At 45.9% G+C, this 72089-nt stretch overlaps 1 protein-coding gene across 1 annotated transcript; it reads left to right on the top strand.

Moving 5' to 3' along the window:
* Positions 1-43664: 43664 nt before the first annotated feature.
* Positions 43665-62532, top strand: PERCC1 (proline and glutamate rich with coiled coil 1). Its single transcript, XM_086939843.1, has 2 exons — positions 43665-43711; positions 58617-62532. Exon 2 carries the CDS (start codon positions 58649-58651, stop codon positions 59486-59488), a length of 840 nt encoding a protein of 279 aa, XP_086795969.1. The 5' UTR covers positions 43665-43711; positions 58617-58648; the 3' UTR covers positions 59489-62532.
* The last annotated feature ends 9557 nt before the right edge of the window (positions 62533-72089 follow it).

Genomic DNA, 72089 nt, shown 5'->3' with positions numbered 1-72089 from the left:
TCCAAGGTGGAACTTGCGTCATATAGATCCACTTTAATAGATATCATGAAGTTGCAAAATCATCATGAGCTACCATGGTTCACTCATTTGTCAAATGTCCCAGTTACTATTGGCCTGAAAGACTTCTGGCTTCATCTTGAAACAATTACTAATGAATGCCTCAAAATGGCAACAAAGGCATATTGGGATTAGAATAATCAAATCGGGCCCACATCGCTTGCATCAATGACATCTACCCCATAGAAAAAAGATCTAATTACTTAAAATTTCGGTTGGGAGTTTTGCCAGTGACTTCAGTAACCTAAAGGTGGACACTAAACTCGATGAGAGGTCAGATTGTTGTCTGTGCACTTTGGGTGGCCAAGAGACACTAACCCACTTCCTCTTGCTTTGTCACTATATGTTATCACATTGAAAGCAATATCTACATTCACTTCTCTTGAAGCACAACGTCAGAAACTGTAACAAGGTGGAGGTCCATTGTATGAGGACAGATGACAGAGACATTGTGTTAGTTGTTTCATCCTATATTTATGAAGCATGGAAATAGAGCTGAAGCGCATAAACATGTTGCATGTAGCTGGATAATGTCTATAGAGCCTTGGTAGGGTAAACTGATCACTTAAGGATCTCTAAATCTCCCCAGCCTTGGACTGGAAGACACTAAAGCTTATTAGAAACCGTGTATCTGCACCTTTCTTCTTGTTCGAACATTTAAACTCTGGTATATGTTGTCCAATAAAGACTCTAGCACAGGTCCAACTCCTAGAAACATCGTGCAAGCACTTTATAAAGCACGTAAAAAAGTTACTTTATAGATTAAATTACATGAATTGGGGTCGGGAAGATGATATGCTGCATAGGTCTCAACTCTATAAGTAGGTTGATCCTCTAGCACAAAAAACACAAGTGTGTGAACAATAGTCGCTCGTATTCTATTCATTCGCTTTGTTCATGTGTCCCAGGATAGACGTTTTACCCGAACAGACTTGAAATTGCATGACATGGCCTAATATTGGGAACTTTACTTAAAAGTTCATCACGCAATGCTGGAAATTGCGTGAGATTATGCCACCAAAAAGAAAATTTAACATAGGTTTAGGTTTCCTCCTCCTCATCCGCGTTGTCTGCCAACATGGCATCTTGGAACACAATAGAGTTTTCACCTGGGATTGTGCACCATCCTCGTTTGTGGAAGGCATGCCTTGATCATCAGGATCTTGGTCCCTAAAGAAAATGATAATATAAGTAGTATGCTTGACTGTGTACATGGATAAGACAGATATGCTGTACAATATTTTAAAGCAACAGATGGCACTTTAGCATAGATATATTAATTATGGACTATGATACATGGTTATACAAGCTTAGTTGTAGGTTAATATATGTCAATACAAATGAGATATATTAGTGTCTTTCCTGCTTCTGCCATGGACGCTTCTTTTCGTGGACGGAGCTGCTGAAGCTGTGTCCTCGAAGAAGGTGGCCGACGCGTGTCTTTAGGCCAAGCAACTGATGAAATATGTAAAGATAAGCTTCAGAAATATGACAATGGGATCGAGGAGAACTGTGATAGGTGACACAAATAGTATCAAGGCTGAAAAAAGTTAAATAAATGCAAGGCATTTTATTTTCAGATATTTATTAGAAATGAGAAAGTGAGAATATGTTACAATGCATCCAGATAGTACTACATGTTTTTGACTGATGGATGATAGAGCACCGGATTGCTACTTACAAATTGTTATCTAATGGATGGGTGTAGAGTGATGCCAGGGGTGTGGAAACACTGAAGCCTCGGGGATATGTACAGAGTAAGGAAAGATTCCTAAACAAATAGTATATTAAATGTCCTAGATATCTTAAAGGAAAGTTCCATTTCTATTAAGGGCATGGAGGTGAGGATTAGGCTGTTCTGTTTCCAATTTGTTTCTCAAAGCAACAATCATAGAAAAACATCAACAGTAAGAGAAAACGACATTTCCCATGATAACTTGGGAATGCAGTAGTTCAAATCAGCCAACCATATTGCTTCTATCCCCTAAAGAATCTTTGTAACTAACTTGACACCCCCATTGTGTTGCTGCTCCAGCAGTAATTAAGTATTGCCTCCCTCCGTACCTGCAAAGCTAACCTGTGGTATTGCTATTCCATTCAAGGTCAAGGTCAAGGTTAGCTTTATTCGGTTAATTTTAAAACCATCACAGTACAAATCACAGAGCATGACAATTCAGAGCACAATACATTAATGCATAAACTTAATCAGATTATCACACCTTTAACATGTTTCCGATAAACCATCATGAGTTATGGACTCCTACCCAACGCGATGTTCCTTCGGAGTTTAAATAAATATATAAGATAAAAGTTTGACCTTTTCTCGAGTCATCCATTTACAGGAAGATTTAAAAGACAAGATAAATACTTGATAAATTCATTTTAGAACAAAGTCCACACTATGGTTCAGTGAGTCTATTCCTACACCTAATTGCTCCTATTATGTACCTTGCAACCCCAAAGCACACCACTGGAGATGCCAACATTTGCAGGTATGCCAGTGCTGGCCTGACTTGCTCAAAATTACACCCTTTTAGGAGTTGAATAATAAATTTCCTGCATAATAAAACATAGAAATCGCAGAAAAATATCATATGTAGGGTATTCTGTTCAGAGAAGTTGTCACAAGGACAGGGGCTTAACGACCCTTCTTTAAAAAACCCTTTCGGGAAGGCCAGTAGCCGGGGAGCCATATTGTGCTTGAATCTAATTAAAGCAAATAGATGGCCGGGTTTATTTTTGCATGTTAAATATGGTTGCAACTGTCTACCTAGACTCAGCATCACTCTACTTCTCACAGTAGGCTTAACTATTTCCCTTTCCTCCCTTATTGACATGGATCTATCCAAAAACGGTTGCTTCAGATCTATAATGGCCGACTTACCGAGGGCTCTAGGGCTCAATAATAAGTCAGGACAGCCAAGAGATTCCATCTGAGTCTTAATGTAGCTGACCCATGGTATATCTAACCCTTCATCTAGGGAAATGCAATCTTGAATGATCAACTGGTTTAGAGTGGGGGTTGGTTGAGCCCGGATTCTCAGCCAGCACAATAGGGGGGCAACCACAATCAGGTCCGAAATAAAACCAGCTCCAAGGTCCTCATGGATGTTAAAAACTGGGGTAGAGGCCGGGACCGACTGCCTGGAGTTCTCCAGTCTCAATATATCCCCATATATCACTCCCACAGGTCACCATAGGGAGACAATAAGCGTTGTTAAACTTCATGAGTGCCGGGAGTGGTATGTAGCCAATACTTTTTGCAAATTCTAAAATAGCCCCCGGAGCTCTAGCTAGGGTGTTCTTTTTGTGTCCGCGCTGCGTAATCCACGAGCGTCTATCATCAAAAAGCACATCTAGATATGGGAAAGCGGGGACTTTAATTAATTCCCTACCCTTGCAATAGAATTTGGCCTTCCTTGCTCTACCTGAGCCAATGAACATTGAGTGTGATTTCTTAAAATTCGTAATTAAGTCTAGAGAGTCCATAAAATCAATAAAACAATCTAAAAGAGATTGCAGCCCTCTCGAGGTCCTTGTCACCAGGACCGCGTCATTGGCATAGAGTAATGCAGGGATCATTTTTGTGCCGGCTCTTGGGACGCTTTTACAGCAGGAAGTCAGGACGTTCCCTATTTTGTTAATGTAGAGTGTAAACAACAAGGGAGCTAAAATGCACCCCTGTCGAGCCTCTTTTGACAGCCCAAGAATCAGTTAGGCTGCTATCCTCGTTATAACGTACTGCGGCTGTGGTATTTCCATGAATGGCCGCCAAGAAAGAAATCAAATCTACATCCAAACCAATACTATGAAGGGAAGCCCAAAGCTTTGATCTATTAACAAGGTTGAAAGCTGAGGTTAGGTCCATAAAGGCCAGATGGAGATCCCTATGCTTTACGACCGTGTAATTCCAGATCACTAAGTGAAGATTAAGACATTGTCCCAATGTGCTTTTTCCCTGCCTGAATCCATATTGAAGATCAGAGGTGACACTATTCTGATCTAGTCTGTTAGGCGAGCAAGGACAACTTTCCCCATTATTTTGGCCGCGGAGTCCAAGAGAGAAATTGGCCTATAACAGGTCGGATCATCTCTGGCTTCCTTTTTAAAAATCGGGATAATTACTGCTTTGGCCCAAGACGGGGGAAAGCCGACCTGACTAGCAGCTTTAAAAACACAAGTTAAAATTTTTGCCCATAAAATAGGATCTGCTCTATAAAAATCGACCGGTACACCATCGGGGCCTGGGGCTTTCCCTCTAGATGTTGACTTAATTGCCTCAGCGACTTCATCAAAGGTAAACGACAGAGGGTTCGAAACACAACCCCTGTCAACTGGCCGTACAGAAGATCCCTGACTGACATCACTGTATACGACCCTAAAATGTTGAACCCACCTCTCAGGGGAAATGAGACAGTCTTTGACGGAGTTAGAAGATTCGTCAAATGTGGGGCTGTTCACCACACTGCAAAACCTAGTGCTATTTGCCAGGACACTCACTTGGCTGAGCTCATCCATTGCCATCTCTCTTAACTGCTTCTTCCTACTGTCAACTGCCGCTTCATATGCCCTCCTAGCGTGCTTGACCCTGTCAGCAACCCTTGGTTTCCCATTAAGCTCCTCCAAGAGTGCTCTATGGGCACTCATGCAGGTTTCATCAAACCATTTTTTGTGTTTAGGGGGCCTTAATTTGCAGGGAACCGTCAAGTTGACCGCTACTTGCCTTGTAATTTGGTAAAAAGCACCTAAAATTAATGATGGGTCGGAGTCCTCGTCCATACAGATACCAAACTCCTCTACACAATCATTAAATAATTTTTCGAAAAAAGCTATCCGGAGTGATTACTTTCCATTTTAACCTACATGCTTGATCTTTTGGGGCAATATTGTTATTATTTATGTGAGCCAAGGGTTTAGCTTTCTCTGTAACAAAAATGTTAATATCCAGTGTCAGTGGGTTATGGTCACTTAGGCAGTTATACGTTACACTGAATGTACCTAATAAGTCCATCAATGAGCCTGAGACTAGGATATAGTCGATGGTGCTTTGATGGCCTTGGCCAATATATGTGGGTATAGGGGATGAAATATCCGACTGCCCTGGGCAGATCAGATTATGGGTCGATAAAAAACTCTCTACAAAGGTCCCAGAGGCAATGTGTTCAAAGTGCATTAGCCACTGCGAACCATACTCCTCTTCTAATCTTGTTAGACAATGAATAGGACAGATGTGAATATTAAAATCTCCCAGGAATAATAAGTGGTAGTACATATCAACCTTGGCTTCATAATCAGCCAAAAAGGCAGTAAGAGATCTTAAGTGCTCTAGATCATCCCCTCTCATAAAAGAATTATAAAGATTAACCACTAAAAAACTCGGTAAATTCTTCCCTGTTAATTCAGCTGCCAAAATATTGACCGAGCATGAGTCTATTAACTTGGCTTTGTATAATAGTTTAAGATTAATTAACAACAAAAGCCCCCCACTGGCTCTCCCCATACTGGATGGTACAGCATATTTGCAAAAAGACACAAACCCATCCAAGAAAAAGGATTCTTTAGAATCCCATGTTTCCTGCAGGGCTATAAAATGGTGACTAGCAAGGAAGAGTTCCCAGTAAATATCCCCCCTTTTGACCGGAGACCTGCTATGTTTCAAGATAAAACTTTTAAGTAAGATCCACTGGATGACCGCCAAATAGAGTTAGAATCGGCGGGTCCAGGAGAAATGGGACAGAGCTCTTCGGTAATAGGGGTTATTATATTTAAAGGGCTAGTCATGGGGAAAAGTATTTCTTCCTCTCACATTTCCCCGAGTTCATTGTGTCCACTATAGCTAAATTAGTAACAGGTAGTCAGCCTTGAGCATCTAGGCCAGACAAAACCTCAAACCTGTTTGAGACCGGAATGTGAGAAGCTATCTCCTTCGGTGTTCTCAATGGGGGTTTATAAAAATAGCCAAGTGGCAGGGCCCAATGGAAGTGGCAGATAGCGGATACTGAACCAGGGCCTTTAGGATCATTTGAGCAACTGCGGGGCTTCGAAAATTAACAACAACACAATCCCCCCCTATATTCTTTTGCGACTGCCCCACCCACGAAACTCTACGCACCATCAAAATGTTATTACTCATGGTCACCCTAAAACCTTTATATCTGGATAGCCAATCAACCGTTATGTTTCTCAGTTGGGCCCAGGATTCTTTCTGGACAGACCTGAGCGGAGGAACACCAGCCAAGACCACAACAAAAAGCCAAGCTGCCGGCAGGAGATCTAAATTATCTCGAGCTGGCTTATAAGACTAGAACCATCTCTATGACGGTCAGGTACAGCCGTTCATACCCTTGGTGGGCCCTCCGACATAGGCAAATTCTGACCGCCTGGACAGGACACAATTGCCTGTCCACCCACCCCTATGCTGAGCTCAGTTGTGGGAGGACCCCCCCTGGGCCTGGAGTTACGTGCGGCACTTGCGAACTTACTGTGCACATCTCTCCATTATGGTTTTTTGCCGCCCCATGGGACATATCCCTGTTTCGGTCCCCAACATGGCCACTGCTTCTTAACCGGGCTGGCGCCACGGATTCCATGCATCCCTCTACAATACTGCTTTGAGTCCCAACTACCTCTGGGTTAGCCATCACTTCAGCACCTTTTGAAAGGAGAAGTAATTTTTCTTCGATCGCCCCTAGTTTATTCCAAAAGGGTGCAAGGGGAGTAGGGATTAGGATCTCCAGACTCTTCCAATCATCCTGGTTATCTTCATGTCCCACCAACTTGGGCATGCCAGAATTAGCAATTAGGGGCAAACCATTATCAGATTTCGGGGATGACTTCCCGTTAACCCCACCAGTAAGGTGTTTAGGTTTAGCTTTAGCTTTGCCCCTCATAGCTACTCCGCCCCTTGTGCGCTTTGCCGGTGGCTCCCCAAGTCCACCCTCATTACTAGTGCCCAACCCCAATATGGATGCACTGACCACCCCTTCACTATCTTTAGCAGATCTTTTGGACCTAGTGGATCGGTCACCTTGAGCTACCTGGGGTGTATTTAGGGAGTGGGCTTTGGCTTGGGATAGAATAGGGGCAGCAGAGTGGTCTGGGTTCAGCAGATGGGGAGATCCCACAGGAATCCCATGGGTGCTTAACCTTGGGGAGTTAGTAAATTCTACCGTCCCTAGGTCAGAAATGAGATCCGTACCCACCATCCCGGCCACTTCTATTAACTATGTGTTTAGGTGAATCAAAGTATGCGGAACAACCACTGGCGATTTAGCCATTCTTATAGCCCCCAGGGACGATCTTTTTTGTTCCACCTGTGACCCCAGGGAAAGTCTTTTTTCAGTTAGCTGAATTTCATGCCAGAGAACCCATTCAGCCCTAGATAAAAATGCGTCCAGCGTACCCCCCCACCCCCCCACCCCACCCTTTGCCCAGTGGCTTTACGTTTAGTGGCCATTTAAAAAAACACAAAACTCAGTCTGCCAATATCAAAATCAAAATTGTGTTAGAACAGTTCCCCACAAGGACTGCAAACTTATGCTGCAGATGGCAGAGGCTGGCAACTTGAGTTTAGAGTTCAAAGTTCAAAACAATAAAAAATAAGACTACTAACCAAGTGCTCAAGATTAAAGAAGTCCAATGAAAGGGGGGTGGCCCAGCCCTGCCTCCTCCTGGCTTCGAAGGGCAGGCCCGGGCCTAGTCCAGGCACGCCCGCGCGCGTCCCGTGCTGCGGGAGCCTCTGAGTGTTCTTAAGTGCCTCCTGGCGCTTCTAGATAATGACGCAATGGAGCACCTGCCGGGAATGCTGGGAAAGATAGTCCAGGGCCACCTGCCCCTGTCCGGTCCCTCGCCGAGAGTCCTGCATCTTTAGTGGTGTACACAGCGTTATGCACCCCAGGGACTTCTGCCAAATAGCGGGAAGGTGAGCGGAGTCCCAAAAAGATGCCAACAAGTAACAGAGGTGTCCCGCGCTGCGGGAGCCTCTGAGCCTTCTTAAGCGCCTCCTGGCGCTTCTAGATGATGCCGCAATGGAGCGCCTTTCGGGAATGCTGGGAAAGATAGTCCTGGGCTTCCTGCCCGTGTCCGGTCCCTCGCCTAGAGTCCCCGAAGCGGTAGCGGTGTAAGCAGTGTTACGCAACCCAGGGGCTGCTGCCAAATAGCGGGAAGGTGAGCGGAGTCCCTAAAAAGATGCCAACAAGTAACATCGGTGTCCCGCGCTGCGGGAGCCTTTGAGCGTTCTTTTTTAAACATCTTTTTATTAACAAATAAACAAAAAGAAAAGAAAATACATCAGGTGAGGTGATAACTCACAGTAAATGAATCCAGTATCGCACATACAGAATCAATAAGACAATATAGGATTCATAGGATCACAGGGATTCCTGCGCCTCCTCCGCTGCTCGCCTCGCCTGGGGCGTGCAGATCTGCCACGGTGGCTGTTCCAAGCACCCCAGATCTTTCCCCATTTCTCTGGACAACCCCTAGCCACATACGCCGACTTCTCCCTGAACATGCACCAATCTAGGTCCTCCACCCATTTAGTAACCCGGGGAGGCTGGCTGGCTCCCCATAGCTGAACAATATTCCGTTTGGCTATCATACATGCCAGCGTCACCCATTACTTATGATACACATTCAGATCCGTGGGTTCCCACACATTCAGTATACATCTCCAGGCTTCTGGTCTAATCCTCACCCCCAAGGCCTCCCCTATCTCGTCATAAACCTTCGTCCAATACTCCTGCACATCCACACAGTGCCACAGAATATGCATGAAGGTGCCCAACTCTCCGCACCCCCTTCGGCACTCACCTCTTTCCACTCGCCCCATACGCACCAATCTCGGCCCTGTAATATACGACCTATGCAAAATCTTTAATTGCACCAGTCGAAGCCTCATCTGAATAGCTACCACCTTCGGGGAGGAAATTGCCTCTGTCCAGTCCTCGTCATTAAGCGCTATCCCATCCACGCTCCATTGTGATCTGATAAGTCCCAGGGAGCTCTCCATATGATTAATAAGCTTTTTGTATATTAAAGAGATGGTTTTCTCGGGGAGATGTCCATCTAACACTCGGTCCTCGAGAGGAGAGGCCTCCGGAAGCAGGGTTTCCCCGGGAATGTGGGCGAGGAGGGCGTGCCTAAGCTGGAGGTACCGATAATACTCATTATCATGTAGACTATACTGTTGCTTAAGGGATTCAAAGGTATGTATCGAATCACCCCTCCTTGATCCAAGAGATTCCAATGAGATCCCACTTATCGAATCCCTTGGATTTCCACAAGCTCCCAAGTTTTTCAACATTCCACAGTGGGGTGGCCAAGGTCAATTTCCCTTCCCAGCCGAGATACCTATTGGCAGCATGCCACACATGGACTGCGTGTGCTGTTGTGCCCACCAGAGTAAACCGCCCGGGCCTGGCATAAAGCGCCCTCGTAATGTCCCCTCCTGGCACCTGTCTTCTGTCCATAGCATACCCTGGGTCTCCGGGGGGGCCATACACGGCGTGGTTCACCGCTGCAAGCTGCGAAGCCCAATAGTACTTTCTCAGGTCTGGCAACCCAATCCCGCCGTCATACCATGGGAGAGTGACCTTGGTAAAGGCTATTCGGGGTCTCCCGTCCCAGAGAAGCTTCCTCTGTAGGGCCTCTATTTCTTCAAAATAGGATATAGGCACTGGGTCCATTGTTCTGAAGCGCGTATACAAATCAGGGGAGTGCCATCATCTTAAACAGCACTGCCCTACCAAGCAAGGACAGAGGGAGTGCCTTCCAGCGCTCCACATCTTTTCGGAACAGGCTCAAAGGGGGACCTATATTTTTGGCATAATGCAGTTTTGGGTCAAGTGTTACAAAGATACCAAGGTATTTAAACCCCACTGGCTCTATCTGAATCGGGCACGACAACGGGATCACCGGCGGCTCACCCACGAGGACGAAGAGCACCGACTTCTACCAATTTATAGCGAATTCGGAATACCTAACAAATATGGCAAGAACATCTAGAAAATTACACAAAGACGCCCTGGGGTTGGTAAGTAGGATATCGTCAGCATACAGTGAAATGCTATCCTCCCACTCCGGCGTCCACCGCATACCCTATATTGACCGATCCCACCGGACCCACGCCGCCAGAGGCTCCAATGCGAGATCAAAGAGAAGCGGGGACAAAGGACATCCCTGTCTCGTGCCTCTCCCCAGCGGAAAGTCAGCCGACTTACAGTTGTTCACAACCACCCTGGCCAAGGGATAAGTGTACAATAAGCATACCCAACGGATAAACTATGGTCCAAAGCCAAACTTTGTCAATACCGCAAAAAGGTAAGCCCACTCAACCCTATCAAATGCCATGGTGGCATCCAATGACACCAGGACCACAGGCTCGTGTATCTTCGGGGAACCAGCCAGAATTCCATGTAGCCTCCGTAGATTCAGAGCCGTTTTACGGCGCGGCATGCAACCAGACTGATCGGGGTGTATTAGGGTTGTGATTACCTTAACCAATCTGGTGGCGAGAAGGTTTGCCAGGAATTTAGGCTCAGAGTTGAGCAGTGAAATGGGTCTATATGAGGAACAGAGTGTCTTAGGCTTACCTATCTTGTGGATAACCACAATATTCACCACCCGCTGGTCATATGGAAGTTGACCTACCTCCCTGCTTCCTATAAACATGGCTCGGACATAAGGGGCGAGTTTATGAGCATTTAATTTGTACCGCTCTATTGGTATTCCATTGGGGCCAGTAGCCTTCCCAGATGTTACCCCCCCCCCCCCCTAATTGCCTGAGCAACCTCATCATTAGTGAAAGGGGAGTCTAAATATCCCCTATCGTCATCGGACAGTTCAGGTATGTTAATGTCCCTAATCACTTCACTGTTTTCTGCCTCCGTATATCCACCAACTGTGGTATATACCCCCCCTGTAGTAATCCGAGAACGCATCCGAAACTGCCTGCGGATCGGTAACTATATCGGAATCCGTACCCTGCAACTTGGGAACCAACCTCGACGCCCACTCCTCATGTTCCAGCCATGCTATCAATTTACCGGCCATGTCACCATGCTCATATATCCGACTCTGGACGGCATTGTTCTGGGCTATTGCTCTATCTCTAGCTAAACTTTTATATTCATCCTTCCGTAGTTTCAAAAGATGTAGGGTCTCCGGAGTAGCAGATCTCGCCACCCCCTCCTCTGACCGAATCACCTCTGCCTCCACCCTGACCATCTTTGCCTGATGCCTCCTTTTCCTCCCGGCCACCAGAGACAGGACCTCACCACGCATCACTGTCTTGTATGCCTCCCACAGTGATTGATTGAGTCAACAGTACCCACATTTTCCCAGAAGTAACGATCCGACGTCTCAACTATCACTTTCTTGGTGGCTGGGTCCTGTAGGTGCCACGCACTGATGGGGGCTACTCTGCCTACCGCCGGCTGCCCGAGCTCGACGTGTAACCACATTGGGGAATGATCAGAAATACCCCAGCCAAGATATAGCGCCTCCCTACCCGTCGCTGCCATCACCGCCGGTATCAACACGTAGTCCAGTCTGGACAAGCTATGATGGGCGGCAGACACGTGAGTGAAATGCACCTGCGTTGGATTCCGTACCCGCCAGCTATCTACAAGCCCCATTGTATCAAGAAAATCTGAGAGCCACCTCTGCGACTGCCTAAGTACCCGCGCCGGATGGCGATCGATCTCACCGTCAAGTACAGCATCAAAGTCACCCCCCAATACCAACAGGCCCAGGGCAGGGTCAGGAAGACTGCTCCCAGATCCTGGAACGTATCAGATTGAAGGTCAGGGGGCACATATATCGACAAGAAGGTCACCGTACCCCCCCCCCCCACTGCCCCCAAACACCAATGTAGCGGCCCCTCTGGTCGGACCACATTGCCTGGATCACCAAGGGAAAGGAGTTTTTCACCAAAATACTGACACCCCGTGACCCCGTGGTAAACCCAGCATGCGCTACCAGTTTATACCCTCCTTTATGAATGGCCATGCAGCTGTTACTGACGAGATGTGTCTCTTGCAATAACACCACATCCGGGGAGTGTCGTCTAACAAGCTGATTCACCAACCCTCTCTTGATTCTGTCACCTAGGCCATTAACATTCCAGCTAAGCACCTTTATCCCCGATCCCTGGCTAGCGTGTGACATTCGACTGATGCGTAAAGGAAAGGAATGTACCAAGAAGAACCAAACCATGCAAACAATGCTACGTACAAAAGGATTTCAAAACAAACCCACACCCCCCCCCATGCTACCCCCAAGAAGGGAAACCTCCCCACCCTGCACCCCTGCATAAGGCTAATGCCCCTCCCCAACTTGCAGTGTGCCTGTCGCCCAATACCCAACTTACTAAGATAACTAAAGGTAGTAACGAGGAAGTGCCCACAGCTCAGCCCCTCTCCCCCCACACCCCCCCGGATAGTAACTTGTGTCCCAGGTCTAGTCTCAACAGTCCCACTGTACTACACGCCTAGCAAATAAGGAGTTGAGTGCCGCCCTACCACCCGACTCTGTCCCTCAGTGCAAAAGTTCTCGCAACCCCCATCATTCTTGTTCCTGCCGTTCTTCCGCACCGCCACGATTGCGCTCCTCCTGTCCAATCGAAGTCTGACTGTCAATCCAGTCCGATGCCACCTCCGGGTTGTCGAAAAAACAGGTCTTCCCCTCAACTTCCACCCGAAGCCAAGCCGGATACATCATGGAATATCTAAGGCCCTTCTCCCTGAGTTTTTTCTTCACTGGAAGAAAACTTTGCCTTTGTTTTTGCACCACTTGAGTGAAGTCCAGAAAGAGGGAAAGTGTAGCGTTCCCGTATCTCAAGGGGTCTCCAGTTCGCGCCGCCTGTAGGATCACGACTCTGTCGCGGAAGTTCAGCACCCTTGCTAACATGCGGGCGAGGGAGCGCCCCTGGTCTGGGCCTGCCACCTGGTACTCTATGGATCCTCTCAATCGTGAAAAGGTTGCTGAGGCCCTTCGGCTTGAGATGGTTAAGGACAATGTCTTCGACAAACAAATCCGGCGCCGGGCCTTCTGATTTCTATGGCACTCCAAGAATACGTATATTATTACGCCGGACTCGCCCCTCATAATCATCAAGCTTCTGGTACGTACCATCTTGTGCAGTCTTAAGGTCACGCACCTCCTGCTGGAGCAACACCATATCATCGATCAAGCTAGCTGTCTTGAGGTCGAGTGATTTAACTTTCTCGCTCGTCTTATTGAGGTCCGCCCACAGCAGATTATCCTCTAGCTTGACCGCGTCGAGCTTATTATCCAGAGATTCCATCTTTTCCACCATGGAGGTTTGGACCCTGTTTATTGCCGCCATGACGTCTGTTAGTGTTGGCTCCTTGGGGCCTCCATGCGAGTCTCCCCCGGTCGATTGGGTCTTCCTCTGTTCCACGGGGATCCTTTAGGCATCGTGTATCGGTCAAGTTTATTAGTTTGAATATGTTTCGAACATTTCGAAGTCTTAGGCGGGGCCCTGTCAGTGTCCAGCTTCGATGCCATCTGGGCGATCACCTCTCTCTTCTTCCCGACAGCGAATTACGGGGTTCTCCAAAGACACGGGAATCAGGCTCCTCCGTAGCAATACTAGCGGCCGGACGCCACTCCTCTCTGCAATGGAAGTGGCAAATCTGGGCATCGCTCCTTCCACCAGGGACAGCAGCCCTTATACAGTGTCTCCCCTCACACTCAGGTCGTCTCCTACTCGCAATGCAGGGTAAACACTTGCAATCCAGGCTAATCCAACGTGTCCCGCAATTGACCGCGTGGCGAACACTCCACGCCGGTACATCCAGCTCCGCAATTCACCTGCAGCATGGAGGTGGCATATCTCCGCAACAACTCCCACTGTCAGTCTCTCCAAATTCAGGGGGCCGCACCCCGCTAGTAAGACAAAGCGCCTCACCTCTGCACGTAATAACTGTGCAGGCGCAGCAGGCCTCCAGAAGCGGGGTATCCAGGCTTCTCTGCCCCCTTCGTCACGCTCAAGCAGGTCTCCGCTGTCCCGCTCTACTCAGAATGTATCAGTGCCTCTCAATCACTGCACTGGCACCTCCTGCTCTCACCGCATCCTTGGTCCCAGGTGTTCAGCAAAGCAGGTTAAGCTCAGCATGTCAGGGTGGGTTCAATGCTCCGCAGGCTGCAAGAGTCCTGTTAAAATGGACACCGCTCACTCCTCAAGGGTCCCCGCCGCTTCGTTCTATTTGCGTGACAAAGTACTCGCCCCACATCGCACTCAGGCCGGTACCCTGTCCACTCACTCTTCAATTTCCGCAGGGTGGGTGTGCCGCACTGCCGGGAGTGTAAGCGAGCCCAGCGCGCCCCAAAGGATAATAGAATCGCCAGTTCGATTACGGGCCTGGACCGGCAACTTCCGGTTTCCGGCCCCGATGGTGTTCTACTCACGGCCGGACAGAGTCAGCACTTCAGTCCCCGGCTTGGGAGGCGACCAGACCGCAAGTTAACAGGTGGCAGTTCTCGGGGCTCCAGTACTCGTTTTGGCCTCAAATTGCACCAGGGGGTGTCGCTTCAGCTCGCCTGTCGGATGATGGACCCAGGACGCAGGATTTAGATCAGGATAGTTACGAGGGAAGAACTGGGTATTCGGAGCCGAGCCTTCACGCGACCATCTCGGTCACGCGCGCAGCTCCTCCGCCTCTGAGCGTTCTTAAGCGCCTCCTGGTGCTTCTAGATAACACCGCAATGGAGCGCCTGCCGGGAATGCTGAGAAAGATAGCCCCGGGCCAACTGCCCGTGTCCGGTCCCTCGCAGAGAGTTCCCGCAGCTTTAGCGGTGTAAGCAGCGTTACACACCCCAGGGACTGCTGCCAAATAGCGGGAAGGTGAGCGGAGTCCCAAAAAGATGCAAGTAACAGAGGCATCCCCATTCCATTCATTGTATTGGTATTCTGGCTAGCAAGTTCTGAGGATGCCGAGCAGACACTGTGCTTGCAGGCTACTCTTGGTTTCCCATTCTCTCCAGGCAGGCGGTCCCGGGCTCTCCATGTCTCTGTTGTAGTCTATTAGAGACATACAACTCTGTAGATTGTCACAGTGCCATTGGTATCAGTGTGGGATACCTGTGTGGTGGAGGGCTGAGTTTAGACGTGGGGCCTGGTTGTCACCCTTCCAACGCAGAGGCTACTCATGCACCTGCTCTTGGTACCATTGCACCTCATATATATGAAAGAAAGATAGCATATATAAAGAAAAGTGTGTACATTCATCCCCTAAAGGGGGAGGGTTAAGCTGTGTGTGAATGACATGTGAGATACGTGCCTACCTGTGAAAGGTGAGAATAGTGTGACATGAGTGTGAAGTGGTAATGTGATGGTGAGATAGAGAGGTTTAAGTTCTTACCTGGCCTGACATAGGTTTTTCAAGGAAGAGACAGGCCAAACAGCAAGCAGATATGTTTACTGACGTAGAGGGAGTATCGCAGAGGCAAGATCCTCGACCGGCCTCAAAGAAAAGCCTTCACCACCTGGATCCTGGAAAGCATCAGTGTTGCCAGCCTCCTCTCATCTTGGTCCTTCTTATTGAGGCTCTCCATGGTGCATCCTCCACCCCCAAAGCATTGACGGGGTGTATCTGCTACTCCCACGTGGCCACCTTCTCAGTTCTACAGATGGGTTGAAGAAGGCCCGATAGAAAGCCGAAACAAAGGTAACTACAATGTCTGTCTCCTCTTCAGTGAAGCTCCTCTTTCTCCTGCATGGGCTAGATGGCATAGCAAAGTTTGTACCAGGTCTCCGGATCTCCAGCATCCAGCAAAGTAACAAAGCAGTGGAGGATAGTAGGGAACTAGGGAGGCGGGGCAAAATATAAAAAATAAAAACTCTTACCTGCTCACGGCAGAGGGCTACTGTCTCTTCTCTGTTGTTACTTCGACCTGGAAAGAAGAAGCACACAGGCTCCACTAAGCCAATCGCAACGCTGAAATGCAGCGTTATGATTGGTCTCCGTGCCGTGGTTTGGCGCTCGGAGTAGACAGGGAGCCTGTGCATGTACTCCACCCAGGCTGTGTATTACAGCCCGGTGGAGAACATGCAAAGTGCGTGTGATTGTTTGGCCAGCCCAAGATGTGCACAAGCCCTAGTGTGCACAAACCACTCCTTCTGCCTGTGCATCCAGCCCACCTAACCCAGCCCCTTAGCAACAAAAAATAAAATGATAATAATGATATTATCATTTAATTTTCCCTTTTTGCCTACTCTGGGAGTGGTGGGGCGATGCTCCTACGACGCCCCTGTTTAAACAAAGTCCAAGAAAAGAGGGCAAAGCTTAGAGTGTGGGACGTATTTATGTTCTTGATGGTTATTAGTTCATGGGCATGCTCTTCCACTATATTTTGTTCATTCAGATTTTTCCATAACGGAAGCAAATATCTCTGACTCAGGTGCAGAGATCTCCGCATATAGAGGTGCATCTAAGTAGAAAAGTAACTAGTAGTAATACCCTAATGTGCACATCTAGTTTTCGCTAACAAAGTAGGTATTTCGATTTGCTCCCAAATTTAGTTTTGGGATATCCCGTGAGCATAGATGTGAATGCATATATTCGGTTTTGCAGTATTTTCCAGCCTGGTGATGTCCTGACTACAGTGTGATGCTGTCCACTAGAAGTAGTTTTTTTCTCTACCAGTTATGGAGCAGAGCAAGTAATACACTAACTAGTCGAATCATGGGTTAGTAGATTTGGCATAAAAATAAATTGCGTTTCAACTTGTTAGTGGTTGCAGGTTTCATTTGCTATTTGTTTGAATCTGGGTCAGTGTGCAGGAGCGGCTGGTGACATATAAAAGTGGTGAGGCGAGCGAAGTACCCCACTGCGTCCCAAAACACATTTACGTTAAAGAAGAATACAAAATAAAAGCACTCGCATGCATTAAATTTACATTTAAACTCAAGTAAATGAATTTGCCTGGGCTGCGTCCTCTGTGTCCTTGCAGTCCATGGCTCCAACGGGCACCAGTGGAAGAGGAAAGTTTCCTAAACAATCCAGATGCTGCTCTTATGCTGCATGAGGGAAGCACCTGGATTGGGTGGAGCTGGCTGAATAGAAGCTCATTTAAGCCCTGTGGGCCTTGCTTGGTCTCCACCCAGCTCTTTAGGACAGCTGGGTGGAGACCTGCAAGGTGTGCATGTCACTTTGGCCGGCTCAAGACAGCAAGCCAAACTGACTTGCGCACTTTTGCAGTGTCTGGCCAGCCATGTCTCCAGTCCTCCGTGCAGCAGAAGGCATGCCCCTCCTTCATCCCGGCTCCTGGGCAGGCTGACTTCTGTGCCGCACTTTGTGAATAATTAAATGGCAATTAAATAATGTAATTTCATTTTATTGTTCACATTGCTTTAGTGCTCCTCGCAGCAGGTGGGGGGCGATGCTCCCCAGTCCTCACAAAGAAACTGCTGCTGTCAGTGTGCGTAATTTAAGAAAATAATAAGGTGGCATAGGTGGACAGAAAGGGGCTTGTGATGGCTTTGTTATATTTAAGATACAAGTGATCAAAGATACTTAATGGTACAGGGTAGCATATATTAGGTATACTTGCATAGGGTGGTATTTACTGGCATATGGGGGTGGTCAGTGCACAAGGTGTTAGTTACGAAAAATGGAAAGCCGGTATTTGGGTCCACAGTTTATATTTTGTAACAAAGTTTCAAGTTAATGTTTGAAAACTAAATGACACATTGGTGATACTTTATGGCATATATAGTTGTACTGCTAAAGGCACTCTTATGGTTTTATATATAAGGATGGAATGTACTTTCTAGTTTCGAAGTGCAGCGTTATGAGCAGTGGCGCACAAATGTGCATTGTGTTGTACATTAGGAAGTATTATGAAGTTCTTACTATTGGCTTTGACATGGCCTCATGTCATCCTGAATTCTGACTCAGTCTTGCCTGAGCTTTTTTTGCATGCACAGGCAGTCCCTCAGATTCCTCAAGTTGGTTATCCACGTTCAAGGTTATTTTGTTTTCTGATAGATGGAGGCTTTGGTATGCTTTGCTGGGATAATGTGTGGGAAGTGTGCTTGGTGTCTTTCAGACCACAGATTATTGTTGCCAGAGAAATGTGTGGAATGTACAGCTCTGTCTCGGAGCCAAAATACAGGGGCCTGGCCAGCTTCTGTCTTGACATTGACACAGGCCAGTACAGTCAGCTCACTTTTTTGTAACAGGAGAAAGGGGGCGAGGTTTCTAGAACCTTTTTGATTTTATGATATGTGTGACTGACTTTATATGCAAATCCAAGACAAGTGATTATGTGAGGGTGCCTGTGTGCACATCCAAGTGTAATAATCTGATGTATTTAGTATATATATATATATATATATATATATATATATATATATATATATATATATATATATATATATATCTTTCTGATTTTTTGAAGGACGTCCATTATGATTTGCTGCTTGTTTTTTCATATTATTATTCATGCATTTAACAGTTGCTTTTGCCAAGTGTGTTATTATTGCTTATATATATATATATATATATGTATGTATGTATATATATAAATATATATATATATATACATACATTTGCATGTTGTTCATTTGACATCTGGGAAAGCCTTTCTGTTAGAGAGCATTGCATAAATAAAACCCCAAGCCTTATTCTGAAAACAGAGTCTTTGATGTGTTTCATTTTATATAGTGAAACCCTTTTCTAGGTAGTGTTGTATTTGTGTTATATGCTCATTGCTTCGTGGTGTGTGAGCCACTGTGTGGGAGTGGTATGTTGTGGTATCTGGAGGGCAAAGCAAGACAATAGAATACCTGAATATATCATGCCATTAACCATTACACGTTCCTTATGACCAATGTATACATCGGGAAATGTACAGAATTGCTTTGACTCCCCTGCATCTCAGAGCTTAATAAAAACACGATGAATGGTACCTGGAAATATGGTGATATTGACATGCATATGATGTGTCGCACCTGGGCATATGATGTCAATGACTATGCATGATGTGGAACCTGGGCCTATGATAGTATCACTGGGGCATCATAGGGGAATATTTGGGCACCAAATGGTAATGAGAGGAATAAGATGAGAATAACTTTGAACTTTGTGCCTTTAAGTGGCTTATGATGGGGATACACAAGATCAAGAATGCATGACAGACATTAGATCGGCATACCTGGGGATATGATGGCAATAATTGGTATATATTTACTTATTAAATTGTAATTGCATTTATATAGCATTTACTATCCCCGACGACCCTGCAAGATGAAAGAACGGTATCTATCTGGGGTCTAAATAATTGTTGAGAAATGTTGAGTAATTGTCAGGCTCAGATTTGGTGGCATAAAAAAAGTTTAGGTACTAAAATGAAAATCTGATATTTGGGTAGACCAAGTCTATATTTAAAGAAAATGAGAAGCTGATGTTTATGGACAACGTGAGTTTATTTACTAAAAATGAATGTGGGTTTGGGGAGCAATGCGAGTATTTTCAGAAAATGACAAACTGATGTTTGCCTAAGGAATTACATGGGATTATTTTTCGGAAAATTGCAACCCAATATTTTTGGGCAAAGCGAGTCCATTTGCAAAACATTCAAGCTTCTACTTAAGTGATAATTTTCCCTGATTTGGTGACAATTATTGATGACTTTCTTGCTCTTGTGGTGATTATTCCATGACTTTTGTAGAGGTATTACATGACCTCTACTGTAAACTCTTCTTATGTTTTCTTTAATTGTGAACTGTTCTAGTGAAGTAGCCCTTGTTTAGGACACAGTCTATGACTTTCCAAACATTTCCATCGCAGACTGGAGTCTAATTTGGTGTTGCGGAGTTGTGTGTTCAATAGGGTATGTATTTCAGTTTCAATGAGTTGTATTTTTTTTGTGAATGAGACCTTAGGGTTATTCGAAATTACTTTTCATTTCCTCGATTGGCTTGGGTGATCGCTGTCAGGTAAACGCATATGTGTGGTGTGTACATGATGCTAGCAGGTACTATTGGATGCAGAAATAGCAGTTGATTGCCCGTCTGCTGTGTTTGGTGCGTACTTAGAGTTCTGTCTTAATACATTATGTAGTGTGTCTTCCTATGTAGTACTGTTGTGAGGATGCTGACAACCAACCATATGGTATGCTGTGCTCTATTGTATGGTTTTACAGAGTTCTGTCTAACTTGTTCTGTAGGAGACTGAGTTACTGATAACTACTGTTTGTAGGAATGTGCAGTATTCTGCAGTGAGGCTGGTTAGGCTTCACTAAGTAATACTCTCACAACACCCCAAAGATGGTCCTTGGATTCACAATAATATATCTTTAGCTCAGTCCTGGTAGTTTGGGAAAGAGCGCTCAGGCTTTACTAGAGGTACATGTGTTAAGTATTTCAGAGTACCAACATGGATGGTAAGTAAGTGACATGACTCAAAAGAAATCAGACACCAATGTATACAAATAAAAACGATTTTTATATAAATGTAGACACCAAAACGAAGACAATTGTATATGTATTACCAGAGTTATGGATTTTGCAAGGAAAAATAAATCCGCGCTAACCAATACTGCAAAACTTTAGCATTGTGGTCAATGGTGTAAAGCAACAATGACAATTGGTTACTTGCAGGTTGAGTTGCATGGAACCCACTGGGGGGGTGAGGTGATGCAGGTCCTAGGACCAGGCCATGATAGTCACTTGAATTTTACCTGCCTCGTAGTTCTCGGGTGCAGCGTTGCTCTGGCTGTTGCTGGTGCTGAAGCGGAAGTCACGTGTGAGCTTGTTTTACCGATCAGACGGTGCTGGTCAGGAACCAGATGCAAAAAGTTGACAACAGGGTCACTGAGGTGTTCAGTTGAAGGTACTGCAGAGTTCCCTCGGGCTGCAGCTTCGAATGAAGATAGTGGTAGCCAGTGGTTGGCAGCGGTATGGTCGGCTGAAAATACTTCAATATCTGGGGGGAAACTGCAGCCCTCTCAAACTTGCTGGAGGTCAGGACTGCATTTCCCACAATACACTGGACCATCTACTATTGAATGATCCCTCGGAGGGCGGGATGGCCTGCGATTCTTTGGTTCTGGGATGTTGTTTTAACCTGCGGACTGCAGGGGACTAGTGCCACTTGTCCATAGATGTCTGGAGTTGCCTTTGGCTCTGAAAAGGCTCCCCCTGTCTGGGGGAATCTTTGGTCCTGGGCGAGTCATGCAGTATCAAGAGGGTTGCCAGAGGTGCAGAGTATCACACCCTTGTTTTGTGCAGGTCTGTAGTCGCAGACTTGGGTCTCCACTTTGCCAGGGATGCCCTTTAAATCCTAGATTTAGGTGTCAGGGGTGTGGGCGCAAGTGGCCAATGGGCTACTAGCCCCAGCAGCCCCCAGCAGCTGATCCGCCCCTGAAGTGAAACCACATCTGGGGGTGTGTGTCACCTTTTCTATCCAGAATTTTTTATCCTGTCACTTTTAAAAATGGCAGAAACCTTCCTTGGCTGTACAGACCAAGTAGCTCACCCTAGGGGTGTAGCTAGCCTTCTGGGGTGTATACCTCCTGACTATATAATGTTCCCTACTACCCAGGTGCAAATGTGCCTGCGGCTAGTGGGATGGCTGAGCTCTCTGCTGGGAGGCAGTCTGGATGTATATCAGAGGCAGAGAAAGCTTTGAATCTCACAGTCTTCATTAGCCACCTGTCGGGATGGGGATGTCACCTCCTTCCTGGCCAGGCTTTCGTTTCTGAGTCCTGGAGGGAGGCTAAGGGGACACTGGAGCATTTCTCCAGAGTAGTACACTGAAAAGCAAGCTGTATCTGAAGCTTCACAATGATCCGTGATCATTGAATTTCTACTTTCGCTGACCTCACTTCCTTCATGACTGACTGTCATTAGTGCCTTGACGCCTCTGGGCAGTTGTTCGTGCTCTATAAATCCTTTTAATTTAATTTCATTTCAAGGAACTCATGCTATACGTGGTGCTTACCTCACCCTTGGCTAGAACTTCTAAGAAAGGCAGCCATTTTGGGGAATGGAGTCTCCACTCCCAAAACTTCACATGTATAAGTTGTAGTTAGGTTGTAGATGGATAATTAGTAGATAGACAGCTGTTGGACAGACTGTAGATAGATCGTCTTTAAATAGGGCAGTAGGTAGGTGGATCATTGGCTGTTGGATGGGTATTTCACATGAAGAGCTTGTTGATGGAAAGTATCAAGCCAGTTCTGCAGGGACTGCACAACGTATGGTGGACAAAAATAGTTGCTGTCTCTTGCAATGTGGAAATCAGAAACTACAGCGATCACAGTTTAGGGTCTCCCTTTTAGGCTTTGATTTATTGGGAGTTTGTAATATTGAACACTCAATGCATACTCTTAGAGGCTGAAGTCAGGAAGAACAGCTGGTTCAGGCTGAATATGTCTCTCAAACTATAAACAGATTGTCGATGAAATGTTATTTGTTTAGAAAAAGATATAGGGCATATTTAATAAGGGAATATGCTTAATATTTGTGTATGTTCTATGGCTTCAACAATATACTTGTCTGTGTATCCTAGTTGCTCTATAAGTGAATAATGCTCTGAACTTATTGACACAACAAGGTCTAGTCTCCAGGGTACAGTGCTCGATATATAGTTTAGTTCATTACTGGCTGCAAGCCTTTGAGCCATCCCAGTTTGAGAACTCACATTTCTCCTGCACCTGTTGCAGGGGAGTGGTGGTGGCTCCTTGGGGCTGATACAATACTTGTAGCTGAGGATAGCAAAGGCCACAGTCCGGGTCACATGATGGTAGAGGCAGCAGCAGGGATGGATAGACAAGCCCACCCATAGATCCAGCCATCTGTAAATAGGGGAGAGGTGATAGAAGGCTGAAAGGCAATGTGGTGCTTGGACTTCACGTTCTCATCCATTGCACAAAGAAATGATGGAAAGTATAAATGTACTGGCACATGGTTCATGCATGGTCATCATTTGCTTGAATAAATGATGTAGTGTACAAAAGTCAGTCAGCAGTGGTGTAATGAAGGACCCCGCAGTGCATGTAGGGACCTGAGCATTAGAGCGGTCCCCTCAGCACAGTACCCTGGTCTGAGAGCTCCTGAGTGAGTCTGAAGGGAACCCCTCCATGTACTTTGGAGGGGGGCCTCCCTCAACTTTCGTTACGCCACTGTAAAGAACATGCCACACAGTCTCTTCAATTGCTTGAAGAAATAATGTGGTGCACAAAAGGTTAGGCTGCATGCAAAATGCATGGGCATCATATTCCTAGAAGAAATGTGGAGTGTGCATGATGGTTGAGGCACAATGGAGGGTTTCAGGAGGACAAGGCACTCAATATCATCTGGCAGGGCCGGGTTGGCCTATATGGCCGTACCTGATTGGCTGGTTTGACAGGTTCGATTGTGGGCTGTTTTTTGGTTGTTTGTGGGCCTGTTTTATGATCTGCTCAGCTGTTTTTTTAGGTCGAAGCCTACCAGACAGTGCAGCTGTCTGGTTTGCTAATGACATCTTGGGGACATTAAGAAAATGTTCCTGGGGATGCATTCTACCCATTGCTTAACATTGGCTTTGTGGTTTGTAACTCACATTTGTCTGCTTTCTATTTGCTGGCTATATTATTGTTTTAGGCTGTCCAGCTTGAGTTTGTCTTTTCCGTTGCCCAAACCTTATTTACTGTATTATTCCACCAGTACTGGATTTCGGTAAACAGGCATTTTTAATCTTGTTCTTATTGTGTCACATTTGCTAGGCATTCAAAGACAGAGGTCAAATGTCAGGCTATGTCTTCCAGGGATTTGGTATTTACTTTTCTTTCTAGACTACAAAATGAGAGGATTTATGTGGCAATTATGCTGGCTACTTAGGATGTACTTGAGGAAGGCTGTACAATGTTATTTTTTTTCTTTCTTGTATTCAACAACATTTAAATGTTTGTAAATTAACTGTGCACACATTTCAGAATGTATCAGAATTAAGACAGCACAAATGAAGCCCTTTTTTGGTAATTCTGAAGTGTGCTGGAAACAAATATTTTAATACGATCAAAACAAATCAATACACTAGCTGATGATATTTCCACACATTATTGTTTAATTGCTGTATACTTTTGTCAGTAAAACTTTAAATCTGTGCAAATGTAACAGTCATTTTAATTCAAGATGTCTTGTCTGTTATGGCAGTACATTACCACACCTTGCATACTCCACTTTTCCCTACTCCACTATACTCTGCACCACTCCACACCACTGCACTTTACTCTAAACCACTCCCCACTATGCCTCTCCACACACCATCACTGCACTCTACTGTGCCCAACCCCACTCTACGCGGATGCTCTCTATGTCTCTCTACTCTACAAATTCTACTCTATGCCAATGCGCTCTACCACACACTACTCTACAATGCGCCACTCCACTCTTCGCCCTTTCACTAAACACCACTCCATTCTGCGTCACTCTACTCTGCAACGCTACTCTGCAACATTGCACCCAATGCCAATGCACTTCACTCTGTACCACTCTACTCTATGCCAATCCACTCTACACCACTCTAATCTACTCTGTACCACAGCACTCTACACCACTCTACTCTACTCTACTCTACTCTACACCACTGAACTATATTGTGCACCACTCCATTCTGAAACAATCTACTCTACGCCACTGCACTCGATGCCATTGCACTTGGCGCAATGGCAAACAGCGACACTCCACTCTACTCTGCTCCACTCTATGCCACTGTACTCTACTCTAACTACTGCACTCTATGCCAATGCACTCTACACCACTTAACTCCCAACCAATGCACTCTAAAATACTACACACTTCGCCACACTGCTCTCTAAGCACACTGCACTCTAGGCCATTGTACTGAATGCCACTTCACTCTACACTGAAATTATGCAATTGTCAGCTGTGGTGTTTTTGAATAATTAGGAATGTGCTGCATTTGCCACATAATCCATCATCTCCTGCATACTCTGCAGACGTTTAGCAAAAAAATATTTTTCTAGCTCAAGCTGTTAAAAAGTTACTAAAAACTCAGCATCAGGTGTTGCAGAGTAGTAGAAGGCACTCTATAAAGGTTGACTGGTCACCTTTCTGTTGCTTATTGTAATGTTTGGGTGTTAAACTGATACTAATGAGGAGTAAGCTTTGCCTAGACAGTATTAACAAGTGTAGAAATGACAAAATAATGAACTAATCGTATCAGAAAATATGCTGCATTATGCCACATAATTTGCCTTTTCTTGCTGCATTATTTAGTCAATTCTGCCTCATAATTTGGCCCTCTCCTGCCACATAATTCCAGTGGCTTTGACTTTATGCCACTGCTCTCTATTCCACACTACTCTGCACCACTCTACTCCACTGCTTCCACACCAATTGACTCTGTGCAAATCTACTCTGCACCACTTCACTGTACCCCACTATACTGTGTTCTAAATAACTGCACTCTACCTCACTCTCCTCTTCACCATTGCACTCTACGCCACTTTACTCTGCACCACTGTATGGCACTGCACTCTACACCAATGCACTCTTCACTACTCTACTCTCTGCCACTGTACTCTGCGCCACTCTACTTTGCGACACTGCACTATTCTATGCCACTCTAGTCTACTGTGCACCACTGGACTCTTACACTGCACTCTGCGCCACTCCATGCCACTCTACTCTGCCACACTGCACTCTATTCCAATGCACTCTATGCCATTACTCTATGCCACTGCACTCTACCCTGCACCACTGCTCTCTTCTCCACTTCACTCTATTCTGAAACAATCTACTCTACGCAACTGCACTCTTTGCCACTGTACTCCACTTTATGCCACTCCACATCACTGCACTTTATGCCACTGCACTCTACGCTGTGCCAATCTATGCCACTCTACTCTGTGCCACTGCACTCTATGCCAATACACTCTACACCACTTTACTCAAACTAATGCATTCTACGCCACTGCACTCTACGCCAACTACTCTGTTCCACTGCACTGTGCACTGCACCACTCTACACCTGCTCCCTGTCATTGCACTCTATGCCACTCTTTTCTACTGTGCACCACTGTACTCTATGCAATTTTCTCTACACCACTCTACTCTGCACAACTGTATAGTGCACCACTCTACTTTACACCAATGCACTCTATGCCACTTCACTCTACAACACTTCGCTCTACGACACTGAACTCACCACCATTCTACTCTCCACCATTCGACTCTATGCTACTGCACTCTACGACACTGCACTATATGACACTGCACTCTATTCTGCAGCACTCAACTCTAATGAACTCTTTCACTCTACTCTGCATCATTCCACTCTATGCCACTCTAATCTATTCTGCACCAAAGCACTTCACTGCACTCTACGCCACTCTACTCAACACCTCTGCACTCTATCCTGAACCACTCCACTGTACCCTGCACCACTTCACTCTACTCTGAATCAATCTACACAATGCCACTGCATTCCTTGCCACTGTACTCTTTGCCACTGCACTCTACGTCACCCTACTCCACTCTAAAACAATCTACTCAGTGCCACTGCATTCCTTGCCACTGTACACTTTGCCACTGTACTCTACATCACCCTGCTCCACTCTGCATCAATCCACTCAAAGCCATTTCATTCTACGCCACTACAATCTAATCTGCACCCCTCTACTCTATGCCACTCTACTCTACATCACTGCACTCTATGCCAATCCACTCTGCACCACTGTACTTTATGCCACTTCACTCTAGGCCACTCTGACACACCACTCTAGGACACTGCACTATACTCTACTCTATGATGCTCTACTCTAGGACACTGTGCTATACTCTACTCTATGACAATCTACTCTTTTAAACTCAACTCCAACCTATGCCACTCAACTCTACAACACTCTACTCAACTCTATGCCATTCTGCGACACTACTTCACTCTATGACGCTCTACACAACTACCTCTATGCGACTTCACTCCACTCTGTTCTACGACACACTACTTCATTCTGCTCCACTCCACTATCCAATCGATGCCTCTCAGATCTATGCCACTCCACTCTAAGACACACTTTAACACTCTATTCCATGCCACTCTACTTTACAATACTCTACTCCACTCTATGCCATTCCATTATCCTACTCCACTCCACTCTATGCTACTCCTCTCTATGACAATATATTCTGCTCTATGCCATTCTACTCTACAATACTCTACTCCACTCTATGCAACACCCTTTATGTCACTTCACTATGTTCTACACAACTCCATAACCCTCAATGCCCTTACACTCTACAATATTCTACTCTCTCCACAACACTGTACATCACTCCACTCTATGCCACTCCATGAAATTGCACTTCACTGCACTCCATGCCACTCAACTCTACTCTACACCCCTGTACTCCACTGTACGCCCCTCCACAACTCTCTACACCACTCCACAACTTTCCACTCTTCTCTACTTTACAACACTTCACACCACTCTCCTTTACCACACTAACTTTTAGCCATGCTGAACAGCAGCCACGGTGGTGTACAACATGGTAAAACATAATGGCAAAGCCAAGAGCTTTTGCTTTGGCGAGACCGATTGGCTTTACCAATGCTTATTATTGTTGATTTCCCTGATAGTAAAACAAACATTGTTTTTTGCAATTCCAAATCCACACGGTCTTCCACGCTGTGCAAAACATGTCTACAGTGTCTTTAAAAGTTAAAAACTGCCTCAATTTGCAAACATGGGGCACTTTTCTTTTTAGGTTTCGCCTGGGGCCGGAGCTCCTAGCTCCGCCCAGGAGAAATCTTATGTCCCTACAGTGTGGGGCTTAGTCCCGCCTCTGCTTCCATTGGCTAGCTCCATAAATGGAGGCTAGCCATTGGAAGCCGGATCTGTCCGTCAAGGCCGGACCAGATTCGGGGGCGTTTCCGAGATTTTTTCCCTCTCCACCCTTTTTGCATCGTCATCGGGCAGTGGGCAGAGTTTCGTTTTTTGTTTTTTTAGGCGTTTGTTTTCGTCATTCCATGCCGACCACGGCTGCCGGAAGAAGTCCAGGTGAGTGCCCGTTCCCGCCCTCCCTCCCGCTGACCGTGTGCTGTTCCCGCCCCCCCTGTCCGTGTCCGCCCCCTTCCCACTGTCCGTCCACCCTCCCGCTGTCCGTGTGCTCATAGGTGCTTGTTTTTATTTCATTTCAATGCTTGTTTCCAGAGCTGCCCACGCTGAAGCCCGGCCCTGCCCTTCCCACACGTTTCCCTTTAAGTACTCGCTGTTCCCGCCCCCCTGTCCGTGTCCGCCCCCCTCCCGCTGTCCGTGTCCGCCCCCCCTCCCGCTGTCCATCCCCCCTCCCGCTGTCCGTGTGCCCATGGGGGCTTGTTATGCACTTCTGTTCCACTGATGTCCTAATGAGTCACGCGCGTCTCCTGGGGCATCGCCGAGGGAGAAGGCCAAACTCAGGGTTACCTGTGATCATAAGATACGTGTTTCCTTCTCTAATTGAGTTTTCCACGATAGGGAAAAGACCGAGGGAGTCCCCCGCTTGAGTGACGCACAGACAGGGTTCCTATTATGTTACAAGCAGCAAGAGCCCAGGAGTTTCCATGAAGACGGTGCTAGCACGTGCCGTCGTTGCCACCGCTTCACAAAGACCGAGCTCGTGCACGATGAAGCGAGCCTAAGATAGTTGTCTAGGCCATTGTAATGTAATATTTGGGTCTGTAAGTTGAAGTTCTGTTGCTCAGGGGATACCACACATAGAATGGGTGGAATAATAGCAGGATTTCCCGGAGCCCTCACACTGATTCGGCAAAGGGGCACGTGACTCTGGTGAAGTTGTTTACTGCTGGAAATAAAATACCACTAATCCCAGGGTGCTCAGTGATTGTTCAAAGCACCTGAGACTCAGCTCTTCAGCACATAGCTAATATTTCTTAGGACTACAGTATGTTGTTTGCACATGGCAGCTACTTCCTGACACATCTTCTCATTCGATGAATAGGGAAGTTACAATGACGTGTGCAGTGCACCAAGACTATAAAACACAAAATATGGTAAAATAAAATATTTGTATTCCATCACTCATGTTCTAGTGATAAACAGCCCTGTCTCTAGCATGCACGGTGAAGTGCTGAGCATGCATGGTTTTCTAAAAGGAATTTTCTCCGGGTGCTTTTCTTTTACGCAGCAAAATTCGTGGGCCATAATTTAAAGCCACTGATGCATTGAAATTTAGTTCAAAGGGTCGACAAACATGAGACTGCGGATGCTCTACAGTGGGACATAAGCACGTGTCAGCGGATGTTGTACGAATGTATAGGGGACTGTTAGTACTCAAGGCACAAACCGATATTCCAAGAGTCGAAGTAAAAATACAGATATCTCTTTCACGTTTTGTGCATCACAGATAATGGTCTGGTCCGTGTGTGCATACGAGATATGTGTTTCAAATGTAATCTGTGGTCAATGGAATATGTTATTTGAAGAAATTCAAAAAGTGAAAAACAATTCTCATTGAGAATACCTCTAACCCCCTGTTGCAAAGGCCAAGAAAATGACATTTGTCATGTATAATCTAATTATTTTGGGGGAGAGCTGTTGAGTGGTCTAGATTGTGAGACCCTCTGAACTTGGCTTGACTTTAACGTGTGATCTTGGACAACATGCATCATATTACAGTGCGTTGACCCTACATCTACCGCATGCTGCGCCCTCATAGGAATGCAGAATGTGTTTTCATGTATCTATGCATATTACATATAGCGATTATAGAAGATGAGCTTAGTTATACATGTGGCTTCGGTTTAAATCGTTCCTTGGTATTTTTATAAATCAGTACAGTTTTAGTTGTCTCTGCTCACTTTCTTTAACTCTCTTCGAAAGCAAATACCCCCCCCCTCCCTTGAAGTTTCCGACACTTTAAATTAGTATTCTGTATGTTAAACTTTGTAAATGAAGGTAGAGGACAATTTAAAATGAAAAAAAAACTTGCCTCGCCCCCACAATAATAAACAAGAGTGATACCATTCCTCTTTCAATCCCAATATACTCCTTCCAGTAAGAAGGCAGCTTAGTTTCGCCCCACATCCCAGACACTCGACAGAGGGTGGATGGTTGGGCAGTAAAGGTGTAGCCTAGAAGATGCTATAATAAATTCATTGCAGTACTCTTTTGTGACTTCTGTATTGTTGTGAGTTTGTGATTGTGTCAACAATGTATCTGCGATTTCATGTTCGCATATTGCAGTAATAATATTGTGCATTTATAAGCATTACTTTATTTTTAATATCTCGTGTTCTTTCCGTTGTATGTTTTAAATGCATGTAATTCTGATAGCTTGGGTTTCATTTGTTCACTTTAATGTTGGTTGTGGAGTCTCGTGCAAAAAAAACAGCTTCTTTTAAGTTCAAACTTAATGTTAATGTCTCCACGTTCTTTGTTTTCTGTTTCCTTTCTACTCGTTGTTGCATACAAGGAATAAATGGAACATGCAGGGAAACATTGGTAACACGTTTATTCAGTGCTTTAAATGGGCCGGTACTCACAGTTACTTAGTATCGGCACTATGAACTAGAGTGGCACATACATTTTCATGCCTTGTGGATCCATGCATATGCACACTCACTCACATGCGCACATTAATGAACACTCGTGAACGTTCATTCACACAATGATCATGCACACACACCCGTGCACATGTGCATACTCACATGCGCACACACACCTACAAACACACACCATCACTCAGGGAGCTCCTAATTGAATGTGAGCATTGCATGTCAGCAATACACACGTGCACACACACACACACACACCTACAAAACACACACCATCACTCAGAGAGCTCCTAATTGTCTGCAAGCTCTTTAATGACTGCAACTTAAGGCAGGGTTTTTGGTCCTTTGATAAGAAGGAGGTTAGTTATTATTAATCATTTTTAATGTTTGTGAGAGATTAAGCTCTTGGCATTGTAAATGTCAATGCCATTTATTTATCTGTTTTCAAAACCAACACATAAATGAAAAATTTGTCATTTACAATGCCAACAGCTCTAACTTTTACAAAGGTGAAACCGTTGCATTGTAAATGCTTGTTTGAGCTATACAATGACCTAAATGGGGGTCACGTTTATTTTGGCGCCATGTTTACTTTCTGTCACAGTCCCACCTTGTCACAGGGAATAGAGGCAGGCACTGTTCCATCATTTAGACACATGATTTATTGAGGACAGTGGCATGCAGCGATGCCTGACTCGGGAACATGGGCCTCTCACGCCCATCGGTTGAAGAAAAAGATGCAGCATTTCAGGGTTCAAACACTCGGGCCTCTCATCCTTATCATCAGGCATTGAATATGAGCCTGTGATGCAAGATCCAGACACACAGGAATCGAGCAGGCCATGGGCCTTGCAGGCAAGGGACCTCAGCGGTCCACTGAGCAGCCACACAGCTGCCTGTCTCCAGCCTTCATCTCCCCCTGCAGTGCTGTGCAAGAGCTTTGAGTGAAAAGAGGAGCAGGGACAATGCTGGAGAGGCAGCTTATACTCGGTCCTGGGGACAGTTGCTTTTTTTTCTAAAATAATCAATCAAGTTCATACATTTTGGTAAACGTGTTTGTGAAATGAATCAAGGTAAGGTGCGTTACTTTAAAGAGGTGTGGTGCAGCGGCCAGGGCGACTGACTCCAGAACCTGGGGGCTCGCGGTTCGAGCCCCGGCACCGTGCGGCAGATCAACCCAGCACCATGTGACTCTGGGCAATAGCTCGCTTAATCTTCCCGACGGCCCCCAGCGCCTTGACACCTTTGGGTAATTGTTTGCGCTTTAAAAATACTGGACATTTTGACATTTACATTTACATTGAACTGACCTCAACTCCAAGGCAGCCATTTTGAGAGTAGCAGTTCTACCTTTCCTTTCCAGGTTGCTGATAGGCAGCTGTTCCTCTCTGGGCCGAATATAGGGGTGGAACAGCTAGCCCAAGTCTTTCTATCGATGGTCCCAGTCTATACCTATGCATTGCTCTCTGGCCAGGTCACATCTTGGCTTGCTGACACAGATTCACTTTCAGTCTCTTACGACAATAGGTCATTCAAAGCTAAAATTCAAGGTAGAGCACGGGAGAGCATGCAGGGAGAGGTAAGGCAGCCAACTTTGGCTACCACTAGCACCACAACACATTGTAGAACGTTGGGGGCTACAATCGCGCTGGCCGGACCCAAGCATGGGTGTACCCCCGCACATGTGATTCAAGCGGGTGCAAGAACCTGCCTCTGACAACCAGTGGGTGGGTATCCAGCCATGGCATACAGCAGGAGTTGTACCACTGAGAGCCAGTAGAGAGCCTTCCCACTGGCTTCAGGTTAAATGGACGATACCCACACTCGCATTATCAGCTGCCACCAGCCATTATTAGTAAGGTCATAGTCTGGTCAATGGGGCAGTAGTCATCTATGTTAAAAGGAGTACCACTTTGAGTGGTCCCCAATACCCAGTAGAGTGTAGCACTCCACTGGTAAACACCATGCTGTAACAATATAGAGCACTGGCCAAAAGACGTTTGTCATGGGTCTCTTCCAGCAGGAAGAATACTGGGTCTGTCGCATTATTAAAATGAGGAGCAGAGTATCAAGTTGACACTGTGCCAGGAGACGGACTTTTAACTCTTCATGCGTTGTCTTCCTTTTCCCAGATTCGGATGTTACAGGGATTCCCTCGCAGTATTGAATGTGAAATGTCACATGTTCCAAACTGACCAGGACAGGAACGGGATGCTGGGCACATGGCCAGATGCGGATTGTTGAGTCATCCAACCCCACTCGACTCAATTCACCAGGGTACCTCCGACAAGGAGCCAAGGCCCAGCTCATAGGAGGGGAAGCAAAGGATGAGTTAGACACAGTATAGAACAGCTGACTTTAACACATTCACAGTACACTTCAACTTTAGGTAGAGTTATTATTTTACAACGAGAAAGAACTTACTAAACACCTTAAAATAAGAATCCAGTCAAAATGAATTCTGAAGATCTGAATCCTCAGGCTCCCACTGTTGAACTGATATTGTTGAAACTAGCTTTCAGGTTAGTGCGGTGTGACACTGCTCCTTTCGACCTGGTCAAATCCCAAAGGCTGTAGTTGGGTACTTTTATCCTATCAGAGTTCAGCACCATGAACAGCTCCCAAGCTGTCCTTGGTGCTGCAAGCTTTTAGCATGGGAGCCCAGAGGTGTCCTGGAGCATGTCGCGCCACATTGCTAGTGGGAATTACAGTCTAATAGCACTGCCAGGGTCTGGCTCATATCCTCTCCCATTCCAAGGTTTTAGCTGTTTTTAGTGTGTCATAAACTGGTCCAGACCCCAAAAGTGTTGATATTAGAAGTGCAGAAAAGTCAATTTATCCCAGTTCCTAATAGCCATGTTCAAAAAATAGACTACCGTAACTGATATCTCACCAGCTGCAAACTGCAGTGCAGTTGAAAAACTCCATTGTGCAGCGCAGGGTCTTCTGGTGGTCTCATTTAGATGACAAGTTGTCGTGTCCAGAGAAAGGGAGGCACAGTAGAAGGGAGGCACAATAGAAGGGCATCCGGTGGAGCTTTTAGTTTTTCCGCAGCCTACGGGAAACAGACAAGTTACAGACTGCATGGAGCGCTACTGGACCATGCAGGTCAGTTTGATGTTATTTATTAGGGCTTGGAAGAGCTTTGCAAGGATTCAGCTCCAAACAGTAATTTAGGAATTACCAATTTGCAGGCTTTTCTCCTTGGCTGATCCTTGGAAAATGTTTTATGTATATACCGCTTTCCAGATTACAGTAACAGAAGAGAAAAGGGATTTGTATGAGTTCCTTCCTTCCTCTTGCAGGGAAACGTTGCAGGCTTCCTCTCATACTTTTTGGAGAGTGATTGCTGGGCAAATGCTATGTGTATTCAACCCAGTCAAGGCAGACAGGGAAGAGCCAAGGCAGGGATAGGCAGAAAGGGGGTGGTCACATTTGCTGCCTTACAGGCACTAACCCTTTTCTAAAGGACGTGCTAGAGGCATTTAACAAAGAACAACGAAGGCGGTTAGTGCTGCGAACCTCGGAAGCGCCTGGTAAAGGGCTCCCGAGTTTTTTCTGATGTTCAGCTGTTGTGTTTAAAAAAGCACTAATTAATTTTTAAAAATAATCTTTTTTTCATTTTGGACGGTTGTCCTTTTAAATCCACTGCTTTTAAAACTGCACAAACTCACCTGGGACTTGCATGCGTGTTTCCCCGGTCCAGCGCGGTTGTTACCGTTTGTGTGGAGGGAACGTTGCGCATACAGGAAGTACCTGCGGGTAAATTCCGGCGGGGACACATTAGAGGTCAGCGCTCTAGTGGAATGCCTCTCCTATAAAATGATGATACCTGCCTTAACGCGCAGCAGACGTGTGCAGCGAATGCGCCGCTGGTGCGCCAAAAGCGTGCCAAAGGCAAGTCCGTCTGCGCCAGTCCGTGGCCGGGGGCCAGACCCCCTGGTCAAAGTATGATATATTCCAAAGCAGATCTGTATGCTCTTACATCAGGCAGTCAAACCCTCAATGAAAGAGTGGCAGACAAACTATGCGCTGAAAATCTGCTGAGGGTCACCCACACTAAAACTCCGGACCCACCCCCTAATGCTAATCCCACGCCCAACAACCCCCTGGGCCTGAAAGTAGCAGTTTTAAATACTCGATCTTTACAGAAACACCACCTAGTAATATTCTCACTCCTCCAAGATGATGAGGTAGACATTTTAGCCCTCACTATAACCTGGCTCGAGGACTTTTCAGTCCCAGATATTATCGCCTCACTTCCAGAGAACTATGATGTCCTTTGGCATAATAGACAAGGAACTACCCGGGGAGGGGGAGGGGCCATTTTCTTTAACAAACAGCTACAGGCTACCAAAATAGTAGCAGAAAGTATTGACCAAGCAGACATTCTAGGGGTTAAAGTCTCACTTAAATCATCCTGCTTCTTAATGGTAGTTGTTTACCGCCCCCCAAGGCTAACCCCTAGCTTTAACAAACTATTCCTGGAAATTGTCACCAATCTATGCTCCTGCTACAAACGGCTCCTTATCACAGGGGACTTCAACTATCACTGGGACGCTGTCCAGAAGGAATCAGACGCTAGGCAGCTTGAAATAGAAATGGATGCAATGGGGCTTCGTCAAATTGTAGATGCCCCCACTCACCAGAAAGGACATACCCTTGACCTCATCTGGACTTCACAGACCCGGGCCAGTCTAACGGAGGTTAGCCCCTGTGCCGGTCGGACCACACACTCCTAAGGTACTGAGGCCCAATGGACTGCTTAAAATCACAATCACCCACAGATTTGATATAGGTGTGCAACTGGAAGAAAATTGATGCCTCCAACCTGGTAGAAGCTTGACTCCGCTCCCCCCAAGCACCCGCGCTCAAATCAGGAAACTTAGATCTAGAGAGCGAAACCGTGACTAACACTTTGTGCCAAGCCATAGATAAGGCAGCCCCAGAGAGAACAATTAGAGCTAGAAACAAAGGAAGGGAGCGCCTTGGTTTAACGAATCTCTAAGAGCTCAAAAACAAAGCCTCTGCCATGCCGAGCGGCAATGGCGGAAAGCCTATGAACCAGAACAGTTGGCACTATTTAAAATCCAACTCACCCTTTACAAAAAATCTATCACTGACAGGAAGGCTGAATATTATGAGGCAAGGATTACCGCTGCTTCTAACAAGCAGAAAGAGACTTTCAAAATATTGAGAGAACTTAGCCAAAAAGCTGAGGTGAAAACTACTGACGTCACTTTAGACTGTAATTCCTTCCAGTCCTACTTCCTGCAAAAAGTCAAGGACATCATCATTGAGATTGACAACATCCCAATCAATCAAAATGTGCCAGTCCACTTTCAGGCAGATCGCCCCACTGGCCATCAATTTACGGCTTTCCCTCCATTGGACCATACCTCACTAACTCTATTGCACTAAACCAGGTTCCCGGCCAACCCCTGTCCCCCAAGGATCTTCCGGATGGCTACTCCTGGTTGGAAAACCAGCTTCTGGCACTACTAAACAGCTCCTTGGAGACCGGTTACCTGCCTTCCAATTTAAAAGAAGCAAGAGTAACTCCCCTCCTAAAAAAACGGGAGCCGACGCTGCCAGCCTCAAGAACTATAGACCGATTTCCCAAATTCCCTTCCCAGCTAAAGTGATAGAACATCACGTTCTAAAAACACTTTCATTTTCTTGGAGGAACATCAACTACTACAAATGCAACAAGCGGGCTTTACAGCACACCACAGTACTGAACTAGTGATGCTCTCGGTCCTTGATGACCTAAGAACCATGGCTGATAAAAAACAACCGAACGCCCTGATTTTAATAGATCTATCAGCGGCGTTTGATACGGTCAATCACACCTGGCTCCTGGACTGCCTAACAGCCTAAGGTCTTCAGGGATCGGCTCACCATTGGCTGGAATCCTTTCTCACAGGGCGATCCCAGAGGATTTAACTGGGGGAACGGGTATCCAACAGGGGCGCCCTCACCTTTGGCGTCCCACAGGGCTCTGCCCTATCCCTGCTCCTTTTTAACATCTACCTACAACCCCTGGTAACAGCCCTGGCCCACATGGACTGCCGTGTCTTTAACTATGCAGATGACACTCAGCTCATTTTTGGGATTGACAACACCGCCCGTGCCCAGGAAACAGCACAAACATTCTCAGATTCACCATAAATTGGATGACCAAAAATTCACAGAAAATTAACCCTGAGAAAACTGAAGTTCTTGTGATCTCCACAAAAAGAAATCAGTGGAATGATTGTTTTTGGCCACAGGAGATGGGCACTACCCCTACTCCCGCCGTAAAAAGTCTAGGCATTAAACTGGACCAAGAGCTAACCAAATCACCACGGTGGTAGGCACCTGTATAGGGCTTCTAAGACCACTACGGAAACTTGCCCCCCTTCTCTCCACTACTTCCATACAAATGATTGTGCAAGCACAGTTGTCTCTAGACTGGACTATGGAAATGCGCTATATCTTGGCCTTCCTCAAAAATTCATTAACAAATTCCAAGTAGTGCTTAATGATGCAGCCAGGTTGATCTTTAGGCTGCCCAGATGAGTCCATGCCTCCCCTCTGCTCCACAAACTTCACTGGCTTCCTATCAGGCAAAGAGTGAAGTTTAAAGGCCTTTGCATTGCCCATAAAGCGATTTATGGCAAAGCTCTGGCCTACATAAAGGAACGCCTGAAGATCTACGTACCAGGGCGCACACTGCGGTCAGCAGAGGCCTGTAACCTGGCCACCCCTAGATGCACCCTGGAATTGAAAGGGGGTAGAACCTTCTCAGTAGTACTCCCACAACTCTGGAATCAGCTAGCAGACCATCTACGCAAAGAACCAGTGCTCCTCTCATTCAGGAAACAACTCAAAATGTTTCTGTTTAGGGAAGCACTGATCACTGTCTAAACCGCCTCATCATTGGGGGACCTCTTGATCTGCCCACGACTCCTGGCCTCGCCTCCAAAAGCGCTTAGAGACCTGTCGTTGATTAGCGCTATACAAAAACAAATACAAATACATGTGTTTTGCACTACACACTTGAGGTGAGAGGAAAGAGTTCCACATTATGGGGCTGTATTGATTTTAACAGACCTTACCACATAGGCTACAACAAAAACGGGCACCTAGCAGCAGCCTAGCATACTGCTGTAGAAGCACTGACACTGGCATCTGAGTGGTCTCTTGGATTAGGGGCTACATAATATGTTCAAAGGGGATGGGTCAGAGTTTGAAGGGAATATTGAAAAGATGCATAGTGGGACGGGTGTGAAAAAACGTTGTGAACTTTTGTCACTACAAGTGCACAATTAGTACATAAGTTGTAGAAGAGGTGTTTGTAGATAAGATAGTTCTTAGGAATTTAATTTGTAGCGGACTCAACATAATCTCCTATGCCGATGACACCCAGCTGATCCTCTCCCTCACCAATGAACCCACAGCCGCCTGAATCAACTTTCACAGCGTGATGAATGGTGTTGTCAATTTTTACAGATGGCAGTGGTGGTCTAGTTGGTAGCATATCTATTCTCTTTGTGCATTTAGTGCATATAACCAAGTATTGGTGCCCCTCAAGGTTACAAAAAATGCAATCCACTACCTAAGGTGCCAAAACACTAGAGCCCATTTGGACCCAGTGAAAACATAAAATGAATGTATAAACCTTGGCACTCTACTATAATTCAAGTATCAATTCATATAGTTGTTTAGCACAGAACAGTTCAAAGTACCAGCAGGACATCAATTCAGTTCTTGCTGTGTCAATTTAATATGAATGTATCACAAAATCTTAAATCACAGGTTTAAATTCAAAACACAATAACAATGTGGTAAGGAGTAGACAGCTTGGTGTGACAGTCCTACTTTTAGGCGTTAAATCGGCAGCCGATACGTGTTTCTTTTCCTAGAAACTTTTTCAAGGCTCCAATCTTTGTGTCACCTGTGTGGTGCACAGGTTGTATGTAGAAATGTCCAGATCTCTAATATGAGAGTTGTCTTTCCCTTTTGAATTCTAAATATGTTATAGTACTCTGTTAAAGCAGAAAACCGCGTCACGTGTTATACGTATTTAATCCACTGGTTACTGTCTAGTTTAAGCCATCGCAACCTCTTGAGCTATGATATACCCCTCTTATGCTTGAACCCGGCTCGCGGCACAGTCTTCCCGAGTTTCGTTGTGCAGCTGGCGTTGTCACCTGGATGAAAGACAGCTGCCTCAAGCTCAACTCAGACAAGACCAAAGAATTCTTCTTGGGACCCGCCCCCTCCGCTCGGGATGACTCCTAGTGGTGGCCCGTCGCACTGGGAACCCCTCCCACCCCCATGCAACCAACCTCGGCATCATACTGGACTCCTCGCTCACAATATACTCCCAGATGAATGCCATTTCCTCATCCTGCTTCCACATGCTCTGCCTGCTTAGAAAGACTTTCAGATGGATCCACACGGAATCCAGAAAGACGGTCATCCACTCAGTAATCACCAGTAGACTTGACTATGCCAACACACTCAAGCCTGCGTCAACCAGAAACAGTTATGGAAACATCAGAACATACAAAACGCTGCAGTCAGACTGGTCCTCGACATCCCCCACCACAGCCACATAGCACAACACCTCCGACAACTCCACTGGTGCCCAGTCAACAAGAGAATCACCTTCAAGCCCCTCACACACGCCTACAAAGCTCCCAACAATGCAGGACCAGCATATCTGATCCACCGCATCTCATTCCACGTAGCTGCCAGACACCTTCGCTCTGCCCAATGTGCCCTGGCCACCGTCCCACTGATTCACAAGACCAGAACTGTAGGAAGAGCCTTTTCCTACCTCACTGCCAAGACCTGGAAGGCCATGTCCCTGCACCTCAGGCAATCCCAGTCGTTGACCCAATTCAGGAGAAGGCGGAGGCTTGGCACATCTGTCCAGGATGGTCTTTGTATCAGGACCCAGAGAGCGTAGGCTCTCTATCCAGGGGTCTAGAAACCTGTCTGGTGGTGGCAAATGGTGGGCAGCCATTCAGGAACCACACCAGGACTGGTTGTTTTTCAGGGGGCATCTCTAAGATGCCATCTGAGTGCATTTTCCATTAAATCCCTAACTGGCATCAGTGTGGGTATAATGTGCTGAGATGTTTGCTACCAAACTTCCCAGGTTTTAGTAAAGCCATTATGGAGCTGTGGAGTTCATAATGACAAACTCCCAGATCATATACTCTTTATGGCATTACTACACTTAAAATGTCTAAGAACAGACTTAGACACTGTAGGGGCACAGGACTCATGCAACTGTACCCTCATCTGAGGGCTAGGGCACCATGCTAGAGGGGTGACTTATCTAGGCCTCAGGCAGTGGGTTGCAGGCATGGCACACAGGGGTGTGTGCCATGACAAACCCTCACTTTTCTCTGCACCAAAACACGCAGCCTGCAATGGCAGTGTGTGGGTGTTAAGGTACAGGGCCCCTAAGGGTGCCACAATAGGCTCTGCAGCCCTTAGAGGCATTGTACCTTAACACTCACACACTGGTCACAGTGCCCTTGGTACCCATGGAACTTTTTACACGGGGCTTACCTGTGGCCAGAGATGTGCCAATTATGAGTACAAAGGTACAGTTTTGGGAAAGAACACAGACCCTGGGGACCTGATTGGCAGGGACCCAGGGTACATCAAGTCAGGTGGCATCAGATCTCAGGCATAAAGTGGTGGGAAACCATGCATCAAGGGGCACTTTCCTACATAGGTGGATAGAGGGTGGACCGTTTCTACATAGATAATTGTGAAAGGATTATTTAATAGTTTATTGTAGATGACTTGTAGATGAGTAGTTTGATGATGGACTGAATGTGGTTGGAAGAGTTGTAGACAGATTGATAGTGTGTGTAGGGAGGAACAGCATGTCTACTGACTGATTGATAGATATTTGATGGATAGTGCATGGTAGACTGGTTTGTAGGTCTATATATTTGAAGGTGTCTAGTTTGTAGGTGGACAACATGTAGATTGGGTGGATTGATTACTCCGAGATAGTTTGTCCTTGAATGGTGAGTTGATGGATTGTTTGTTAATAGATGATTTATCAGTATTTTGTAGGTGAACTGTTTAGGGATGGATAGCTTGTTGATGCTTAATTTGTCAATACATTCTTAGCTGGTGGCAAATTTGAAGATAGATATTTGTGAATGGATTGTTAGTTTGTTCTCGATAATTTGTAGATGAGCAGTTTGAGAATGGATTGTTTGTGGCAGATGCGTCACTTTGTAAAGCCCTCCTCCACATTCTACCTGTGTCAGGTATAATATATGCAAGGTGGGCGTTCCCCCACAAAAAAGCACATAGAGGTGTCGCCATGAAATCTATGATATTTCACTGTGACACTTCTAGGACGCCACTCAGTCAAATCCTTACGCCTTCCTCAGAGCAGGCGTAAGACTGACGCGTGCCCTTTCACATGGGGCTTGCCCCATGTGAAAGGACACATTGCTAGAGTTGCATCTGTTTTCAGACAAGCCCCAGCAATGTATCCTTTTTGGCCGACAGATACGTCAGGCATACTGACATCTCTGTAAATCCTTGCCCCATGGAGTGCAGTAAAGTTAATACTGCGCATTCATGGTGTCGCAAGGAGGGCGCACTGAAAAGTGTTGCATCGCTGTTTTCACGCAGCAATGCAACACTTTTCATATATGAGGCCCTATGTTTTTGGGTAGGCTTGTAGATGAACAGTTTGTGATTGAGTGATTGAAAGCTTCTAGATGGATGATTTGTTGATGACTAGTTTATAGATATATTTATATTTGAAGGTGAATAGTTTGTGGGTGGAAAGTGTGTAGATGGATTGATTATGGATGAACAGTTTATTCCTGAGTAGTGTGTTTTTTAAAGATGGTTTCTGTGTATTTTGCTGACGGATAGTTTGTGTATGTAGAATTTATGAATAGACTTAGTCGGTGGATAGTTTATGTATAAATTTATGAGTGGATTGTTTGTTAGTTGGTTGCGGATAATTTATAGATGAGTTTCTTTGTGACTGTATTGGCTTCAGAAAGGTTGTTTGATAGTGTGTGTAGGTAGGTCATTTGTAGATGTACAGCTTGTAGATTGACAGATTAACAGTTTGTAGTTCGATAATGCATAGACCACTAGTTTATAGATATGTATACATTTGAAGATGAATAGTTTGTAGATGAAAAGTGCCCTATTGAATAATTATAGTTGAATGCCCCTGAGTAGTCTGTTGATGAATGGTTTCTTGATGGGCGGTTTCTGGATATTTTTTGTAGATAGTTTCTAGATGGCTAGTTTGTAGATTGAGAATATGTGAATAGATTATTAGTCGGTGAATAGTTTCTAGAGGGATAGTTTGTGGCTTGAGAGTATGTGAATAGATAGTTAGTCAGTGAATAGTTTCTAGATGGATAGTTTGTGGCTTGAGAACATGTGAATAGATTATTAGTCGGTGAATAGTTTCTAGATGGATAGTTTGTGGCTTGAGAACATGTGAATAGATTATTAGTCGGTGAATAGTTTCTAGATGGATAGTTTGTGGCTTGAGAACATGTGAATAGATTATTAGTCAGTGAATAGTTTCTAGATGGATAGTTTGTGGCTTGAGAACATGTGGATAGATTATTAGTCGGTGAATAGTTTCTAGATGGCTAGTTTGTGGATTGAGAATATGTGAATAGATTATTAGTCGGTGAATAGTTTCTAGATGGATAGTTTGTGGCTTGAGAACATGTGAATAGATTATTAGTCGGTGAATAGTTTCTAGATGGATAGTTTGTGGCTTGAGAACATGTGAATAGATTATTAGTCGGTAAATAGTTTCTAGATGGATAGTTTGTGGCTTGAGAACATGTGAATAGATTATTAGTCAGTGAATAGTTTCTAGATGGATAGTTTGTGGCTTGAGAACATGTGGATAGATTATTAGTCGGTGAATAGTTTCTAGATGGCTAGTTTGTGGATTGAGAATATGTGAATAGATTATTAGTCGGTGAATAGTTTCTAGATGGATAGTTTGTGGCTTGAGAACATGTGAATAGATTATTAGTCGGTGAATAGTTTCTAGATGGATAGTTTGTGGCTTGAGAACATGTGAATAGATTATTAGTCAGTGAATAGTTTCTAGATGGATAGTTTGTGGATTGAGAGTTGGTCAATAGACATTTTGGTCTGGTTAGTTTTGTAGTCTGTTGGAGATAGTTTGTATATGAGTAGTTTGAGGATGGATTGTTTAGGGATGAGTGGTTTGTAGAGAGGGTGTAGATGGATGGTTTGTGGATAGAGCGTAAATGAAAGGTTTTTGGAGGGATACTTTATGCACACAGGGTGTTTGTGGATAGTTGGTTTGTGGATGGATGTTTTTTAGACAGGGTGTAGATGGGTGGTTTGTGGATGGAGGGATACATTGTACATAAAAGGTTTTTAGAAGGATAGTTAAGCACTCAGAGTGTTTGTGGATAGGTGGCTTGTGGATGGATGGTTTGTAGGTGTTATAGATTCGTGATTTTTTGCCGATGGAATAGTAAGTGAAACCCCTTCCCCTATGTGCTGCCAATAATTGCTCTGTGTATTTACCTGAACAATGTTATTCTACCAGGCAAGGCCCGGTTCCCCGGTGGACATCTTTGCCCATTACGATCAGGTGTCCTGTTTGCACAAGCTCTGTTTGATAAGCATTACTGTATGTTCTTTTTCAAGATGCCTACTCCAGTAGTCAAAATAGCATGAAATTTAATTTTCCGCCTATTTGAGCAAGGGAGATAGGGCCTGAAAGCCAGGGTGGCGATAAGCCTGCTCGCCACAAGGGCCCGGGGCCGGGGCGGCATCTGCGGCTCCCGGTTTAACAGCTGAATGTTTGGGAACAACACTCGAGTGTCTCCCGGAGAGGGGCCATTAATGCGAGGACGCCGCCCGCCCCCAGCCGCTGCCTTGTCCCATCTTCCCCCGTTGCTGGGTGCAAACAGCGAGCCCGGACTCTGTTTGCCAAGCCGGCTGTGACAATATGGCCCTCAAATATTTGTCAGCCGCCGGCGCAGAGGTCTTGTATAAATACGTGTTTCTCTGGCGCAGGGCGAGAGGTGCGCAGTCTTTCCAGAGGGCCCTGACTTCATCAGCGACAGGTAAGGGGGTGACAGCCACCCAGGGGAGAGCAGGCACGGTGGCACCCACAGAAAGTCCCGGGAAAGGGTTGGGTCAAGCGGGGGGTTCGTTTTCCTCAAAGGGAATGTTTCATTCGCGGAGACATGTTTTTTTTTTAAATCACTGAATGTAGACACGTCTTAAGCAGTAATCCCGGCTCCCCACTTGACCAAATTGTGTGGTCCTGGCCAAAAGCGCTTAGCCTAAATTCGGACACATCGAGGAGCTACGTCCAAGACCGTGCTATACCGACAGGAAATGTGACATGCCTCAGGTGCGAAGTCCGGCGTGCGAGTGCTATACTTTCCTCTTCACACGTTTCATGAAATAAAATCCTATTTCAGTTTTGTTTATTAATAGTATACTTAAGGTTCCTCGCTACACAAAGCGCTTTGAGTGGAAGCGCTATACAGTCAATGAATAGCTCCGCGAGCCGCAGTGTCTTTATCCGTCAAGACTGTGTCCGAAAAAGAGGACTAATGTCTGTTCCACCACGCGGAAGCAGTTTGGGTGCAAGGGCGCTCCTTCCTCATTTCATCGCCTCGGAAGGATGAAAGTCGGAGTCTCCATTGTCGGTATTCGGGACGGCAGCTTCGAATTGCACATCATAAGTCTCTGACGTAACCAATCAATTGGAATCTAAAAAGAAAGAAAATATGTTTTGTAAACTGCAGGTCAATTGTCTCGACTCGATTCATAATTAATTGCCAATTTGATCCCCGTCGCGTCCTTCTACCACTATGACTACGACAGAGGTGCTCTTTTTTGCCACTATTACCTGAATTACCTTGGCCCCATTTTTTCTTCTGCTCTTATGGGGTAGTGCCCTGTAGGTGTGCTTCTAGGCGCACATTAAGTGTAGAGGAGTCTCTCTCTAGCTCGCTCGGTTCGAGCATGAAAACGCAGACGACTTTCCGATGCAGCTCGGTGGGCTAATGCTCATTTAGCATGATCACATGTCCGACTTAACGTTTCCCCGTTCTCAGGCCGATAAAAACCGGTTATTTTGGTGGTTGGTATCAACTCACGTCTAAGTCCGATAGACTCATTTCGTGGCTGTGCTCTATAAGTATACACGCAGAATAATCAATATATTTAACTCAAGGAAACTTTCATTTTTTCGGGGGTAAGCACGGGGAGATTAAGTGATTTTTCCAGAATCACAGGATGTTGAGCCGACTCCCAGGCCTGAATCTTGTTCCCCAGCACCAAGGGGGGCAGCTCTGGCCATTAGGCCACATGCTCGCTTTCCCCGAACACATCTTCTAGGCATTTGTTCTCTTGAGAAGCATTCACTGTGGCGTGGAATTGTTGACGCAGGAGTGTTTAGGAGAATATTTACGAGCCCCTTGTGCCACTTGGAGGGTCACTTATTATCTCAAAATCCAAAATCATATTTATGAGGTCACGCAAAGCCACTTTGCCTGGCTTTCAATGGCCTCATATTTATGAAATAAGGCAAGGCAGCGCAAATTGCTGCGTTGCCTCGCTCTGCGCTAGGGAGGCGTTCCATGGGCGTTGCGCTGGGTTTCCCATGCAACACCCATGGGTTTTGATGCTTCTTAAGATTTAGAAAACCATGTGAAAGTGCGGAAGCGCCAAAACCTTACGGCTCCCCAGGGCAGGCGCAACGAGCAGAAATAAGAATTTCTCCTAGTTTTTTCCTCTTTCTATGGGTGCTGCATTTGCAACACCAATATAAAGGGGAAAACACCTCCCAGAATTGTTTTTGTAGAACTAGGTGCCCCTTCCTGTACAAAAACAATCCTACCGACAACAAAGGCATCCTTGGACCATGGCGCAAGGGTGACTCCATTGGCGCTCGGCTGCCGTAATGGTGCCAGCTCAGGAGGAAAGGGTAGGAATGTACGGCATTGGATAAATACGGTGCATTCCTGCCCTTTTACTGTGATATAGGGCAACTCAGAGCTGCTCTAGGCCAAAACCCCATTAACGATTCCCATAGTCTGTGGTATATTTACTAAGATTTGGGCTGGCGTGGCGCAATGGAATGTAAAACGTGAGCCCTTCTTTAATAGGCCCTTGTGCCACTGTTGCATCACTTGTTGTGACTCAATGATGACCCAAAACATTAAATCATATTTATAAAGCCACACAAAGCCACTTTGTGTGGCTTTGAGTGGCCTCATAAATATGGAGTTAAGCAAGGCAGTGCAAATCGGAGTGTTGCCGTAATCAGCACGAAGGAGGCGTGCCACGGGCGTTGCAGTGGGTGTTTCCCCACAACACCCATGGATTCTGAGGCAGCCCCAGGTTTACGAGACTGTGTAAACCTGGGGGTGCGCTAAAACCTTACGTCTACCCAGGGGGGGTGCAATAGGGAGAAACATCACTATTTCTCCTCGTTTTTTCCTCTTACTATGTTTGCTGCAGAGAAAGAGAAAAAAGCATCCCAGGATTGTTTTGGTGCAGGAAAGTACCCCTTCTGGCACGAAAATAATCCCGCATGCAAGGCAGACACACTTGCACCATGGTCCAAGGGTGACTGCGCTGGTGCTAGGCTACTGAAATGGCACCAGCGCAGGCAGAGAGCAGGGATGCGCTGTATGCCATAGATACAGCGCATTCCTGCCTTTTCCCTTTGATGCAAGGCAGCGCATTAAGATAACATACTGCGCTGTCCTGTGCCAAAATCCCATAAATTTGCCCGGTAGTGTCTATTTACTACACACTAAAAAGGCTTGCAAGCACAAAGCAAAAATGTTTGTACCACACAATTGCTTAGCAAATCTTTTGCAAATATACTCCTAATACATGCAGCTGCTGGGAATACCTATAAGGATTATGAGTGTTCTTAATTAACTTAGCCCCAGATTTACGAACATTTTGACCTGGGTATTCATTACTTTTGCAATGCAAACCTGATGCAAAGTGTTAAAGCAGGATTTACTGTCCAATGCAAATTTGGATTTGCATTAGATGGTATCCCAAAGTAACGCAAAGTTGTGCAATGAGCTGCCTGAGGGTACTTTGCATCAAGGGGCATTCCATAAGTGGTGCATGGGCATTCCCATGCATTTCCCCATGGGTTATGATGCAAATCTCTAACTATAAAGAATCATAGACAGGGGTTTGTGTAAAATCCTTCACCGCCTTGAGGTAGGTGCAACAAGGAGAAATGCTTTCATTTCTCTTTGTTTTTGCTCCCTTGAATGTGTGCTGCATTGTACGGCACACATACAAAGTGAGGAAAGCATATGTTTTGTACCGGAAGGGCTTCCCTAAAGTACAAAACCTATGCTTTAGGGAACACAGATACCCTTGCATAAGGTGAAAGGATGTCTGTGGCTGCCAAAAGTGCACCAGCGCTGGAGAAAGGATAACAGTGGCACATCGTAGTACATCTGACACTTTCCTGCTCTCTCCCTTTCACGCAACGCAGCCCAGCATTCAGGACATAATTTCAGGCAGGCAGGCACTATTAGATGCTGAGGACTGCACATTTTCATTTAAAAGAGAGAGAACCAGCACTTCTCAGGACGAACAGATACTCTGAGGGTGCACTTGAAATCTCAAGAAAGAAAATAAATGACCAACAAAGTGAGTGTGGGAGAACTATAGGATGGTTTGAAATACCAAGAAAGCGAGTGCAGTCAAAGGAAACTCAGGTCCGTATGTATTAAAAATTGTGTGAAATTCTACAGCGCAGATTTACACAAAATGAAAAAAAATAATTGTGCAGTGACATATTTACAATGCGGTGAGCAAAAAATGCCAAGCCAGAAATAGCAGTAAGCGGTGTCCTGCATTGTATTCGTATGCATGCACAGATAAGTATAACCTTTTATGCACCATCAAGCAAAATCCGGAAATTGTGTAATTTCCCAGAACTTGCCTGTAACACTTGGAACCATCACATGATTTTGTGGTTGTCCATTGTTTACACCTGGTTTCATTTGGCACTAGGAACCAGTGCAAAAATGGGCTATGCAACTTCAGTGGATCTTTCTTGGTTTGAAATCGTATGGGTGTTTGCGCTCGTTCTGCCCCATTATGCCCGCTTTGCAGAAATTAGCGCAACCTTGGCGCTATACAACGCAAAGGCATTTGATGCTACACTTTCCACTCAAAATTTCCTTTTGCGCTTGAAAGTTGATTGAACCTGCCATTTGTGCGGCTTTGTGTCACAAAACACCACTTAGTGTATTGCCGGGACTTGTGCTAACCAATAGTAAATCCACACCTGAGTACAATTTGAGCAAATGGCGTCCAAAGCTGAGTGAGTGCAGTGCAGGGAGAGTGAGTATAGTATAGGGTTACTGAGTGCAGTCCTCAATTATTGGGTGCAGTGCCAAAGAGTGAATACAATGCTAGGAAAGGTGAAGAGAGTGAATGTAGTGCAGGCAGATTAAGTGTAAAATATTGTGGTTCTAAATTAAATATTAGACCTCTACCCGGCTGGGCAAGTCAATTTACAATATAGTTTCCATTGTGTCTATATTTACCTTTTGACTATATCCCTCCTTGCATAGGACCGCTGTTGTCTTTACTCTTTGGCAGATTAAGTGTAGCAGGCGTAGAGTATGTGCATCACCAGTAGAGTAAATCCAGGGAGAGTGAGTGAAATTTAATGTCAGGGCCATGAGAATAACACCGGTGCATGCTGAGTGAGTGCAGTACTAGGAGAATATGTCCAGTGCTATGAGAGTGAGCGCAGTGAGACACATAGATTTTTGGCATAGTGTTGTATGGGTACTTGTGTGAATGACTTCTGATGCAGGTGGGTGCAGTCTCAGTGGGAGTCGCAACATCTGGCACCCAGCTCAACTGGTGAAAGAACGTCAAAGCAGTGTGTGTGTGGAAAGAAGTGGGGGCAGGTTTACTAAGATTTTGTGCTGGCACGAAGTTACACAAAGCAGCGCTAGGTCTTGCATTTACTTTCCAGAGCAAAAGGTGTTTCGTGCTGGAAAGGTGCCCTTTTCTCTGTGTAAATAGTGAGTGCTCTGCATTGCCCCACTTTGCTCCAATAGGCGTTACACAGTGCTTAATTTGAGCTGGTTGTTTCCGGTATTCAGCCCAGCACTTAATCATCAACACAAGCACTTTTCAGGACACATTTATTTATGATTGGTACAGGGAGATTAAGTGATTAGCCCAGAATTGCAGGATGTTGTGCCGACGCCGAGACTCGAACCTGGTTCCCCAGCTCCGAAGTCAGCAGGTCTGGCCATTGCCACATCTGGCCATTGCCACATTCTCTACCCTTTTCATGCACATCGCTTCGTTGAGCTGGTCATAAAAAAACAAAACTAGAAAGGAAAGCTATTATATTCCCCTGCCCTGCTATATGTGGATTGTATAGGGCTGAAATGCGAGTATGGTTGATGGGCAATTTGTTGGCAGATTTTTGCACTGGGAGATGTTCTCCTTAAGTGGTGTATTTATGAGTGGCTGTGTGGGTGTCTGAGTGGCTGTATGGGTGTCTGAGTGGCTGTGTGGGTGTCTGAGTGGCTGTGTGGGTGTCTGAGTGGCTGTGTGGGTGAATAGGTGGGTGTGTGACTTTCAGTGGTTTTGTATGAGTGAAATCTGAGCCTAACTATAATGTCCCTGTCACCTTTAGTTTTTTCAGTATATTCACTGAGCTATAATTGCTGAATTTCAAAGGTTTTTTTTGTAGGAGTGAAATCTGAGCCTAAATAGAATGTCACTGTGGGCTGCCAGCGGCATTTTGCTCATGCTGGGCCCCACGCAGGAGGTAAATAGCAGGACTTGGTAGAAGAGTTTTAGAATTCCAAGGGAGATAGGAAAAGGTGGCAACCACACAGAATTTTTGTAGGTAATGTTGAGCAGAGAAAGGTGTTTATCTGGGTCCAGAGGTTTAAGAAAAAAAATGACCCCCCTCCTGTCAAGCCTTGAAGATAATGCAGTGGATTAATGCCTGCATTGTAGATATCCCCTTGTAAAATGGAGGTCGCGGGTGTAAATCTGGGCATGGTCCACTCTGCCGTTCACCCTTCCTAGGTCGATAAAGTATGTACCATTGAGTTGGATAATAATTAGCACGATTAAATCGCATAGACTCCTGATAGATAGTGGAGTTTACTATATAATTAGGGATAATAATAATAACAATATTAACACTACTACTACTACTAACAATAATAATGTATTGGTGGTACCTGCCTAGTCCTGGGTGTTCTACTGTTCTTGATGGGGTTGTTGGCTCCTGAGTAGGTCCATTGGAAGGGTTGCAGATTAGTGGAGAGTCTGCCGCAGAGCATTATTTCAGTTTGTTTTTTGATCTGCTTCATTTGGCTGCAGCATGTTTAGACACTGACTGCCAGGAGCATCTAACTCAGGTTGGTGGGTTGGTCAGTCTGTGTTTTGCTCGAATCTGACCCATGTAATATCTGTACACTTGAGAAGGGTGAGGCAAAGAGGAGCCGTAGGTTGGGCCCTAGAGGATCATGCTGGGGCAGGGGATACATTCTTGTGGCTGATGAAAAGACGCAGATGGGCTTGGGAGTACTGAGGGGGAACAGGTTGATTTTTTTTACTTTCTCCCAGGCCAGCGTGACCAGAGACCAATAACTGGCGCTTTGTGTTTTTGGTGCCATTTTAATTCAAACTTTCAAAAATTCCCATCTCCGGTTCTATTTATTGGATATTTGTCATTTTAGTCATTAAAATGTACTATATTTTTCTAACTTGAGTTGAAATATTTATTGTGTTGTGTTTTCACTTTATTACTCTTTGAGTGCTGCATACATACTTTACACTTTGCCCCTAAGTTAAGCCAGAATTCTTTTGTGCAATGCTACCAGAGGATAAAGAACAGGTTTATTTAGGGACTTTGTGGTTCATGCTGACAAGGATTATGATTATGATCAACTAATACTCCAGTTTCTTCCACTTAGTAAAAAGAAGTGATGAAATGCAGCGCAAAAAGCTGCCGTGCATTACATTGCATCGGGGAGCAGTTCCATTAGTGGAGCATGGGCGTTCCAGTGTATTCAACCCACGAATTTATTTGATTTTATTATTTTATTTGAAAGTTTTTATATAGCGCGAACAAGATCTTTGCAGATATCAGAGCGCTTTACAAGGACAAGGGGGTGATAGAATAATAGTATGTAATAGTTGAGGTAGTTAGGTACAAGGTGCATAGTTACGTAGGTAGGTCAAAATACAAGAGGTAGGTCAAAGTTGAGGTAGTGTAGGTACAAGGTGCATTTTAATGGAAACCCATAATTACTAAGTTCTGTAAAGCTGGGCTTGTGCCAAAATGTTGTGCCTACCAGAGGCAGGCATAACAAGGAGAAATATCTTTATTTCTCCTAGTTACTTCTTCCTGTGTGCTACTTTCTGCAGGATACACATAGGAATAAGCCTCAAAGGATTGGTTTTGTGCCGGAAGGAATTACTTCCTCCACAAAAACAATCCTACCCACAACACAGACACCCTTGGACCATGGCCTACGGGTGCCTGCGTTGGTGCTAGGAAGCCACAAGTGCACCAGCGTAGGCACTGCCAGCGCTACGCATGAGCAGTGTTGGCATCTGCCCAGAGCCTATCTCCTCCTCACAACTAAGGAGCCACGCACCAGATCACTCCCTTTCACAATACCCCAGTGTTATGAGGCCCCGGTAAGCAGCAGAGACGCAGCACCCACGCAAGGTCCAGGGGACGCAGTGAAGGTGTCCCCTCATCCCCTGGGCCTCGCAGGCCTGGGCTAAAAGACCTTCAGAAAATCTAACTGCTGCCTCTGCATGAAAACAGCAATTAGATAGACACTTAATGCGCCCTTAGATGGGAAGTGAGCCCCACCCCTGTATGAATGAAAAGCAGGGTGTCCTGCAGGGCTCGCAATAAAAGAAACATGTCCCATCACCCAGGATAAAGAAAAGGGAGATAATGTCATCACAATTCAAAAACGCATATGTCATTTACACACAGAATCATTTTACCTTAGTACATGAGATTATAGTACTGTATTGAGATGTATTTATTAAAAGTGAGTGTTTTTTAACATCAACGTAGAAAAATTTCTGCCCTGCTCTGATGAGAATGGTATTAGTGCTGTTAGAAATGTGATTTCTGGTTAGCTAAGGCTTGCGCCTAAGCCAGGCAGAAACCACCACTCTAGTCAGGGCAAGGGAGTTACACGCTGAAGATAAGCCCTGCTCACCCCCTTGGTAGCTCGGCACGAGCAGTCAGGCTTATTCCAGAGGCAATGTGTAAAGCGGTTGCACAACACACTCACACAGCAGCAACACGCTAGGCACACCACAAAAGAAACTCCACACAAGATTATATAAAAAATAGCCTTTGTATTATCCAGAACACATTAGAATCATAATCACACATATGCTATGCCAACTGCACTAGGTAATAATTTACAAGGGATTATATCCATGACAGGGCCAATTGGGCCACTGTCAGAACCATCAGAAAACACACAGGTGGCAAATATAAACACAGCCAGTACCTACTGGCAACATACTGTAATCAGCATTAGCAACATAAACGCATTATGTCTGCATCACTTTACGCATAAAACACATTATGTATAAATTATAGGCATAAACACATTATGCAATAGGCATTACACTAGGGCCTGGCACCCTACCAACACTGACCCCCGGCCAACTGGCCTTCTGTGGGGCTCAAATGCCCTTTGTCCTCCAAAGTCAGGTCTCTAACTGGGGCGAGGGTGCTAGCCACCCTGGTCTCTCTAGAGACCCAAACAATGCCCCTTACGTTGCAGCAGCGGTGTTGTACAGAAGACACCCACACAGCACGTATTTCAATGTGCTTTGATGTGTGGTAATGAACAAAGTGGAGGTTGGTGAAATAAAGTATTTGCCTTGGATCACATAATTTGGTTAAGTAGAGAACCCTGGATTTATCCATTTTCACATTGTGCAATTCAGCCTCTTCAGGGTATCTATTTATGACATTAAAGCCTAATATTTCATCTTTAGTTATTGGAGGAGGAGAGTAGAGCCCGGATGACAGGCAGGGTCCATATAGTATTTCTTTGGAGTTTTACTTGGCACAAACCTTGGCCATGGACATAAGAGCTATTTACAACAGACCCAGACTACGTACATTCTTTTTCCAGCACAGAGATCTGCCTGGATTCACAGAATGTTGAGCCAAGGCCGGGATTCAAGCTTGGCTTAACATGATGGATGGTGGGCAGCTGTAGCCACTAGGCCACATCGCCTCCTGTGAAAGTTCAGCTCATTTTGGGATTAAGGTACCAAGAGGACCTTGAGCTTAGCAGAGCCAGGCCACTGATTCGAGTTTTCATTGGCTTTCCCATCTATAATAACATACACAAGAGACTAATGTTAGGAGGGGAAGAACCCATGAAAAAATATATTTAAAAAAAATAGGAGTGGGGAGGTAGAAAGGAAGAGATGGATGTAAAGGAGGAGAATTGCTGAAGCAAGGTAAGAGGCTAGGGGGAGAAGAGTGATAAAGAACAGCATATGGAAGGAAAATGCTGATATAAGAGGGGCAGAACTACCAAGAAGTGGCTGGTGTGAAAAGGGAGAGGTTGATGTAAAGGGAACAGAACCAGCAAAAAAATGTTGAGGCGGGAGAAGGTGAGAGGCTGGTTAGAAAGATAAGCATTAAGGAGTAGAGCATTGAGGGGAAAAATGAACATAAGTGTGGTAGAATCAGAGAGACGGGAAGATGCTAAGGGAGAAATAAGAGATGAACTTGAGATTATACCAGTGTGAAGTGGATACAAGAGGGGACTGAACCAGCAAGAGCAGGTAATAGGTTGGGACGAGAATAGGTTAAAAGTAAAACACGGAGTGGAGAGGTGGATGCAAGTTGGCAAAATCAGCAAAAAACGTAAGAGTCTGGAGAACAGGTAAACATGTCTTCAAACCAGTGTCTGCTGCTCAGTCCTTTGAGCCTTCTGCCAAAGTTTGCAATTCCCTATCACTTTATTTTCCACATAAAAAATATTTTAAAATTGTCTTAGTTTTGAGATGCATGTGATTTCAGCCTGCTCTGTGTGTACTCCAGAGGGAAACTGGCTATACCGGACATCAGGAGTTTCCCAGGGAGACTGGAAGGGTAGGGGCAGGTTTTGTAAGTGGGGACCCATTATCTGCCCCAGTAACAAAAACAGCATGCAAGCATAATTCACTCAGTTTTGTTTCCAGACTCCCAGGACCAGCCAGTGCTTCACAGTTGCACCCCCAAACATCCCTTGTTGTGGTCAGACTCGCTCAGTATCCACCGCGCGGGGGCTGGTCTGACAGAATTGCCAGGTCTGCTTTGGGTTCCTAGTCTGGCCCTGGGGTACTCTATTACTCCTCTAGCCCTTTCTTTCAAATCTCACTCCCAGTGGTACCCTTTCTTGCACAAATCCTGACCGGAGATTTAGAGATTATAGCTCCTGCACTGAACTCCCTTGGCACTATCTTGCTTGCCTCATCATAAGTTCCTGCCAATGTAAAAACGAATAAAGCTCTGGTTGTTTCTCTGCTCAAAAAACCTTCAGCTGGTACAAAACATCTCTACATCTTCTGACATCTCTTTGCTACCCTTTTCTCAAGTATCCCACGACATTTTTCTGAAAAAATCAGAAGTATGTTGTGAGGCAATTTCTTTGGGTCAGGGGCCATAGATGAGTAATGGGCAGCATCAGTGGAGGATACTGTTGGTCATCATTGCTGGTTCAGAACTGACTATTTTATTTGGTTAAGAGTTATTCGTTGTAGAAACTTGTCTCTCCAAAGGTGGCAGCAGCTAGCAGGCAATGTTTACTCCAGGATGTGATAAATGTATTGGTAATGAAATATTCTATTCACAAGGGCATTTTGCACCACCGGAGCGTCACTTTTACTGACGCTCCGGTAGAGCAATACCCGTCTCCATATTTACAAAGCGCCGTTAAACCCCTTTGCCTGACTTAATGCTGCTTTGTAAATGTCGCACCCTTTCACGCAGATATCTGCATGAAAGTGGCGTGCAAAGGGTGTTGCTGTGGGCTTTTCACCGCAACATATATTGCTTTTTGGTGCTGCCCCAGATTTACAAGGATCTGCAAATCGCTTTGATCCATTACTTTTGAAAGAAGATGTTAATTGTCATTCATATAGGGCATAGTCTAGCTTTACTATTGCACTGAAGTACTTTGGTAGTCTTTGGATCACTTTCGAGTGGTTTGAGGTTAACATTGCAGGCCAGACTCTGACTCGGTTTGCGAGATGATCGGTCAGTGGGGTTTTGGCCTCTGTTGGGTGAGTGACTTAGAAAGTTGTGGGTTTGAAGGGGTGAGGCCGGAGAACTGTCCCAGATCACTTATGTGTCTTCTCGTGAGATGCACCTGCCCTTTGCATGGCAATTGCTCACATGTGTTAGGCAGATAGGGGCATTAGGTGCTGTTGGTTGCCCTGGAGCCATTTTATATTAGAGCAGTCTTGGGTGCAGTGCTTAATTTGAGCTGGTAGTTTCCGGTGCTTGGCTCTAGCACATAATTGTCAGCACAAGCTCTAGTCAGACCCTCCAGCATTTCGTGATTTTGTGATTCACTAAAATATTGCGAAATCAGCTGACAAGCACGATGGCCGCAATATTTTCTATTTCGGCCGCAAAAAAAGGTCTCCCGACAGGAATAAGAAAAAATGCTATTTTATTGGCTGCACGAGCATACGTCACCACGTGAAGGCGCTGTACAGCCGTAATAGCTGCCTGCTTCCTCCATTACAATATTGAAGAAAGATTCTCTGGCACATTCTGTAAAGGCTATAAATGATGCATGGTGTGTGCATCCTTTATTGGGACAACTAGACATGGATGCCCTACAGGACACATCTGCCGCCACCAAATGTTGTCTGGGACCCAGTGACCCATCAATGGCTCAAAGTGGCAGAGGCTGGCCGGCTCTTGCTCTTCAGATCGCAGGCTCGACTGCTTCAAGTGTTCACGTAATTGCAGGTCAAAAATGAGGATCCCAGCATGGGGATGGGCGGGGCCGGCAGAGAAGGAAAAGGACTCTGTCTTTTCCTTCTTGCCCAGAGAATAGAACAACAGTGTCCACTTCTGCTCTGCCACTTCAGCTTTTCTTTCTTCCTCCTGTTCCCTGCTCACTTACTGAAAACGGTGACTTCAAGAAATGTTTCTCACCCTCTCTTTCCTTCTTTCGTTTATTTGTTCCACTGTGAAATGGACCCAAAAAGAAAAACACTGGAAATGTCGTCTTTTTCTGACGATTTTCTTTTCCAAAGTGCAGCTTCAGGAATAAAAGGTTCAAAATATGAAAAATAAATAACTAAAGAAAGCCAGACACAGTGGTAGCAAAGTGGCCAGATTGATTTTATTCACACCCAAACACATTTGCGCCAATCTATAGTTTGCGAGTGAAGCGCTACTTTTGTTTTTTTGTCTTTCTTTGAATTGCATTGCGAACTAGTGCACCAATCCAGGAGGTACTGCAACACTTGGATTGGAAAACAAAATGTGTTCCGTGGCTCTGTGTTCAGGGGCGTGGTCTTTTTACCATACTGCTTAAGTTTAGTAAGGAAATAAGCAATGGACATTGAAATGGGTCCATTCAGGGCCCTGTAGCCATTTCCTTAACTTTTCAGGCAAACGCCCTCACTGATTTCTGAATAGTGAGTGTAAAAGCGTTACAGTAACCATGTTGTTCCTGCTTACATTTCACATGCTTTACTCAATCTTGCACTCCCTATGAGTGTTTGCCTTTTCCAGGTTGTTGCAGCTTTTTTTTGTAGGCAGCATTTTGCTCTTGTCTAGTTCGTAATTTAAATTGAGCCATGTCAGGGTGTTTATAGCGGGCACAATTGGGTTGGAGTTTAAGGCAGTGTGAGTATCTCTCAGTGGGGCAGTATGGTGTTCCGTGTGGGAGAGGATGTGACACCATGGTCAGAGCTGCAGAATTTGGAACTAGGGAACCTGGTTCTGAAGGATGATTATTGCGAGATATCAGTCCTGTCAGCACTACCTATAAAGGGAGTCAGTTCACGGGCACAAGAGGAGGCTGTGTGACTGCACCCAGGGAGCGAAGGGGGACTGTGTGACTGCACCCAGGGAGTAAAGGAGGCTGTGTGACTGAAACCAGAGAATGAAGGGAGCTGCATGACTGAAACCAGAGAGGCAAAGGGCTGCATCTTAAACCAGAGGGTGGAGGGAGCTGCGTGACTCAAACCAGAATGAGAAATGGGCTGCGTGACTTAAACCAGAGAGTGAAGTAAGCTGTGTGACTGAAACCAGGGAGTGGTGTAAGTGGTGCCCTGGCAGGGGTACATACATGGGCGCTAGAACATCGCAGGGAGAAATAGAGTCCCCTCCCAGAGGTTAGTAGATTTGAGATGTGCTTCCGTAGAGCTGAAGAAACTTTAACATGCGTATTTAAAAGTGGAATACTCTGCTAAAACAGGTCCATTGATTTAGTGAGGAAAAGGAATGATTACAAGTAAAATAAAGTGCTGCAATATTGCTGCAAAATTTGAATTTTTTTGTAGCTAAATTTAAATGTTTGTGCTGCAAAATTTGCAAATCCATGCCGCAATATTCTGGGGGGTCTGTCTAGTGACAGTCCGCTATATGGTGGTGCTGTCTCGTTAAGTTTGGGATGAGCACAAGAAGTGTGTTTAATAAGAGGAAACACATAAAAAAGAGTCTGAATTGTATCTTTTAGGAGTGCGACAGTTTGTAGTTGTGTTAGTACTGTCATTGGCAGTATGGCAGGGGCAACGGATGATGCAGGCAGCAGTGGCCTCCCGAGAAGGGCCCTGGCACTTACTGTTTACAAATTAAGCACTGATGTATGTTCATAGTGCCAATATCGGCCCACTCACCAGCCCTCCCGCAGCAACATGCATGTATCGTAAATAAGCAGACAAGACAACTTTTTGTTGGGATAAAGTCGCTGCAGGTTTATTGGCATATATATATGCCAACATGGTGGGTTATCTTACAGACGATCCAAAGGCAAGCCGCCCCTCGCGCCCTACCACCTGATAGGCCAACTTGCATCGTGGCCCTAGCCAATCGGTGCTTAGCGGTTGTGGGACGTGTCGGTAGGCCCGCAGAATTCTGTCTTCGTACATTTAGAGGCAGGAAGGTTTGCTGTAGAATTCTGCTGTGCTCACGGTGACACTCGGCTGTGGGCCTCATTACCAGTGCCAGGCTACAGAGCCCGTATTAACCCCGACCTAGAATTACCAATACAAGGGGCATCGCTAATAGTACGAGGCCGGAATTACCAAGGATGACTGGGTGTACTCTGAGAATCCCTTCAAAAATGACTGTTCAATGCAAACGTAATATATACTTTAATGCCAATGTAAAGTGAAATGCTCTACATTGTATACATTCGTACTGATATCTAAGTATATAGATGCAATAAGTGTACTACTTCATGTTAATAAATCAAAAATAAAGTTGAAAAAAAAATAATGACCGTTTACTGGAGGAATCGAGAATATCGCCCTCAATCCCTCTGGGAATTACTCCGTTTCCAGGAAGTTTGATCTTGACATTGTGACTGCTTTTTGCAGCCAGACTCTTCGCCTGTGTAAATAAAATGCGCTGCTTGCATTTTTAAAAAATTATATTAATGGTTTGCGTGTTATCATCAGTGTTAAAACACAAAAACATTTACCTTTTTATTTTTTTACCTTTAAAAAAAAAACATGCAGTGCAATTTATGTATGCACTGGTAGTGAATATTTTGATGTGCTAACCAAGGCATTTTGTAGTTTGTTTTCAAAGTCTTTCTCTCTGAGTAAGTTCAAATCTCACTTATTCTGTTGAATGCGAGTAATGTTATTTACAGTAGGTGAACAATGCTATTGTATTTGTGTTGTGTGTATGCGACCATCATGAATCCCAGCTGCCTGCTGACCACCTTGTTATTTTTGTCTCCTCAGACTGTGGAATCCGTACCTATCCCTGACTAAAAATGGCTGCCGGGGTGATCCGAACCATGTCCGAGTTCTGCCTCCTACCTGCCTCCTTCCAGCGCCCTTACCTCCCCACCAGCCTCGAGGCCATGAAGCTGGACTTTCAGGAGACCTCTGACGAAGAAGAACTGGATGAAGAGGAGGAGGAGGAGGACGAGATGGAATATGAGGGATCAGACGACGGCTCCGTCAGCCTTGAGATGGCGATTGGCAAAGCTAGCCCTGAGCTCAATGACGCAGACATGACCAGTCAGCTTCTTCACTTCTCTGATCTCATCAGCCGAGACATCCAGAGGTACTTTGGGAGGAAGTCTAAAGAGGATGACCCAGACTCCTGCAATATCTATGAGGATTACTTGTCCCCTGCAAAGTCTGGGCGCGAGATGTACTATGCTGATCTGGTGAGGATTGCACAAAATGGCGGCAGCGATGACGATCCCTACAGCCCCACCTCGCCGCCGGTGGAGATCAACCAGCAGGTCCTGAAGTCCATCTGTTGCCAGGATGGGCCAAGGACAGTTGGGCCTCTCGCAGAGCTCTTTGAGGTGGGCCTCAGGCGATACATCCGGCATAGGGTCTCAGAAGAACAGGAGAACAAAAGGCCAAGGGTTGCCAGGAAATACGAGCAGCTCATCCCCATGCACAAGCGGCAGCTGCCGCTCTCGTTTTGGAAGGAGCCAACGCCGGCTCTGTCCTGCCTCCTGAACACCAGTGCACCCGACTTCAGTGACTTGCTGGCTAACTGGACATCAGAAAGCGGGCAGGAGATGCAGCAGGCCAGCCGGGACCTGGCCAATGAGCTCAGCCGGCAGGCACTGGAGGAGGACCACTTCAGCTAAAACTTAGTTTCACCTACTCGTGCCTGATTGTGCATGGTTGATTGTTCCATTGAATAGTGAAAGCCGGAAAGTCAAAGCAAGGAGTCACCGCCAACCAGAGACAGGAGTCCTAACCAAATCTCAATATTGACTGGTACTGGCTAAATGGTATTTCCTTTTGGGCAGTAACAATGCACCATAGTACGTACTGCCAGCCATTCGTGTAGTTCTGTTCGTGCAACAGGCAAATGTGAGTTTCGCTTAAAGAAGCAATTGGTTCATGGAAGTGGTAGAGAACGACAGAGAAATCAGGCCTGTCAGATACTTAACACAACATTTGGAGCAGTCACGGAAAGGCCCTGCACTCTACAATGAGTAAAGGCACTTTACTGTAGCCAATCGACTGAGTGACAGCGAGTGAGCAGAGACCGAAGCTGAGAGACAGTTGGGGAGAAAACAGTGAACCGACTGATGGGGAGGGAATGGAGACCTCAGCTGAGTGACAGTGAGCGAACAGGCCAAGTAGAAGTGAGGGTTGCGGGACTGTGCGAGAGTGACATATGGGGACAGAGAACAGCAAAGACGAAATGGCTGACAGTGAGCAAGTAGGGGCAACAAGCCAGAGATAGTGAGTGAGTACAGAGTGGCTTTCTGAGGGAGCAAGGACAACACATCAAGGGTAGTGATGGAGCACAGAGGCCCTTGGGATAGTGAAGGAGCAGGGGTTGGAAGGGAGTGACAAGTAGGACAGGTGAGGGGATAGTGGGCTGATTGACAGTGAGGAATCAGGGACAGATAGATAAAAGGCAGTAAAGGAATAGGAATGGCAGACTATGGAACAATAAAGAGCTTGGGGACAGGAGAGTGGCAGTGTGGGAGCAGAGGTCGACCGATGGTCATGTAACAGTGATGGAGCAGAAACGCCTGTAAGTCACTGACTATGCCAAGCCACTCTACGGTACCCGCGTGTCTCTGTAAACTGTTCTGTGGGGTTGCTCAGTCTCTTTTGTGTATGGTTTCTCTGTGATTGTGTATTCAAGACTGCTCCACACCTGCTTGCATTGTTGGATTTCGACGGTGCATATATTACCAGCTGGAGCTGTGCAGCCTCCAGCTCTTCCCAGAAACCTTGTCTAATTATGACTGAATACGTTGGGCCTGATTCACAAAAGTAACTTGCACTTTTGAGTAAGTTTACACTTGTGGCTGCTACGTTTTGGTATTCACAAACTGTACTTTTGTAGAAACTTACACTTGGATAGTAAGTCCGGCACTACACACATTAACCACTAGTACTGCAACATCCTCCCATAGAAAATAATCGCAGTAGGGACATACTACGAAAATATACGTTACTACAAAAGTATTATTTACTACTCAAGAGAAAATTGGGAATACTGAAAAGTTGTAAAATGACTCAAAAGTGTTAGTTATTACAAAAGTGCAGTTTGTGAATAGCACTTTGTAGTACGTTTTGTACTACTAGTGTATTTCTACAAAACTTACTATAATGTGCAGTTTGTGAATCAGGCTCATTGTGTGTGCCTTTGTGAATCAAAGGCTGCTCTCTCAAGAGGGAGAACAAAATGATATACTCCCAGTGTTCTAATAAGCACATTTTTATAAATAGGAGATGCTTTGTAATTTGTACTTATCATTGCCCCGACCTAGAAGAGGCTGCATCCCCTACCCAAGGTTACCCACTTATTACATTCTACAGTGCCACCATATTCCACTCCAGGTTTTTCTTCTACACTCCATTGTACTTGAGATATTTACCAAATAGTTTAGTTGAGGTAAACCAGGACCACAACTCCCAGATTGCATTAGGTTTCTAAGAAAGCTCATGCCTGGAAGATGTTGGGCTTGACAATGTTTTGCTGCCATAACTTGAAATATCCTTAACCCTAGCATTGCTGCTAGACTAAACGCAAAGATGGGCAAATAGAGAGAGGCCCTCTTGCCACTTTCCATATGAACAGAGGGTCCAGAGAATCAACAACATAGTCTCAAGGAACAAGGACTAGAGAGAATCCAAATCATCGTCCCTCAGAATTAAGGAACCAGATGATCCATATCAAAGTCACCCAGAATCAGGGGCAGAGGATCCATATCATAGTCATTCACAGCAGCCTTGCATAACAAAGAGGGGCAGGATATCCAATAAACAGTCACTCAGAACTGTCCCTAAGGTGACTGTCTTTCCATGTAATAGTCACTAAGAACAGCGGGCCCCCAAAGAGTCTACAGGATAATTTCAAAGTCACTCAGAACAGGGTTACGAGATGATTCATGCCATAGTCACTTAGGCCAGGGTGATTAGAGACTCTACATCAATAACGCACAACAAAGAGACCAGACAATCTATGTCATATTCACCATGAAGATGGGAACCAGACAGTTCATGTCACAGTCACTCAGAAAAGGGGACCATATAATTTATACCATAGTTCTATAGACAGGGAGACCAGAGGATCTACACCACAGTCACTCAGAACGGAAGGTTCGCCCAATCCGTGTCATAGTCACTTACATCAGGTGTTTCAACAAATCCATGTTTAGTCACTCAGAACACGGGGTTCAGTCATTGCACGTCTAGTCGCTTGGAACAGTGGGTTCAGCCAATCCACGTCTAGTCGCTCAGAAGAGGGGATTCAGGCCAATCCACGTCTAGTCTCTCAGAACAAGGGGAATCAGCCAATCTATTTTATAAACACTCAAAACAAGGAGTCCAAAGAAGAGAAATTGCTTTGAGAGAGCAAACCACTGCTCTGTATAAAATGAGGTGAAAAAGTAGATTTCAGATTACCGTGGGAAAAAGAGACAAGAAGTTTAGGACTAAGTGGCCCTGACAGAAACATTCTGCACTGACACCTTAATCATGAATCCATGCCCGCGAAGTAAGAAATGATCATGGCTTTCCACAACTTTGCAAATCTAAAGTGTATTTTTCATTATAACTTCTTTGGTTGTTTTTTATTCTGCTCTGACTATTCAATGCCACTTGACCATCGTTGCAACATCTGTGATTCCTGCTCTGTGCAAATAAATGTTTATTTTTGATATTTCATGCCTTGACTTCTGTTATTGACATGGGGATTGGGTTCTATCTTGAGCTACAGCTAGGTTGCTGTTTTTGGAAGGCCCAATTAAGCACATAAGAGGTGGCTATCTGAGAGGGATCTGTTGGTATGGCCTTGCTGTATGCATTCTTAGTGATTGACGATGAACCAGTGTATCCCTGCTCCTTTCTTTTCTATTTTCTCTTGCCTTATATTTCCTTTGCCTCTCAACTACCTAATATCTTCAATGACTTCCTTCCTCCCCAATGTCTCTGAAGAAAATGTTGACCTTGATCAGAGAAATTGCTCATTCACTGAGAACTGCCCATTTCTTTTGGTCATCCACGCCCTGTCAGATTTCCTTAGCCCCCAATGTGGGTCCTGCTTCTGCATAAATGAGGAAAGTAGGTGAGTATTTTCATACCTTCTTCTAGTTATCAGTACAGAAGTGTGGAGGTATCTGGATTTAGACAGACCCACCAGAGAAGCTTTTACTCTTGGCAGGCCATTGATAAGGGATCACAACAAAAGCCTCGAATCAGTACACTCACAAAAGCTGAGGCCATATTTCCAAAGTTTTGATGCAACGCAATGCAGCAAAATGCCTTGCTGGGCTGGGTCAAATGGAGAGAGCACTCTGCACCAGCACACTGTGCTCTTCCTAGTGCAGACACTCTTGCACCAGGGCGCAAAGGCACCTGCGTTGCAGACAGGATTGTTTTTGTGCATGAAGGGGCACCTTCCTGCACAAAAACAATCCTCAAAGGAATTTTCCAGAATGCAGCACATGTAGAACAAGCATTTACAATACAATGGTTTCGCCTTTGGAAAAGTTTGAGCTATTGGCATTGTAAATGACAAAATTTGTATTTATGTGTTGGTTTTGAAAACAGATAAATAAATGACATTGTCATTTACATTGCCATTAGCTTAATCTCTCGCAAATGTGAGACCTATTGTACCCTACGGACGAGCTCAGCAGACAGCAATTACTACCACACACCCAGAGCCAGCCACGCACACACACACCCAGAGGCAGTCAGCAGGGCCCGGTGCAGCTCTTCCTGGCTATCACCTCCTTTCCCTGCTGGTCTTTCCTCCCCACTGACCTTCTCCTTGTTGGTCACAGCAGCACATATTCTCCAGTGCCAAACGTGGAAAGCTACCGGCAAAGAAGGACCAGTCGCTGACAATAATCTCTTCCAGTTGAGAAGCGAGGACTTCTCAAAGTCCAAGTGAAGCACCAGTTACTGGTGCAAAGACACTGATAACTATCCTACTTTGGGTGTGCGAAAGTTAAAAAATCAACTACCAATTCTGCGACACAGAGCCCTCATCGCCAGGCAACAGCCAGTAGTATAAGAAAATGAAGTGATTTTACCACACTGTCCAGTAAACTTTTACAGCAGTGAAAAGGAGGAGCTCTTCACACACCCTGATTTAGATCTAAGACAGGAGTCACACCTTAAACGAACTTGAGTACTGTTAAGCGGATGAATGCAAAAACAAAGCAGATCAGAGAAAAAAGTCACTTAGGACAGGATTGCGATACTGAGAGGGTCTAGGTTCATCAGTGCTTCCAGCAAGAGTAGCTACCCAGATTTGGTTTCTAGTGTGGTAGGACCAGTCAGGCTTACTCTTTCCCTGGAACGGGACGCTCGAGGCTTACCTGAGTGGCTCTATGGGATTTCTGCTACTCGCTCGATTTGACTCGCGCTTTTTGCGCATTTTAATGAAATTTTATCATCTGTGTTCCTAATTAAATTTTTGTTGTGCAGGTACTCCTGGTGATGCGCGCTGGGCATTATTAGCGCCGCATCTGCTCCCCTTCATTCACCACTCGGCCCCTGCAGGAGATCAAAGTCCTGCCGGGACTCGTAGTTGGCCGCCATCTTGGGTGAGGAGGGTCACTAGGCGAGCGGTATAGCGCTCGGCCCCTCACTTCATCAGCCCTATAAAATGGCGCCCCCCCACAGGGAGCGCAGCGGATGGGCGCAGCGGGCACGCCATCAGCGCACCGAAGTCGCGCCAAAGTCCAGCCTGCCTGCGCCCGTCCGCGGCCAGACGGGCCCAGGGCCCTGGGGCGCTGCTCCCTCCATCTCTTACTCCTCTGCCACACTTAGAGGCCTACAGCACCCTCCTTGTACCCTTCTGTCTACCATTTGGGACCGCCTTGTATCCCTTGGCATCTCGGCTGACACACCCTCTCCCAGGCTTACCCATAAACCCTCGTCGGCCTCCACCCCGTCCGAGACCCTTACCCGTATACTTTACCTTAACACACGTTCCCTTCCCCAACATCACGCCGATATCTTTCTCCTGCTGACAGCTGAGAACCCCGATGTCCTGTTGCTCACTGAGACCTGGCTGTCTGATCTTTCCCTCCCTGACACTCTGGCTGCCCTGCCCCCTAACTACTACATGTTGAATGCCAATCGGCCTACAGCTCGGCGTGGCGGGGGGGTGGCGGCAATCATACGGAAAGATCTGACATTCATTGCTTCTTCTTCGCTATGTCTCCCTGAGGTTGAGAATCTTGTCATCAGCCTGGCAACGGAAGCTGGTGCCTTGACCCTCATCGTCCTATATCGTCCCCCCACCCCTATGCCCCTGTTTCCTGCTGCCCTCAGTGAACAGCTCGCTGCCCTGATGACTTCTTCCGCCCGCATCGCCATGTTCGGTGATTTCAATTCCTGGTTTAACCATGCCGATGCCGGCCCCCACGCCACTGAATTGTTTGAGGCACTCCTCAGTCTAAACCTGACCCAGCATGTCACCACCCCTACTCATACCGGGGGCCACATCCTGGATCACATTTGGACGCAGGGGGTATCGTTCACCGGTCCGAGTATCTCTCCCTGCGTTTGGTCTGACCACTCGTTGATTGAGCCCTCTATTTCTGTAAAGGGCCTGGTCAAGCCACCCCTGCTGGAGGGCGGGATTGCTCGGAAATGGAACGCTCTTGATTCCTTTGCCTTTCTCTCCTTCCTTGCAGAGACTCAGCCCCCACCCAGCAACACTCTAGGTGTCAACATACTAGATGCTAATATTGCTCATTGGCTCACTACCGCTAGCAACCAATTCGCCCCCCTGTCCCGCTTCCCCCGCTCACGCCATAGCAAATCCCACAAATGGTTCAACTCAACACTGAAATTACAACACCTCGAGCTGCGCCAATTGGAGCGCAGGTGGAGGCGCAATTATTCTAGCACAGACAGGGAGGTGTACGTGCTCGTACGCAAAGCATATAAAAAAGCCATCATTGCAACTAAGTCTGCTTTTTTCTCTGAGAGAACATCAACAGCCCCCAACAAATCCAAAGAGATATTCAAGGTCCTTGGCGAACTAACATCGGACACCAGGACACTTCCGAATTTGCCCCCCTCCGCAGAGTCATGTAATGCCTTGAACATCTTTTTTATCGACAAGATCTTGGCCATTAAAAATTCCATCCCTCACTCCCCTCTCTCAGCCATAGCTGCAGTCCCTCCCATTAACACCTCCACTCTGACTCGTTTTCCCACACTCGATCCCGACTCCCTAGCCAAGTTGGCCACTCGGTGTAATCTGGCTCCCCCAAGGATTGTTGTCCTCCTTCTGTGTTTTGCGATATCTGTCACACTCTTCCGCACTGCATTTTACCCCTACTCAATACTTCCCTCAATTCTGGCACAGTCCCTAGATCTTTCAAGGAGGCTGTACTGGTGCCCCTGCTGAAGAAACCTGGCGAGGACCCAGCGGTCCTTGCCAACTATTGGCCCATCTCTCTCTTGCCCTACCTGTCTAAAATCCTGGAGGCACACGTGACTACTTGCCTCTCGCAATTCATTGAGGAGTCCAACCTCCTGGAAATGAACCAGGCCGGCTTCAGACCAGCCCATTCCACCGAGGCTGTGATCCTCGCGGTGTTGGACAACCTCAGATGTAATGCCGACAGAGGACGCCCCCAGGCATTGGTCCTACTGGATTTGTCGGCGGCATTCGACACGGTGGATCACAACATCTTACTCCACCGTGTCGAGTCCGCCAGAGTCCGCGGCCTTGCCTTGTCCTGGGTTAAGTCTTTCTTAGAGGGTAGATTCCAAGCAGTCAGTTTGGGTCCCTTCAGCGCCACCAGTGCACCTTCATCTTGTGGGGTCCCCCAGGGTTCTTCTCTGTCCCCCCTCCTTTTTAATTTGTACCTTCAGCCTCTCATCCACTCCCTGGGCAGTTGGGACGTCACCGTATTCAATTACGCTGACGACTTACAAATTATTTTTCCCCTTTCCTCCCCTGACGCCGTTACCAACTTTAAGGCGGTCATGATACACATCCAGCATTGGATGAATCAAAATCAATTAAAGCTCAACCCTGGGAAAACTGAGCTCCTCCTCCCTGGGAGAAGCGCTTCCCACTGGGGCCCACAGTACTGGCCATCCGAGCTTGGTCCATCTCCCTCTCCTACTGGCTGTGTAAAGAGTCTCGGTGTCATTATCAACTCTGAGCTCACTCTCAAGGCCCAGGTGAGCGCCGTAACATCTTTCTGCATGTTTCAACTACACAGGATACGGAAAGCTGCCCACCTCTTGACCCCCGAAGCTTTGCTACAAGTCCTAATAGCACTGGTGATGTCTCGTCTGGATTTTTCCAATTCCTTGTATCTTGGCCTCTCCAAATCCCTGCTGTCTAGGTTACAGATCATCCAAAACCAGGCTGCCAGACTGGCATTCAAAATCCCCAGATGGCAGTCGGCCAAACCTTTACTACATCAACTACATTGGCTACCAGTTAGCGAAAGGATAGCCTTTAAGGTCGGCTGCCTGGTTTTCAAAGCCTTGACTGGTCCCTCTCCTGTTTTTTTAAGTCCCTGGTTATCCCCTACTGCCCCTCCCGTACTCTGAAGTCCACTCACCTTCAGCTCCTAGTCATTCCCCGGTTCAAACTTACCAAATTAGGTGGCCGCAGCTTCTCTCATCTGGCTCCCAAGTTGGAATTCTTTTCCACTCTCACTTAAGTCCTCATATTCCTTTTTATCATTTAGGAAATCTTTAAAAACTCTGCTTTTCTCAAACGCCCAATAAAATCCCTCTTGTACAGTTTCAGTGTCCTATCAGCGCCAGGAAACTCATGGTGACAGTGCGCTCAACAAATGCCCATTACCATAACATAACATAACATAACTCCGTATTGCCTCAACTGTAAAATACAGCTAGGTCTGTGGACCTGAGGGAACCTGAATCAAAGTACTGGCTACGCTGCCAAGTGCATACCCCCTGAGATACCCAGAACTAACCTTAGCTCTCTGGCATCTGCATTTGTTTTAGGACGCGACACAAATCAAAGCACCTCATGATCAGATCATGCCAGGGCTACGGCACGATGAAGCACTCCTGATAATGTTTCAACCAGCTCAGGCACAGGAGTTTATTGGGACCAGACTGTAGGCCAAAGTCTTTGTGAATGCAGATCAGGCAAGTGAGAGGCGATGTGGATGCACATTGGTAGAGGCTCTAAAGGCAAACTGCAAAGAGAGGAATCTGATTCCCCCACACACAGAACCCTGTAATTCTCTATAGCATGACAGAGAGAATGCAATGCACATTTGCAAGCATCAGTGTCCGGTGACACCTGTTCAACCTTGTACAAAGCAAATCCTTCCATCATTTTGGCTTGCCACGTTCACAGGCCATAAAATATTCCCCAGCACTCTGACAGTCTGTGTTACGGTATTTTGAGACAGGATACGGTGTACCTTAATCTAGGAGCGCTCAACAAATAATCAGTCAAATAATGACACTCCCAACCTGACGATTTTTGTATCATGCGCAACCTGGACCTCAAGCGTCACTGGGTACAGAGACAGTTCTGTCTATCTCTAGGATTGCATAACTCCGCTCATCTGTGGAAGTACATTATCACTCGTCTCTGGGCCTTCCAGACCCAAATCTCTGAGCTGCAAGACACGCCCCCCCCCTACCCCCGCTCCAAATCAGTCTCTCTCACAGTACACAATTATTGCCAATCTCAAAATAAACCATCTTCCCAAAGTCTGGCTTTGACACACTCTATGCGACTTTACCCCTTACCCGTTATTTGGGGTACACAAACCCACACCTTGCCAAACTTTACTATGCAAGGCTTCACATCTTGCTCGTCTCATGTTATAAAGGACTGTGACTGTCACTTTACTATTTCAAGGTGTGTGGCTCCAGCCCCTGTCATTCTCTGAGCGTACATGACGGCGTTAAATGCCTATATCTGGATCTGATTCATGCCTGTCTCACGGAGGAACGACCCACGCCTATCTGTAGACGTGTGCAGCATACCTCCTCATCCGCCTTCAATGTCCCCATTTATGGATGCACCCGAGCCCTTCCTATTTCACTTGGTGTATAAAATGACCCTCCATGTCCCGAGATGTACATTTAACCCGGTCTATTAAGGCATACGACAAGCCTCGAACTAGCCATCGCTTGATATACATGGTCAGTAACTCTGCTAGTGGCTGCTATGGGTCCCTGGTGCCGGTTGCCGGTTCTAGCTGTTTATTACTTCCCTCCATAAGCCTGTCTGCTTGTGTATATGACCTCTCTCTTCCTTGTTTACAATGTACACTCCCTAACAGTGTTTCTGCATACTCCCTTCAGTACTACTAGGGCACGCTCATCATTCCGGCGAGAATCCATAAGGGAGAATGTGGATATTCATCTACGGGAAAAAGGGATGCGTTATATTGCCACTGCCCTGAATAGTCTGCACTTCCTGTAGTGCTTCCTCCTTGGTCAGCAATGGCCGCCGCGCCCACATTCCCCGACCGCCCCGGCTCTTACCTGCACGTAGTTGTTTTCGCAGTAGTCAGCCACCCGTGTCTGATTTTGATGGCTCTCGATGAGCGCCCGCTTGCCGGCAGGGATCTCGTCCTCCAGCAGCATCTGCAGCTCTGCCATTTTACAGCATCCCCCTCCCGTCTCCAGCCACAGCCCGGTTACCACCGCCCTCCCGCCGGGGATTCTGGGATTGCCAGCCTCGCTCTCACATACACGGTTCACCTCTTCACACCCCTGCCTAGCCGACTGACACCGCCTACAGTATCCTGGGAAATGTAGTCTTTCCACATCTGCTTTCTCTTTAACTAGAATGAAAGGGCAAAAAGAAAACCTGCGTCTAGTAGACCCCCCATTGTGTATATATCAACATAATTTGTGCAACGATGGCCTTGGCACCAATCGCTGAAAATACTGGAACTTTCTGCCATACAAAAGATTTTGTGAAAAAGACACCAAAAGAGGAAACTGTGTTCATGGTGAAAGTGGAAGCTTTATCGCAAGACTTTACCGGGAACTAACGAATTAGTCATATCCGAATACCATCACCCCATTTGCAAAGTAAAAACAAGAAGCACAGGCACACGGACAGCGGGGGTGGTGGTGGTGGGGGGAGGGGCGGGAACAGGCAGCGGGAGGGGGGGCGGGAAGGCAAGGAAAAACAAGCACTCACCTGGACTTCCTGCGGCGGTCGGCCGCGGAATGGCCAAAAGAAACCTGGAAGACAAAAAAAAATAAACCCCGCCCACGGCCGCATGACGTTGCGGAGGGAAGAAATCGCGGGAACGCCCACGAATCTGGTCCGGCCATGACGGACAGATCTCTGTTCCAATGGCTAGCCTCCATTTATGGAGCTAGCCAATGGAACAGAGGGCGGATTCCCAAGCCACAAACTATTCTCATTAGGTTTTCACCTGCGTGAAAAGCTGCGCAGTGCCCAGCTTTCACTTAGGCGAAACCTAAAAAGGAAACCACGAGGAAAAATAAACATAGTTTTCCTTGTTACGCCTCTGTCTGGATGACGTAACATTTTGATTCATTCGCAGGTTTACTATCCTTAGTAAATACGACAATGCACCAACATCCATGGGTGAATGTGCAAGTACGTCCACAGTCCACCCATGGAACCCTCTCCCAAATGAAGGTGGCTTTGCATGGCTTGGTAAATGTGACTTAAGCCCTTGTGTTGCTTTGTGACTCAAGAGCAATGCAAGGGCTTAGTAAATCCGGGCCCTGGTATTTTATAAAATGTCTGATTATTATGTGCTAATCAAATATGAATAATATAGATAGAATTATCACCATAATGATAGGTGAATCCAAAATTATGAATGCTGGCTAGACATAAAAAAATGTACCCCAAACATTATTCATCATACATTCCTAATCTATTAGTTTAGAATTCCCTATTTGCCTTGCAGCTTGTTATTGTTATGTTATTTATTGCCGAGTCATGTAATGCCGCCACATACCTACTATGAACTGAAGATTCTCAAGTCAAAGCCCCACCGTTGTTTTTTTTTTCCCACTCCTTCCTACTTATTGAGGACTTATGCATCATTCTCCTCAGAGAAGTTCTAGGGAGCTATTCGGGTCTTTCCCAATGTTGCAACAACCAGCTGAGCACAATGCTGACTGGTGAAGCATACAGACATTTTAATAGTTGTTACATTTAGAAACTCGGTAGGTAAGGATAACAAATTCTCAGCAAAGTCACATTGCAGAAAGCAGAAAGATCTACATCATATATTCAACAATATAGAGCAACAACAAAATTAAAATGTTCCCCTCATCTTAAGCAGCACAGAAGAGCACACGACTTTTTGCAACATTGCACACACAAAAAAAAAAAAAATCTGCTGGCTTTACACAAATAAAGCGATACCAAAGGGGATGATGGACGGAGCGTTTGAGCAAATCAAACCCTCACCCCCAGTCAACTGATCGGGGTTTAATCGATCACCATTCTTTAGATCACTCCACCACCCCAGTTCAGACATGGCCATATGCAAATCAGTCTGCCCCTGTGCCTCATGGGAACAGTCCAACCCGAACTGCCAAGCCATGTCTTCCCTGGACCGGAAACAAGCATCCTGGGACCGGTTTCGGATTAATAATCCTCATCAGCCGGGCTATCTTGAATCCAGTGGTAGAGTGAGCAAGGGACCCACGTCTGGGCATACCCTGCCAACTTAGGGCGAACAAAGCGATACCAAAGGGGATGATGGACGGAGCGTTTGAGCAAATCAAACACTCACCCCCAGTCAACTAATCTGGGTATAATCCACCACCCCAGTTCAGACATGGCCATATGCAAATCAGTCTCACCCTGTGCCTCATGGGAACAGTCCAGCCCGAACTGCTAAGCCATGTCTTCTCTGGACCGGAACCAAGCATCCTGGGACCGGTTTCGGATTCATAATCCTCATCAGCAAGGCTATCTTGAATCCCGTGGTAGAGTGAGCAAGGGAACCACGTCTGGGCATGCCCTGCCAACAGAGAACTCCAAAATGCTCTGCCCGATTGATAAGACAATCGCAGGGACCATTGGATAAAAAGACAAGCTCACATAAGGAGCCCAGACATTTTCCTCTTCAGCTGGTATAAGATAAACGAGCTGGCAGAGGTCACAGAGAACAAGATGTCCAACATTGGTGCGGTGACAAGGTGTTGAGCCCTGACAAATCTGCCAAAACTCCACAGGCAGAGAAACATGTTGGCAATAGGTAATGGTGTGCGGAGTTAGCTACCAGCCTT

Source organism: Lissotriton vulgaris, chromosome 10, assembly GCF_964263255.1.
Source record: "Lissotriton vulgaris chromosome 10, aLisVul1.2, whole genome shotgun sequence".
In the NCBI taxonomy this organism is placed as follows: domain Eukaryota; kingdom Metazoa; phylum Chordata; class Amphibia; order Caudata; family Salamandridae; genus Lissotriton; species Lissotriton vulgaris.
This window is presented reverse-complemented; position numbering and strand designations above follow the sequence as displayed.

Bases quoted from the DNA above. Each gene is read 5' to 3' on its own strand.
- PERCC1 (XM_086939843.1), top strand. From the start codon at position 58,649: ATGGCTGCCGGGGTGATCCGAACCATGTCCGAGTTCTGCCTCCTACCT.